The sequence below is a fragment of the Capricornis sumatraensis genome, chromosome 4 (assembly GCF_032405125.1).
Source record: "Capricornis sumatraensis isolate serow.1 chromosome 4, serow.2, whole genome shotgun sequence".
In the NCBI taxonomy this organism is placed as follows: Eukaryota; Metazoa; Chordata; class Mammalia; order Artiodactyla; family Bovidae; genus Capricornis; species Capricornis sumatraensis.
Window position 1 is genome coordinate 119,570,298 of NC_091072.1, and position 69,261 is coordinate 119,639,558.

Below are 69,261 nucleotides of genomic sequence, written 5' to 3' on the forward strand. Positions count from 1 at the left end.
TCTGCCTCTCCCTCCGACCCCAGCAGAGAAGTGTTGGTTGGGCTGGTTCATTCCAGGCTGCTGGGAAATGCATCCTAGGGGGCAGTCTTTGGCTTAGCCCCTGATCTTGGACCCAAAGGACAATAGGCAGAGTGGCAGGATTGGTTTCATGAAAGCCAATATTCACAGGACCTGAGGCTTTGTCCAGGCAGCGTGCTGAGTGCTCTTCATGTGGTTTCATGTGTTGTTAGCTTATTGAATCCTCACAATAACAGCATGAGCTAGGCACAATTATTCTCAATTTAGATATGGGGGAACTAAGGTTCAGAGAAGTTAAGTGATTTTGCCAAGATCACCCAACTAGCAAGCCACAAAGCCTGGGCTGGCATCCTTGTCTGGGAGCTCTGTGCCCCTTAATCCATCTCTCCCTCCTGTCTCACTTTCAAGCCCTATTCTGAGCCATGTTAAAAAGCACCTGAGCCCTGCTCTTCCCAGAAGGGGACAGCAGGGGGCAGTATAACCAGCAGGCATTTGAAGTCTGACCCTTCTCCAGGGTAACCATCATCCTGAGAAAGTGTCCAAGGGATGTTTAATTTTATCCTCTAAATTCAGAAGACATGCATAAAACTATGAAGAGTGCCAGTCCATGATTACAAGCAGAATAGTCTGGGATTCCATGTTTTCTCAAAGACTCTCAAGCCCACCTCCTCTAATCCTAAGCCCCCTCTAGGGAAAGGACCACCCCTAGTGCCTTCATCTCTGTGTTTCAATGTCTGGCACACAGTTGGTGCTCAGTAAGCAGTAATGTCACTGAATGATGGTTGGTGGGAGGGAGGTGGTATTGCTTCAGGTGGGAACATTTTAAGTGCTTACTGAAGGGATGCTGGTGTTTAGGCATAAGTGGGGGCTTCTGAGGAAAGAGGGGTGTAAGCCTCCCCCTCCACTCTGGGACCAAAGATGCCGGCCGAGCCTCTGCGAAACCTTCAGGACCCCATGACAGTCCACGATGGCAATGAGCCAAGCAAACTTGCACTGGACCGCCCAGGTGGGTATAGTTTCCTCCCAGCATTCTCAGAGTTAAGAAGGCCTGTGCAAGGGTGTACTGGGACTCCGTGTCAGCTTGAGTTTCAGAGTCAGTGAGACAAGCTTGAAGGCCAGATCTGCCCTTGGTTGCCATTCCCAGCATCACCTGGAAAGGCCCATGGTCTCAGAGCCTCTATCTCATCTTTCATAAGATGGTGATGGGAACAGGATCAAACACATGGGGCTGTTTTAAGAATTCTGCACAGACTTGACCTGGTCCAGAATAAGCCCCTTATCAGTGACAGCAGCTGCCGCCAGTACAGAATGCCTGGGACACAGTCTCCAGCACGTTAGATGCATAAATGGTAGCTCCTGCTCTCACCCGGCTCCCTGAGCACACCTGTTACATGGGAGAGGTGGGCTTAGAATAGCACCTGGCACATAGGAAGCACTGAAGCAGTGAAATAAAACACATCAGAAGCCAATGTAAATGAAGAAGACTGATCCCTGTCCTGAAGACTCCCAGTACTGGGGAGGGGTTGATCCATTTGCCCCTCTAGGCCAGGACCAGAGCTGGGACTTTGTTGCTGCGAGGCCTTTTCTCCAGCTGTGGAGAGCAGGGGCTACTCTCCAGTTGCGGTGCATGGGCGTCTCATCCTGATGGCTTCTCTTGTTGCGGAGCACAGGTTCTACGGTGCATGGGGTTCAGCAGTTGCGGCTCCAGGGCTCTAGAGCACAGGCTCAGCAATTGCAGGGCACAGGCTTAGCTGCTCTGTGCCATGTGGGATCCTCCCAGACCAGGGGTCAAACCCATGCCTCCTGCATTGGCAGGGGAATTCTGTACCACTGAGCCACCAGGAAAGCCCTTCTTTCCTCCCTTCTTTCTTTTTAATATCAGTTTTATTGTGAAATAATTCAATGTAGTAAGGAATTTCACCTCACCTAAAGAGAGATCTGAATTTTGTCCCATGACATGCCTCTTTTATTTAAAAGCTCTACACTGTCCGCGTGTGCAGCGTGGTCTGCGCTCCTCGCAGGGGAGAGGCAACCCTCGATGGGTCAGGGCTGGCAGCCCAAGAAATCTGGGGTCTGCTCCACATTTGCTGAGTGACCCTGTTCAAGTTATTCTCTGCCTCCAGGCCTCAGCTCTGTCACACCTGCAGGAGCAGGTTGGTTCAGGCAAGCCGTGGGTTGCCAAAGCTCCAGGACGCTACAGCTCCACTTTCTCAGCTTTCATTCCTCCTGTGAACTTGTTCATGCAAACTGGCCCCTTCTTGGTCTCTGGAATATGGCTCTTGCTCCTCGCTCTCCAGACTTTGTCCCGTCCTCTTCATTCACTGGGGCCACCACATGAGAGGGCCTTCCTGGGTCTCTAGCTCTGGGACTTCTCAGGTTTTCTTTGAAGGGGTCTCCTCCCTGCTCTAGGCTCACACCAGCCCACCAGGCCTCTCCAGCCTAAGCTGCTCTGCTCAGTATCACACCTGCAGGACAATGGTCTCTTGCCCCACAGGCACTGGAGATACAGGCTCCAAACTGACCTCATCACCCCTGATGCCTCCCCAGACCAGCTTCTCCTGCTTCAGGGAAACACTGCTAGTTCAAGCCAGAAGCCAGGGTTGTCAGCATGGCCCCTCCTCCTTCCTCTTTCTCCTTCCTTCTTCTTTCTTCCCACAGCCCCTTCAAGCTTCATTTCAGCTTCCCAAGTATCCACTGAAGCTGCCTACTCCCGGTTGACGCTGCCTTGGTTGGGGCTTCCCTACCCCTCATCTAGGAGCCCTCCTGGCTGGTCTCTCAGGGCTTTGAGGCGTCTCCTCTGCAGTCTCCAGAGTGGCCCAAGTTACACATTGACCACATTACTCCCTGCCTATGACCCTTAAGTGGAAGAAGACATATTCCCTGCTTCGCTTTTGTTTCAGCTGACGATGGTGGAGGACTCACCAAGCGCTTGGAGTGCTGCCTGGAGTGCTGCTGGTCTTCCAAGGCCAGTTCATAACCTATATCCATGTATTCAGTATACTACAAGCCATGGATTGTGCCAGCTGTTTTACCAACATAATCGAATGTTCATGACAGTGTTCTTCAGTGACACTTCCCACTTCGCAAAAGGAAAAATTGAGATTCAGAAAGGAGGTGGCTCAAGATCACACTCGAATTTGTGTTTAAGAGAACACACATTCCCAGGAGCAGGAGTCTAGCAGCTGTGATCCACTCCCTGCCAAGGGGAAAGGTTTACGGAGACAGAACCTGAGGGATAACAGAACCTTCCCCTCCTCACCCCACCACAGGGCCAGGCTGCCCAGTGAGTGTGGCCTGAGTGTGTGACACAGAGATCACTGACTGAAATAGTGAGAAGGAAAGGAAGTTAAAGAAGACAGCTTTCAGGAATTCTCTGGTGGTCCAGTGGTTAGGACTTGGTGCTTTCACTGCCAAGGGCTTGGATTCAATTCCTGGTCAGGGAACTAAGATCCCACAAACTACACGAAATAAATAAAGGAGGGTGACTTCCCTTCTGCTCCTTTCTCTCCCAGGACCCAAACCACATGAGGAGCTGTCCCCTTCCCACACCCTGCAGAATCCACAATAGCAGCAACCCACCCCCACCCCCGCCAAGTTATCTGGCTCAGAAGTACATCCACAGAACCAATCCCTCCTCCCCTTCCCGAATTACAGATGAGTAAACTAATAGTCTCCAGGCACTTCATCCTACAAAAGCCAGAATGAAAACCTAGCTCTCCAGACATTCATCCGGTACCCTCTCCACACTTCCTCCCTAGAAATGTTCCCCACGGAGCAGGAAAGGGGCCTTGGTGGTGGAAATGCACTTGAAACCCACCGGGGTTCCTGCCAGCCTGACCCTCACTAGCTGTGTGAATGCAGAAAGTCACAGCTTCTGTGTCCTCTTCTGTAAAATGGGTGCAGTAACGTCAGCTTCACAGGGCTACTGAGAGCATCAATGACTAATACAGATGCACAAAGCATCTGGAATATGGAAGGTGCTGAGCCAACTGTAAGCCCAGCTCTGTTGTCCTCAAAGAGAGTTTTCGTGGGGAAAGAGCACAGCTCCCTTCTTCCCCAGGCCCCGCCAGCCAAAAGCAGAATGAAAGAATATTAGAAAACAGATACAGGTAAATGCTGCTATAAAATTGGGGAGGGAAAAGTTTCTTCTCTTGTCAGTTGTTTGATAACCCAGACTGGACAAAGGGAAAGCAAAGTGGAGGCGGAATGGGAGGATTGCTGATTCGGGGTATCACTCATCATTTCCCCAGTGACCTCGAATTTGACCTTCCCCAAACACAGAGCACTTTGGCCAAGAGCATCTTTAAGAAACCCTCGATTGTAGACCTCCCAGAAAGGACAAAGTAGGGCGGGGCTAGGGAAAGGCAAGATCCTCACTCCCGCCGCATCCGCCCGTGGAGGCTCGGACTACAGCTCCCGGCATGCCCGGCGCTCGGTACCTGCCCACCTCCAGCCTCCTTGCCCGGAGGATGCAGACGCTGGGAAGAGCGATGAGGATGGAGGCCGGTGAGGCAGCGCCGCCGGCGGGGGCGGGCGGCTGGGGCAAGTGGGTGCGGCTCAACGTGGGGGGCACGGTGTTCCTGACCACCAGGCAGACGCTGTGCCGCGAGCAGAAGTCCTTCCTCAGCCGCCTGTGCCAGGGGGAAGAGCTGCAGTCCGACCGGGTGAGGCCCACGGGGTGGGCGGCCGTTGGGGATCCCTCGCTCGCTGGAATCTGGCTATTCAGCCAGGCCTGCTCGCGGGGCTGGAAACCCGGCTGGGTTTCTTTCCGAAGAGCTGGAGGCAAGAAGAACTGGTCGAAGGAGGGGAGAAGGAAGTGGATCAGAGAGTGAGGATGTGCCCATTGCCTTGGCAACAGGACAACGCCAGGCTGGGGCCATTTGGAGCTTTTGAGCTCTACCCTGGGCTCCGCACCCAGGAGACTATTAGATAAGGTCTCTCCCATTTCTTTGGCGCTGTGGGGAGGACAGCCACGAAGGGCCTTCCCTCCTGCCCAAACTGGACTCCTGCATCACAGGAGCTAAAGCCTGCTTCTCCCTGCCCTTTGGGGTGTGGGTGGCCTAGGGGTACAGGGAGCGGGGTGGAGAAATCCCAGCTTCCTTCTGAGCTGGGCTTCGTGGGGAGGAACGCTGGCCTGGGGCACCATTTCTGGGTTCCCACCTCAGTTCTGCTGCAAACTGCTTGCATGACCTTGGGTCAGATCCTTCCCTGCTCCAGCTCAGCCTCCTGTCTGTAGCCCCAGGGGGCCGGGCTGCGATGACCTCTAAGGCCCCTTCTCTCCCATTTCCTGACCTGATGCTGTGACCTTGGGTGAGTCTCTTTACCTGGTGATGTCCCTGTCCTCTCTCTGTAGAGTTGCACTGAAACTCTCTCAAGCCTCCCTGCCCGGTATCCAATGAGGGTATCCAATGAGATAGCAGCTCCTTTGGAAACTTGTAAACATCCCCAGCATAACTGGGGTCTGCTGGAGACCGTGTAGGGCTGGCTTCAGGAAATAACCTCTAAGAGGGATGATCCCTGAGCCCTACACTGGCCTGGGTGCCACTGAAACTTCACTGGCTGCTCACAATTCTCCCCGGTTGTGGGGGAGAGGAGCAAGGCTCAGAGAGGTCAAGTCACTGACCCGAGGTCACAGAGTCAGGAAAAGGCAGAGGCAGGATCTGAACCTAGCTGTATCTGACCCCAAGGTCCTTTTACCCCATCACACCACTCCGTTTTGGAGCAAACACTGCATCTCCCGCCCCCACCCTCCCTCTATCCTTTACTGGGACTGAAGGGTGGGGGTATGTGCGGGGTCAGCAGGGAAGAGGGGCTCACTCTTTTCTCACTGCCTGTGCCTCTTGCCTTTGTAGGATGAGACGGGGGCCTACCTCATCGACCGCGACCCCACCTACTTTGGGCCCATCCTCAACTTCCTCCGGCATGGCAAGCTGGTGCTAGACAAGGACATGGCTGAGGAGGGTAAGTTGGTCCAGGGGGCTGGCCAGGGCCTGCATCCTACGCCTGTCTTCTCTAGCCTGCCAGGGCCTTCCATGGTGGTCCAAAGCCATTTCTCCCATCCAGAGGAGACCTCTGTTTTCTTCCATGTTTCCTGCTTCTCATCCCAGACAGGACTGGATGCCAAAGCCTCTGCCCAGGCTGAGCCTAGGGCCAAGGTGACTGGCCCACGCTTCCACTGGGTGCTTCCACTGGGTGGTGCTTCTGGGGAAGTGGCAGAAACATAGGCAGAAGAGAGAGGAAGCCCGTGAGGCCTGTAGCCTCTGCCAGGGGCAAGGGATGTCCTTTCCCCTGGCTTCCTGGGAAGCCAGTGGTGAGCCCGGTGGGGGTAGAAATGGCCATGGGAAGAGGTATGCTTCTTTCTTTGTGTGATCGGGTATCTCAGATGCCTGGTGAGGGCTCACAGTCAGCAGGGAGGTGGAACGGGTGACTCTTCCCGAGATCTGACAGCCTCTGCTGCACAGTGCTGGTTGTGGGTGGAGGAAGGGGAGTGGGGAGGCTGCTCCCCAGCGGGCGTTTGGTCCCTCCCAGGCCGGGTAGCTGAGGCCCTGTAAATGTCCACTTCCTGGCCCAGCAGATGGCAGGGAAGCCATGCCTGGGAGAATGGCTTCTTGGCAGAACTGCAGCCTGGAGCAGGGACTATAGGTGGGTGCCAAGCCCACTTTTCCTTAGAGCACAGGGTGTGGCTTTGGGTCAGCTGACCCAGCCAGGCCAGCTTGGACTTGTCACCTTTCCTTTCTGAGTCTCTACTGTGTGTATAAAGTGGGGCGGTGATCTCCATTAGGGATGTGTTCTGGGAAAACAGACATCATAAGTCCTGGGTCTTGTACCCTGAAGGGGTCTAACACAGCCCCTCCCTCCTCCCTCGGGCCACAGTCTTCCCTCCTGACCCGTGGGACACGGTAGTCTAGAGGCCAGGTGGCTCTCCAGAGGACCAGGGCTTCAGAATCAGAGCCCACTCTAGGCATCGGCTCTGGGAGCCCCACAGCTTTCCTGGTGGCCCCTGGGGGAGCAGACACCATGGGCGTGGCCTGTGCCCAAAAGCCGCTCCCACAGGGAAGGGAGCTAAACACTCCAGCGTCACAGCTAACACCTGTTTACAGGTTCTGGATTTGTCAAAGCCCTGGCATTCCCAGCACCTTCAGACAGGACTAGGGCCCTGCTCCAAGGGGCCAGGGGCTTTGGCAGGAAACTGACTAGTGTGTGAACCCTAGAAAGTCACTTATCCCCTTGTGCCTCCATGCCTGCATCTGTGGAGTGGGGTAACAATAGCACCCACCTTGCTGAGCTGCTATGAAGATAAAAGGAGTGGATACAAGTGTGTCACTTAGTGCCACGCCTGGCACCAAGGACCCGTGATACACAGTTTGCTGTCTGTCGTCTGTAGGGCCCCATAGGGGGCATTCCTGGCAGTAGCACGCACTGACCACCTCCTCTGTGTTAGGCGGATGTGCACTGGGGACAGCCAGGGACATCAGATGTGGGTCCTGTCCCACAGGAGCCCAGAGGCCCGTTGTGCAAAGGACCTACCCTGAGGAGCTGAGGGGGGTCCAAAGGCTGAGGGCTGTCCCCTTCACCAGAGAGGCACTCGCTCAGTCTCTAAGATGGCTCCCTTACCTGCGTGGGGACAAGCACGCCCTGGGGCTTGTGATGAGCACGGGACAGGCTCTGCAGACTGTGAAGTGTGGCTGGTCAGTGCACAAAGATCGTGCACTTAGTGGGATTGGAGGGCAGAGGAACTTGAGTGTGAACCCCAGCTCTGCCCCGTGCTGGGTGTGAGGTGTTGCACAGCTACTGCCTTGCCTGGCCCTTGGCTTCCCTGTTTGCTCGGTGGGGGTGATGAGAGTATCTACTTCTCGTGCTGAGAATGAACTACAGTAAAGAGTGCAACCTGCCTGGCGTGGTGCCTGCCACTTAGCACGTGCTTCATCAGTGGGAGCATGTAATCAGGGGTCAGCCAAGGCCCCTCTCACTGTGGCCTTCTAGGGTCCAGTCCCATGGGCCTGCTGCCTCTGGTTAGCCCCAGACGGGGTACTGGTAGGTGTCCCAGGTCGCTGTGCTCAGCACACCAGGGAGATGGTGCCTCTTAGCCCTGCTATAGAGAGTGTGAGTCCCCAAGAAGGGAGTGTTCCCTCTTGCCTGACCCCTGAACTCAGAGAGGCTCATCACCCTAGTGTGATGAGCAGGGGGTGGGGATGGAGGGGACAAGGCGAGAATGGGGCATGGGGGCAGTGGGAGTGATGCAGGTGCTGCTCTGTGTCAGGGGTCCTGGAGGAAGCGGAATTCTACAACATTGGCCCGCTGATCCGCATCATCAAAGACCGGATGGAGGAAAAGGATTACACCGTCACACAGGTCAGGGGGCAGCGGGGCAGCATCCATGGCCAGAGCAGGGGTGGTGGGGAGCGGGGAGAAGGGAGGTCAGGAGAGACAGAACTAGCTTTTCTTGGGAAGGCCGAGCTGCCCTGTAAGGGGTTGTCCAGCTCCCAGATCGCCCCGCAAAGCCCCAGACTGGGAGACATGTATCAGGTTCTGTCCTTGCCTTGGCTCTGTTTGCTGTATGACCTTGGGCCAGTCACTCCACTCTCTGGATCCTGATTTCCTTTTGGGGCATATAGAGGTACTGAGAACTGCCCACCCTTCCCTTCCTCACAGGCAATATGGAGTCAGTATGAGGGTACAGGGGGCCTTGTAGGGGCAATGGGGATTAGTACACCATCCATTTCATGGGCTCAAGTGGCCCCCTGGAGCTGGCATGTCTGAGCTTGGACCCTGCGCCTAAGTGGCCAGTCTGCAGGAGGAGCTGGTGGAATTCTCTGCCCACCCTGGGGGAGAGGTAGAAGATGAGAGATGGGTAGGGAGGCACTGTCTTCCACTGTCCTTCTCTCCCCAGGAGCTTGAAGAGGGGGTGCTCTGTCTCCTGGAGGACCTGCCTCAGTTAGTGGCCCAGGATGCCTCCTAAGCCCTTGTTCCTTACCCCTTGTATCACCTGTGTCCCAATTCTGGTCCTGCAACTCTTTAGCTGGGTGACCTTGGGCCAGTAACCAACCCTCTCAGAGCTTCCATGAACCTTCCTAGGGTTTTAGGTGGGATTAAGTGAAATCACGCATGTTGAGTGCCTGGCACATCGCAATTACTCAGAATGTGACTTCTGGCTTACCACCCCAACTCCATCCCCTCCTTCTGTCCTTCTTAGGGGTAGAGGGTAAGTGAGGAGCAGGTGCTCTCCCATCCCGGGATGCTAGGCACTCCCACAAGGTGCCCTCCACATCGCCCTCTGCCCGCAGGTCCCACCCAAGCACGTGTACCGCGTGCTGCAGTGCCAGGAGGAGGAGCTGACGCAGATGGTCTCCACCATGTCTGATGGCTGGCGCTTTGAGCAGGTGGGTGGAGCACGCAGGAGCCACATGTCCAGGCAAAGCAAGCTCCTGTCTTCCTGCAGCCCCAGCCTTGGGGTTCCCCACTGCAGCCCCTACCCAGGAGTCTTCTTAAGGCAAACAAACAAGATTAAGAAAGGCCACACTTGGCAGCAGATTGATTGGGAAGGAGAGACAAAGGAAGCCCCACAGGCCACAAGGCAGCTCTGGCAAAGCCTCCCAGGAGCTGGGTAGCGTTTACACCGAAGTGTGTAAGTCTCTGCCCCCCAAGCGACAGTTCTGATGAGAGGAGACAAGATCCGTAGAGGAGAATGGAGGTCCTCTGGGGGCCACACCTCTTGTAGCAACTCCACAGGCATAGATTCCAGGTCCCCACAAGGGACATGCCCAGTTCCAAGCATGGCCGCCTTCAGAAGCACAGAGCGGCAGCCTCCCCTGAGGTATTCACGATGACCTGCATTTCCTTCCAGTGCTGATGCAGTTTACCAGCCAGGAGAGATTTTTATCATAAACAGGTTGCCCTAGTAATCCAGTTGACGTCACACCTCTCTCAGGTTTCCAGAGGATCAGAGCCAGCAAGCCAACCCAAGGTCAGATTGGCCCTTAAGAAGAGAAGGGTTGGGCTGCCTTTTATCCACACAAGCTCCCTCACACCTGGAGGTTGAAGAAAGGAGAGGAAGGCCAGGCTCCCCAGGATGGCCAGGCCTGGGGGGAAGAACAAGGCCAGTCCAGGAACTGGAAGCCTGGATTCACATCTAGGCTTCACCACTGACGTGCTCTGTGACCTTGAGCAGGTCATCTCTCTCTTGGCCTCAGTTTCCCAATCTGTGACATGGGCCAGTAGTGCTTCTTTTGCCAGAACATTGTGTAGATTAGAAAGACCATGGATCAAGTCTCTAGCCCAGGGTAGGCCTCAAAACAGTGAAGCTAGCTAGCATCCTATGAATTATTAGAAGCATTTGACTCTGTAGGATTCCAGAGAGGACTCAGGGTCCTGGATTCAAATCCTGTTCCACTCATTCTGGCTGTGGGACAAACCATCCCTCAAGGCCTCATCTGCTAAAGGGGCTGGCTGGTTTTTCCTCTGTCTGCAGGATGAGGGTCCCTGGGGGCTGAATGAGACCCACCATGTGCAGAGCTTTTATCAGCCAGGAGGGGCCTTCAGATGTAGTTATTTTAGGGATCCCAGACCAAAAGTGGGGCTGCTTTCCTCTGCTCTCTAGGTGAGAGTCTGGCAATTGCATGGGCTCCTAGAGGCTGAGCAAACATGCCAGGCACCACTGGCCTAAGGAACAGGTGATCTGGTCTACCTCTATTTCCAAGAGCAAACAGAATATTCTATGGTGCTCCACCAGGTCACATGGACCCCATCCTGCGACTTGGTTCTGGGGCTGCTTCAGCCACACCCAGGACACAGGAGCACAGTCTGCCTGTTACAGATCTCTGCCTGCTTCTGGAAGTAGCCTGCTAGATCTGGGACTAGGCCGAGTCGGGGAGGAAAAGCAATGATAACTGCCTTCCCCTAAGGATCAGGACCGGCCAAGCCATGTGGGGAGGCTGGCCCTGGAAATTGACCAGAGGCATAGGTTGAGGAGGTGGAGAGGACTCTGACTTTGGGCCAGAGGTGTCCTCTGGAAAGCCAGGGGGATGGGCCTGAATGGAGCAGCAAGATCAGGGCACAGTCAGTATCTTGACATGTACCAATGTTTGCCCACCTCTGCCCCCCACCCCACCTGACCGGTCATTTTCTCCCCACGTGCCATCCCTCCAGCTGGTGAACATCGGCTCCTCCTACAACTATGGCAGTGAGGACCAGGCAGAGTTCCTGTGTGTGGTGTCCAAGGAGCTCTACAGCTCTCCACATGGGCTGAGCTCCGAGTCCAGCCGCAAAACCAAGGTGAGCCCCCCGCCCGACCTCAGCTTCCCTGCCTTCCCTCCCTCCCCTTGCTGCCCTCCGCCTGGCCATCTGTGCTTCTTCTTTCTCCCTCCTGCTGCACACGCCTGACGCCCTGATCACAGCTGATGCCATCCATCCCATGCCACCCATGGTCCTGTCTGCCCACGCCAGTTACCCAGGCCCAGGCTCCAGGGACAGTGAGAGGAGATTAGCCCCAGGGTGTGACCAGAGTGGACTTAGATGTTACTTGGATGGTGGGCACATGGCGGCCACGGGGCAGCATGGCACCGGGAGAATGCACTGGACTAGGGGTCTGGGCATGGTGTGAGTGCTCTGTGTGACCTTGGACAGGTCACATCCTCTCTGTGCACCTTGGTTGTATTCTCAGAGAAGTGAGGGGGTGGACCACCAGCTTGGAACTTCTGCAATCCAAGGGGCCAGTTTAGTTCCTGGGGACCAGGGCTGGGGCAGGGAAGCCGAATCTGTTCATTCTGCCCCTTCTGCAGGCTCCCCACATAGGACTCAGCAGCAGAGGGGTCTGGAGCCCTCAGGGTCCAACCCTGTGTTTCCATCCTGGCCTGTGAGGCAGCCTCAGCTGGCTGCAGGGAGGGGATTGATCGAAGGTCCTATCACCCCAGACCCTGAGTTGGTCAGAAGCCTCAGGAGTCCAAGGTGGAACCAGCAGGGCAGGCAGCAGCCAGGCTGGGAAGAAAGGAGAGCGTTCCTTCTAGAAGCCTGTCCCTGTGTGTTGAAGACTTAGGAACTCTGCTTCCCGTCTGTTTGTCTGCCTTCCTGTGCTGTGACTTCCCGTGCCCACCCCACCCCCAGCGGGGCCAGTGGCTGACGTGGCCTTGCAGGGGTGCAGGGTGAGCTGGCTGCTCCTGCCTCTCTGGGAGAGACCTCAGGATCTGGGATGTCAGAGCCAGTGCTGGCATCTCAGATCTGGCTGGTGTCTGCCGTGGGCCTTCCCTGGCCTCATATGTACTCTGGGTTGGTCCTTCCAAAATGAGGCCTTCCCAGGCACCCCTCAAGGATACCCCAGCCACACACCCACCCTCTTCGTCTCCCACCACTGTCAGAGCGGCAGCCGCCAGCATCCTCAGCAGGTCCCCACCCTCCCGCGGGTTCCCCCAGGCCCCTCCCCAGGCTTCCCGGGACAGACACGATGCCCCGGCTTCTGTGGCTGTAGCGCTCCCCTCCCCTGAAGGTCCTCCTCCTCTTGCCCCTCCCCTTCACCCTGAGACGGGGGCCCTCGGGGCCAGCCGCCAGCAGGCCCCGGTCCCCCGGTCAGTTCTGCGCTCTTTCTTCCCTGGGTCCGCCGGCTGGTTCACAGAGCGCGGAGGAGCAGCTGGAGCAGCAGCAGGAGCAGGAGGTGCAGGTGGAGGCAGATACGCAGGAGAAAGGTGCAGCCAACCCCCGAGGAGAATGATTGCTAGTAGAAGCCGGCGCCTCCCGCCCGCTCCCTGCTGGAGCCAGCTGCAGAACCTGGGGTCCCGGGGGTGGCCGGGGGTCGGGCGGGCCCACCAGGGTTAGCTCAGCCGCATGCCTGGCGCCTCACCTGCATAACCATCCCTTCTCTCACTTTCTCTTTGCAGCCCAGTCATCTCAGGATCCCGCTAACCTTTTCTCCCTCCCACCACCGCCTCCTCCTCCTCCGCTCCCCGCCGGAGGTCCTGCCTCATCTTCATCCACCTCTTCCTCCTGGATCTCACCTACACCCTGCCTCTTCCCTCTCTGCCCCTGTCCGGGTTTTCTCTCTGCCTGCTCACACCTCCATCCCAGGGCTGTCCTGGTCCCAGCCTCCTGCGCCCTCCACCCAGGCGCCCCGGCCCCGCATCCCAGAGCACCCTGCCTGCCGCCTCCTGCACCCCTTCTGGCACCTCCTGCCTCCCGGGCCGGTGGGGAGGGGAGCAGCTGCACCTCCTCAGCGCCCCCTGCCGGCCACGTCTGAGGCACTGCTCCAGCGCTTCACGTTCTCCTCACGTTTCCTCCTTGCAGGTTTCTGGCGGCACCCCCTCAGACCTGAGGTGGTGCTTGCAGGGAGGGCCTCTCCTGGGCCCCTCGCCTGCCCCCAGAGCTGCCATGCCTGGTTCGTAGCCTGGCGGAGCTGGAGGGAGGGGCAGAAGCCAGAAGGGTGCTCATCTCTTATTTCTTGAACTTGAGCCGCACTTCCGGCTGATTTTCTCCCCTCACCCAAGTTTCTCAGCCTATCTTGGCCTTGGGTGTGAGGCTCTGAGAGCAGACAAGAGGGGGAGGAAATTCTCTCCCACCTGCCCATCAGCACCAGAGCCACGCTGGGAAGGAGGGAAGGGAGACGGAAGCCAGGTGCCCAGACCTCATCCCTGACGCCCAGGACTCCTAATCACAGCCTCGGGGCACTGGGTCCCCGGTTTCTGCGGGGCTGGGAAGGACAGGCCACACTTGGATGCCCGTGGCCTTGGGAGAGTCAGCAGGAGCTGGCTAAGGATTGGGCTGTGGCAGAAGAAGCCCTGGCCAGGAGCCCACAAGCCCCCACTCCATCTTATCTACCTGCTGTGACCTTGGGCAAGTCACTGTCCCTCTCCGGGCCACAGTTCTCTAAAATGGGGACTGACAGCTGTTCTCTGTGACCTCTTGCCCGAGACACTGGTGACCAGCCTCTCTTGACTTTCACTCCCCCAGCCAGAGTCTTGGCAGAATATGGACTCCTAGGAGGCCACCACCCAGCCCAAGATGGGGCGTGGGGTTCTCAGCAGACCGGCAAGCCCGGTCGCCTTCCTGTATCCCCTCCTCCTCAGCTCTGAATCCACCTTTTCTGGGCCTCAGCCCTCCTTCCTCGCAGAAAGGACCTCGTGACTCACCTAACTCTCTCTCTCTCCCTGTCTCCCCCTCCATTTCGACCTCCCCTCTGCCCTTCTCCTGGCCCTGCACTCCCGTCTCCTCACTGGTCCCACCCCCCCCCCCTCCCGGTGTTCTGACCACCCCCACCCCGTCCCCCTGCCCCTCTTATTTTCTAGCTGTTACAAGCCAGAGGCACCCGGATGTAAGGCCCCAGATCGCCTCCAGGGACTTGGGGTTCCGTTCTGAAATCCTTTATTTTTGTACCACGGGGTGGGCCCCCGGCCTGAGGCAGAGGAAGAGATCTCCCCGCTGTCACCTCTGTCTACACCCTAGGGGATGTCATTCACCCCTGCCTCCGCGGTCCGGGAGGGGGCCCGCGGGGACCTCTCAAGCCCTGAGGTGGGCCCTGGGACCCCTGGGCAGAGCTGCCTGCCTGTGGCCGAAGTGTGGTGTTGTCCAGCTGTGTCTCCCAGGCCCCCACGTCCCTGCCCCCGGGGCCCCCAGCTGCATGGCAAATACTACGCTTCCCCCCAGCCCAGTGACGTCACCTCCTTGAGCCTCAGTCTCGCTGTGTGTCACCCAGGTCACGTCCCGCCCTAGCTGCCTCACAAGGCTGTTGTGAGGTTACCAAGAGGGGCGAGGGCCCTGAAGGCCCTCAGGGAGGGGGTAAAACACAGGCTGGCCCAGCACAGAGATGCAGGGATTGGTGGGGGTGGAAGGTCTGGGGGTCGGCCATATCGGAAGGAGGGGGTGGGTGACTTGGCCTTCAGCTTGGCTGCTCTCCACGCCCACCCCATCCCCGCCATCCGTACTGCTGGGCGCAGAGTGGCCTGGCCAGGAGGGCGGTGGGCACTGATTCAGCAGGGGCAGTGGGGCCCCTCAGGAACTGATGGCAAGGGAAAGGGGACCATCCTCCCTCCACCCAGGGGAGAGGCTGGGGCTGGCAGGGGCTGAGCGAGGGGCCTCTCACATTTACGGGCTCCTGGGCCAGGTACTTGCTTCTCAGTTGTGTCCAACCCCATCGTGTAATAAAACCTGAACAAATAGCCAGCCTGGCTGCCTCCCTTTCTCTGGGCCACATTTGGGGACAGCGCTCTGTGCACTTAATTGTGTCTGATTCTTGTGACCCTGTGGATGAGTCCACCAGGCGCCTCTGTCCATGGGACTTTCCAGGTAAGAATACTGGAGTGGGTTGCCATTTCTTCCTCCAGGGGATCTTCCTGACCCAGGGATTGAACCCATGTCTCCTGCATTGCAGGTGGATTCTTTACCTGCTGAGTCATCAGGGAAGTCCCTTGGATCAGGGGCTAAACTTAAGGTGGGATAGACAGTCCAAAGGTAATGGGGCTTTTCCCCCAAGTCCTGGCGTCTGCCTGTTGTCTCTCTCCCGTGTATGTTGAGGGGGAGTATCACGGCTGGATCCTCTGTCTCGTGGGTGGCCGTCCAGGGTACCAACGCTGCCTTGCTGGGTAAGCTTTGGAAAGTATCTGCCCCTCTCTGGGTCTGCTTCTTCATGGGTAAAGCAAGGGGTTGGACGAGGTGACTTCTAAGGCCCTGCCCCCAGAGTGACTCAGTCTCCCACAGCCTCCAGGCAGACGTGGGTTAGCTGGGATGCTGAGGGCTGGGGAGCTGGGCTTCTGGGCATCTGGAGTTTCCCCACCTCACCACACCATTCAGCTGGCCCTCTGCTCCCCGGCTTTGCCCTGCCACCTCCGCTCCATCCTAACCTCCCAGGACGTCCCCTTTGCTTCCCGCTATGATACCTTCTGATCACCTCCACCCCCTGTCCCAAGTCCTGAGAAATACAAACCCCAGGCTCCCCTCCATCTTCTGAGTCCAACAAAGCCCCGCCCACCCCCACCCCACTTGGCCAATTCCTTCACCATGTGCTGGTCCTACTGAGTGTCTACCTTGCCTCCCTCCTCCCCTCCCCCCAGCAGTTTATCTTGCAGGTGTTGCGGGGGGGACATCTCTGCAAAGCCGTGATCCCCTAAGCAGAGGCCCTCCCAAGCCCACTCAACGGTCTGGGGGCCCTCACCACTTCCCTTGGGGGCCACCTGGCTCTCTGGGGTTGACTTCACTTTCTGTATCGCAAAAGGGTCACCAGGAGGCTTGTTAAAAGAACAGACTACAACCCCCACCCCAATTTCCACTAAGACTAGGATAAGGCCAGGAGTTTGCATTTCAGCAAAGCACCCTCTGGCAGTGTTCTGCTCCCCCTTTGAGAGGCCCCCCGGGGTAGTCCTGTCCCCTCCCCAAAGCTGACCCCCCCGTAGCAGCTGCTCCACCTGCTCCGTCTCCACAGGGGCCGCCCAGCAGGTGGAGGGCTCCCCACGCGTGGCTTTGGCGGCGACTCCTTGTCTCCCTTTGAAAACTCTGGAGACTAGGTCCCTGCTGAGGCCCCCGCTGCTTCTTCCTCCCACTCAGGCTCCAAGGAAGACGTGTCTGCGCTTGACACCCTCCTTCTTGCCTCCACCAGGGCCCACCCCACAGCCCTCCCTGATCACTCCCACTCAGGCCACAGCCTTGGCTGCCAAGACCCCACCCCTCAGCTCCCCTCCAGCCACTGGACACACCACCCCTCAGCCTCCTACTCTGGGCCCCCACTTCTACAGTGCGTGTGTCTCCCCTACCTCTTTGGTCTTCCCTGGACCACCTTCCATGCAGGGTGGCTGGAAAATCCCCAGTCCAAACCTCTCTCAAGCTCTGCCTATCTCCTGGACATCTCCCTCCTAGAGGCACCCTAAGTTCATGATACCTTCCCAGAGCCTTTCCTTCCCCAGGTGCCCCAGGTCAGGCAATGGGTCCTCCACCAGCCCAGCCGGGAGAGGTCCTCAGATTACCCCCACCACCAATGCACCTGGAGGATAATGAAGGTCCTTCAGTGCTGTGTCCATCCCCACTGCCCTGCTTGGTCCAGGCCTCCTCCTTCTTGAGTTCTGCAGCAGCCTCCTCACCAGCTTCCCTGCCTCCCATTTTCTCCACGCTGATGTCCATGTTGGTTCTAAATGTGAAGCCACTTGTGTGTCACCTTCCTGCTCTAGAACCTTTCCTGGCTCCCCAGAGTGCCCAGCATCAGATCTTTAGCTCCACTCCAAGTTCTTTGCCATCTCATCTCAGTTTGCCCCTCCCCAAAGGAATTCTTTGCTTTGCCCCTAACCCCAACCTCTGTCCAAACTAAAAACAACTGACTTTCCCTAAGAGGCCACTGACTCTGAGGACTCTGTGCCTTTGCACATCCTCTTCCCCTGCCTGGAATGCTCTTCCCTCCTTTGGCTGCCTTTGAATCCCAACTCAAGTTCCCTCCAGGCAGCTCTCCCTGACTTTCCGAGTTACTGGCTGCCTCCCCCAGAACCCTTCACACTGGATCACCATCCCACCCCTCTCGAGATCAGGAGCCGAGTTCTGTGAGCTCCATGACCCCACTACAGCACTTGGCACGTGGTCAGAGCCTGTGAGGTGCTGAATAAGGGACGCAGAATGCAGAGGCAGTGCTGAGACAGAGAAGTGGTCGCCTGGGAATCAGGAGACAGGGCTTCCGCCCCAGGCTCCACTCCTGACCCCTCCCTGGTGCGATCAGGAGGCTCCTTGTCCCTCAGTTTCCTCCTAGGCTTCCAGAAGCAGCCCAGCACTTGTCCCAGCCCTGACTGACCTGTGTGCGTCTGACTCTTTGTGGCCCAATGGACTGTCGAAGGGAGTTTCCAGGCAAGAATACTGAAGTGGGGTGCCATTTCCTACTCCAGGGGATCTTCTCAACCCAGAGGTTGAACCTGTGTCTCTTGCATCTCCTGCTTGGCAGGCGGATTCTTTACCACTAGTGCCACCTGGGAAGCCCAACTCTGACCTGAGGGCACCCAACCACTGCCTTTCCAGGGTGGCTCCTGGGATTTAGGCAGATGCCCTGGAGGTCAGCCCTGCCCCCACTGACCCCGCCTCGGCCTTCTGGACACTTAGCCAACAGGCTGAGCAGATAGCAAGGGTCTGTTCAGTCAAGGGCATGAGATTGGTGCTGGGGCTCCATTGAACCCCCAGAGTAGGACCTTGGGTCAGACGGCTTTATTCCACAGGGCAGCTGAGCTCACCTCCTGGTGAGAATGGACAGTGAAGTCCCAAGGGGCAGGTGGGGTTGGGAGGACCCTGGACCCAGGGCTCCCCACCCTTTGGCTTGCAGTGGCGGCTGGCCCACTTGGCTGTCTCCAGGACTCTGAGGGCCCTTCCTGTGGGAGCACCTTCCTCCTCCACCACTCAAGTTAGGCCGAGGGCTTCAAAGGCCGGAATCTGCTGTCTGGAGAAGATGCCACCCCAACGGCCTTTGCACTGGGGCAGGGGTGGTGGCGGGAGGACCTTGCAGCCACAGGATCACTGCTCAACTCTTCCCCACAAAAGTCAGTAGCGGAGGAGCAGGGAGGAGAAGAGAGAATCAGGAGGTGACAGCCTGGATGAGAACCCCCCATCCAGGACTGGTGACCATCCCAGGCCCTCAGGGGTGGTCTGGACCACCAGCGAATGGCCCACCTCCCTCTTTGTACCCTCACTGAGGCTGATATCAGGCATTAGGTTGGGGGACAGGAAAGACACCACCTCCTGTCCCCTCCAGGCCCTATGCCTGCAGAATACTTGCTCCCAACCCCCCAGTGGGTGCCCTGGGCTCTCTGAGTCCAAGAGGTAGGCCCCTGCTCTGCAGGGGGGCAGCTCCTCAAGTCAGCACCTGCTGGATCCAGCTTATCACACCAGTGATGCGGGTGTAGACGCCAAAATAGTTGGGCCGGCCGCAGCCCAGACCCCAGCTGACCAGCCCTGCCAGGAACCAACGGCCACTGGGCTCCTTGCACACCAGCGGGCCACCTGAGTCACCCTGTAAGGCGCGGAGAGACAGGACTACGTCAGGGTAAAGGAATCCACTTCCAGGTAAAGGGCTGGACTACTGGGGATATTCTGGGAGTGACAGCAGGAAAATGAGAACCCCTTTGGAAGCCTCCGATACATGGAGGGAGCCCGAACCAACCCAGCCTGGCCTCCACCGGGGCCTGGCTGTCACGGAAGCTTGAATGTGTGTCCCAATGCCCTGCCCAGCTCTGCCTCCATTCTGTGGGCTCCGTCTAGTCTTCTCTGCTGGGTCACTGGGGCAAAGTGCCTCTCAGAGGATAAGAAGCAGCGCTGGGGTTGGGTCTCAGACCTGGCACCTGGGTCTCTTCTGATCTGAGGTCTGCAACCTGGAGGGTAGTCTCTCAACCTCCCAACCCTCAGTTTCCTCACCCTCAAAGTGGGGACAGTGAAGCCCACCTTGCCATGAGGCTGCTGCAGGCTGCTGTGAGCCAAGGGCCGGGCCCTCTCCCCGCCCCCTGGCACACTCCGCGGGAATCACCTGGCAGGCATCCTTCTTGCCGTTGCGGTAGCCGGCACACAGCATGCGGGGTGTCACCTGGTAGCGGTAGGCCTCGCTGCACAGGTCCTGCGGGATCAGCTGCACGTCCACCTTCTGCAGGCCGTTGCTGGTGGGGCCTGCCCGGCAGGGTTGAGGGCAAAGGTAAGAGGATCTGAGGTGCCCAGGGCCCCGTCTCTTCTCTTGGCTGTTCCTTTCGTATCTCTAGAGCTCCTTCCTCGTCCTGCTCTGCCCTCCCTCCCATCTCCACCATCCCTCTCACTGACACTCTGTTCTGGCTCCTTCTCCAAGTGGCTCGTGGGGACAGAGCCCCCCACCCACCAGGGCCAGTGTCCTCAAGTTCTCCTCCACCCCTTCCTCGTGCCTGAGGCCTCTTGGCCGCCTCCCCTCTTCTCTGTGACAGCCCTGGGGAATTTTTCCAGAGTACACACCTCATGCCTCTGCTCCCACCTAAAACTCAGCCAGCGTCTGCTCATTGTCCAGCCAGCGCTTCCCCAGGAGGATGCGTGTTAGGACCCCGCCACCCAACCATGGAGTTTCAATATACACCCTGTGCCTAGCTCCACTAGAGGATCCGGTCTGTTCAGCTGGGGTAGGACCCAGACGCTGGTTTTCTTTCCTGAAGCCCTGGGACCTTCATTCAGGTCAGGAGTAGGAATCCTAGCTCCAGATCCTGACTGAGACTCCCTGCCTGCCCTTCCCTCCTGTCCTCACCCAGGTCCACCTGCTCCCGGCTCCCCTCTGGTGCTCTGTGTTCTCAGGTGGGTTGCCACCTATGCTCTTACCAGAAACGCCTTTCCACTTTGCTGGGACACTGCTGACCCACCTGCAAGCCTCCGCTCAGCCCACCCCTCCTCTGGGCTGCCGTTGCCCCCACACCCCCATCCGTGTCAGCTCTTAGCACTGTCTCCTATTCGTTTTTATACTGCTTTGTCCAACTCAATGCCCGCCATATAGCAGATGTTCACAAATGTGTCACTGAATGAATGAATGAGCAAGTGGACTGATCCTTGCTTGACCGCTGTTCCCTATCATCTTCTTGGACAAGCCACTTTACACGTGAGCCTCAGCTTCTCCATCTTTACATTATCTCAGCCTCACGTACGTCCAGATTGTAAAGCACGGCACACACTCCTGAACGCCACCACCACGGAGGGTGCAGGGCATGGCTGCAGTTGTGTGCAGAACTGAGAGCCGGCCTCTCGGGACAGCAGCCTCTGGTCAGGGCAGGAGGGAAGGACAGAAACTCATGTTTCTGAGAGGCAGTAGCAGGAACAGCAGAGTCTCTGGGGTCAGACAGCCCTGGGTTCTAGTCTCTATTCCAGCTCTCCCTGGCTGTGTGACTTTGAGTCAACACTAAATGTCTCTGCTTTCCCATCCTTAAGATGGGGTCCATGATTACCAAGAACTAGAGTTGTTGGATGGATTAAATGAAATCATGTTCCCCTAAAATCTAACCTCCATGTGGTAAGTGTTAATAATTAAAAGTCTCCCCCCAGCACAGACATATACCCTCCATTGTCCAAGGAGCACAGGGCTGGAGCTTGCCCAAGGGCCATGGGGCCCCTGGCCTGCCCTGTCACCCCACAGATATCCCCCAGGATCGCCTCCATGACCTTGGTTCTCCTTAAGTGCCCTTCACTTGAAAGGTATTGAAACTCCAATACTTTGGCCACCCGATGTGAAGAGTTGACTCATTGGAAAAGACTCTGGTGCTGGGGGGGATTGGGGGCAGGAGAAGGGGATGACAGAGGATGAGATGGCTGGGTGGCATCACCGACTCAATGGACATGAGTTTGAGTGAACTCCGGGAGTTGATGATGGACAGGGAGGCCTGGAATGCTGCAATTCATGGGGTCGCAAAGAGTCGGACACGACTGAGCAACTGAACTGAACTGAACTGAACTGAAGTGCCCTTCTGGAAGGAAGGGAAGGGCCAGGGAGACAACCCATGGCTGTAGTAAAAGCTTTTTTTTTTTTTTTCTATGAAATACAACCCCATTTAATCCAGGACTAGCAAGAGTGGAGCCCCAGGGTCCCTTGCCAACTCCCTTCCAGGCTCAGAAGTTAGGCGAGCCAGACCCACCCCATCTCCCCTGCCTGCAGTCCAGCTCACCGCCTTCTCGCAGGGCACCCCAGCCTGTGATCCAGCAGTGCAGGCCCGGCTCGAATAAGTGGGAGCGGGCAGGCAGGCAGACGGGCTGCACGGCGGCCGAGCGCACCACGGGGTGGTCGAGCTGCAGCAGGGCCACGTCGTAGTCGTGGCTGTCCTCCTCGTGGTACGGGTGCAGGAGCAGGCGGCTCACCTTGAAGGACACCTCACCCGGCCAGCGTGAGCTCTGCCACACTTTGCCCAGGAACACGGTCCACAGCGCCGGGGATGCCATGCTGGGGGCAGGATGGGGACTCGCTCAGCGGCCGCCTCCCCCCTCCCATCCCGGATCCCTGTGATAGCCAGCATTCCCACCTGGGACCTGGTCCCCCACACACATCCCCACCCTGTTCTGGCAGACTGTGCAGCTGGCAGTGTGGTGCTCAGTGCTGGCCCTGGAGTCTGACTACCTGGATTTCAGCCCCAGCTTCAGCCCTTCCTAGAGGTGAGTGTACCTCTCTAGGCCTCAGTCACTCTATCTGTGAAGTGGGACTAGCATCTTTGGCTCATATGTTCCTGGGGGAATTCAATAAGATGGTGGATTAAAAAAAAAAAAATCCAGCACAGTGCCAGGCACCGGCAGATGTTTTCTGTGCACTTTATAGATGGAGAAACTGGGAAACCCCTGGAATTTGCGGGTCCTCAGGAGGAGTGGGTGGGAGTTGAGTGTGAAAGAATCAGCAGAGACTGGGCTGTGCAGACCTCTGGAGGCCAGGTCAGCATCCAGGTCTTTCTCTACCTTGTGGACAGTGGGGAGCCAGGGATGGAGTGAAAGAACCTGGGTAGTCAGACCACACCCAGAAGGGCACCTGGGCACCTAGGCGTAGGATGCAGAAGGGAGCTGGACTCTGGGCTGCTGCAGTGACGCAGGGGTGATGGTGGCAGCATGGACGGGCAGTGGCTGAAGATGCGTCCGAACCACCTAGAGGGCTTGCTGCCTGGCTGAGTGTGGGGGAGAAGGAAGGGTGCCCGGGTGGCTCCAGGCCTTTGGTTTGGACTGTGCAGACCCAGTAAAGAGGAGGAGGTGTGGGGAGAGAGTCCAGGGCTGCCGTGCTGGGGGCTGGGTCTGGAGCACAGGGCATCAGGCTGGAGGTGGAGAGGGGAGCTGTCAGCCCACCATGGAGATGGGGGGATGTCTGTGGGCGGGGTGAGATGGCCCTTCTTGTGGGCTTCTCTGCATCTCTCCGTCCCCGGAGTGGGGGACAGGCACACCTGGAGAAGGGTGTCACGACCTCTGACCAGGGCAGGAATTCTGTTCTCAGCTGTACCCCAGTGTCTCGCACAGCCCCTGGCACATGGTAGAAGCACAACAGATATCGCTGAACAGAGGAATGAGTAAGTGAATGGCTCACTGGCCCAGCTGAGAGCAAGACACCAGAAGCAGAGCGCAGCAGGGGTTAGCAACCTTTCCCAGGGCACAGAGTGTGTTCTGGTAGTCAGGGCTGAACCAAAGTGTCGGGACAGCAAGTCTGAGGGGCTTCCCACAACCCTCCCCTCTGTCTGCTGAGATCTCAGACTCACTGCCCCCGCCCCCTCACCACCACCTTCCTACCCACCTCTCGTGGCCTGTGTCCCCAGGCTCACCTTTCCTCCTGGAAGCAGTGGGCAGCAGTGATCACCCAGCGGTCAGCGATGAGGGCCCCCCCACAGATGTGTCGGCCACGAACCTGGAGGCTGGCCTGCCACGGCCACTCACCCTCCGAGGACACGGCCCCGCCCACGATGCGGCCTGAGGGGCCCTGAAGGCCACAGTCTGGGGGCAGGGGCAGGGGCAGGAGAGAACCAGTGAGACACAGGGACTGGAGAGGCATGGAAGAGGAGAGGGAAAGACACAGAGGGGGCCAGGGAAAGAGAATGAGGGAGCGAGAGAGAGGGAGGTGGGCAGGACCCCCACGAGAGGCCAGAGGTGGGGTAAAAAGAGACAGATGGACAGACAGTGAGCTCTCCCTCCAGCCCCCCAGGGTGGGCACCTCCCTGCCCCCCATGCTCGTGGGCCCAGCATGTGGAGGGTGTCCTGCCCACCCCAGCCTGTCAGAGCGCCCAGGACTCACCGCAGCGCTGCTCGTCCGAGCCATCCCTGCAGTCGGGGTGCCCATCACACTGCGGGTTGGGCTTCTTCACACAGCTGCGGTCCTCACACTGAAAGGTGAAGGTCCCACAAGGCACCCCTAGGATTGGGCGGGGGGCAGGGTGCAGAGGGTGGGTCCCTGAGCCCGAAGGAGTCTCCAAAACAAGGCCCAGGGAAGATGGAGCCTGAAAGAGGCCAGGAGACGACTGGAGAGGGGTCCCTTGATCACTCTAAAGGGTCCCCTGAGGCTCCTTTAGGATTCCCTAGAGGAGAATCCCCTCCTGACCCCTCGCTCCCTCAGACTGGTGTTTTGAGAGAAGGTGATGTCTCCCCTCTCAGACCTGGGCTCCTGACGGTAGGGTCAGGCCTTCCCTAGGTGTGGTACCTGAAGCCAGAACTGTGCCTCCCCCTTGAGATGAGCAAGGATCCCAAGAGCAAAGCTATGCCCCTCCCATCACGCTACCTTGGCCTGGCAGCTCTCCAGGCCCCCACCCACCTAGACACCCACCTGCTCCTCACTGCCTTCACTGTGAAGAGCTTTCTGCCCCACCAGCCAGTCTTCACCTGGTCTCCTTTCCTCCTCTATTTAAGTCTTATTTCTCTTCAAGGCCCAGTTCAAAGCCCACCTTCTCTAGTTCCAGCCGCATCTCCTCCTTGCCCTCCAGTCTTCCTATGCTACTGGGCACGATGCTCAGAGGCTTTGGCCCAGAGTGACCCATCTTTTTTTTTTTTTTTTTTTAAATCAGATAATCCCCAGAGGATGGGGACCACTTCTCCGGTGCCTTTTATTTCATTTTCCTTACTCTGCCTTGCATATCACTGGGTAATCTGCAAGTGAAGGTTGGATGGTCTGAGAGATGGATGGGTGGGTGGATGGATGGATGTATAAAACAATGGAGACTCAGACAAGAGATTGGGCAGACCAATAAATGTGCAGTGTGATGGTCTGATAAGAAGACTGACACACAGCTGTTTAGATGGATAAATGAGTGGATGTAAGTGCCAGTGGACAAACAACTAGTTAGATCCCTGGATGGATGCCTGCACCTGTGCATTCATGGATGCATGGACGGAGAATGGAACAACAGTCAGGTAACTGGATAAACAAATAAACCCAATAAATGAGTAGATTGATGGCTTAGTGGACAGGGAGATAGGTGGTTGGACAGGCTGATGGACGAATCAGTGGGTGGATGTATGAATCAAAAAACAGACAAATAGTTGGAGACCAGAAGACGGATGGACAGACAGATAGATGGATGGATGGATGGATGGATGGATGGAAGAATGGGTGGATGGGTATTTGGATGGATGAATAGATAGATGGATGGATGGACAGATGATGGGTAGACAGATGGACATATAGGCACACTTATAGATGGGCTGGTAAGTATTTGGACAAGAGGGCAGAAACCTTTGTGCAAGAAGCATGGAGAAGGGCCAGGCTGTCTGGCTGAGCCCATTCTTTGGTTTCCCTCTAGATACCTAGTCATACCCTGCCCTACCTTCCTGGCATTGCTCTTCGTCACTCCCATTGAGACAGTCGGGCTGCCGGTCACAGACCCTGGACAGGGGGATGCACGTGCTGTCCTCCTGGCACTGGAATGTGGCTCTGCAGACTGTGAGGACACAGAGGAGGGGCAAGTGGGAGGAAGCCAGAGGCACCAGGCTGGGACTTTGTGTTGCCTGGAGACCATGCGTGGTGTCGCAAGTTATGATCACAAATCTCTTTCTCAGCTACTTTGCACCTGAGTCTCACAGCAACCCGGTGAGATACTCCATTTCACTGGTGGAAAAATGGAAACAAAGTGACTTGTCTGAGGTCACCTGGCTGAGCGAGAACTTGAAGCCAGATGTTCTGGTTCCAAATATGAGGTGCCTTCCTCAGCATGAAGGCAGGATCAGTCCAGAGGCAGGCACATCCCCTTTCCCTCCTACTTCCCTCCCACATGTATAGACTTTGATGGGATGCAGGCTGCTGTGATGGTGACTCTGGGGGCCAGAAGCCAGGATTCAGAGGCAGAGTTATTATTCCAAGAGAATCCTGACTTGGGGACCATCAGAAGCCCCTTCTGATCCCCTTCTGCCAGGGTTGGGTGGCGGTGAGCATAGCCCCAGGAAGAGTCAGCAGCTCCAGTCTGAACCCCTGCAGTGGAGGGTCCTGCTCAAAAGAGGCAGATACAGTGTCCTCTCTTTGGCCACCCTGGGCCTGCCCAACCCTGCTTAAGAGCCTTCTTCCTCCTGGGCCTGCCCTCCCTCGTCTGCTCTGTTCCTTCTCGGATGGCTGCCTGGGCAGAAGGCTGAGGGTCATAGCCTGGTGGCAAGAAGCCATGAGCTGGGAAGCAGCATACCTGGGTCCCCGTTTGTCTCTGCCACTGCCCCACGGGGAAACCCTGGAGAGGACACTTGCCCGTCCTGTGCGTCCACCCTGCATCTCAACACAGCGAGGGAGTTTCCTGAATGCTGATAATGGGAGCTGCCCACTGGGAGATCTCGAAACGATAGGCTCAGCCCAGCAGCACAGAGGTGGGGAGAGAGGAGGGACCGAGTGGGTGGGCTGCTCACCGCAGTTTCTCTCATCCAGGCCGTTGGGGCAATCCTTGACCCCATCACAGGTGGGCACACAGAGTCCGTTCACGGAGCAGAGGAACTCTCCAGGGCAGGCTGGATGGGGAGGGCACCATCAGGACACACATCATTATGAAAACACGTGCAGACACACCACAGCTGTGTGCTCACATGTGTGCCCATGTGGCTGTGTACATGGTCCATGAGGACACACACGTCTGGGGACATGCACACAGCACACACTCGGGTATGTATGAGTGTATATACCTCATAAACACCTGTGAGTGCCTTGCACATGTGGGCACACGCAAAGCTGCCTATGCTCATGCACACATGTGGGCACACGAGTGAACACACACACACACACACACAACACTCCTTTAGACTAGCCTCTAGGTGCTTCCAGGGAGGGCTAAGAAGCAGGGAGAAGCTGAAGGGGCTTTGGGGTCCCCCCACTCCCAGATCTGCCCACACTCACGATCTGACTGGTTGTACAGGCTATAGTGCACCTGCACGCCGGGCCCGGTGAGGGAGATCTGGGATGTGAAGTTGATGGTGATGCCGGCGCTGGCCACCACGGGGATCCTCTCAGCGTAGGGCTGCAGGGTGCGCAGGCCACACAGCCTAGGGGGGACGAGAGACAGACTGCGGGCTACACGGGCTGGTCCAAGGCACGGGACAGCCTGGGTCCCGGCGCACAGACAGAGCAAGGACAGGGCAGCTGGGGAAGAAAGGGGAGCTGCACCCGGGCCCCCCCTACCCCTTCTGTCTTGGTTTCTCCCCTGGGTGACCGCTTACCCCCACAGTCATCCAGAAAGCAGCCTGGCAGTGTCACTGCCCTGCTCAGAAGCCTTCGATGCCTCCCCATTGCTGGCAGGATAAAATTTATCATCTGGATTCTAGTCCCAGTCACCTAGGAGCTGTGAGATTCTAGCAGGTCAGAGCCCTTCTCTGAATCTCACTTTCTTCACTTGTAAAACAAGGGAAATTCTCATCTCTGTTGACCTGACAAAAGGCTCCAATATGTCAGTGGAAGGAAAATTCCTTTACTGGTCTACTCTCCATAGGTGAGAAGGGACGCTCCTACTGTACTCAGTCAGAGTGGGGCAAGAAGACAGCCATGCTCTCCATTCAAGCCCGTGCCTCCCACTGAGAAGTCTCCATAGCCCTGGGGGCTTCCCTGTGGCTCTCTGGACAGAAGGGGACACCAGTGCAGCTCCAGGACCAACAGGTGATGGGCAGCACCTTCTCAAGCATGGCCACACCCAGGTGGGACCATCCCCCAACCATGGGAACACACTCATATCCCTGCTGGCCCCCCAACCCCCACGGGATGATGATTTTGTTCCCACAGAACAGGTGGGAGACCTCCACGGAAAGGTGGAATCCCACCCCCTGGGAAGCAGGTAGGAATCCTCCCAACTCCAGGGCAGGGGGAAAAGGGGGCTTTTCCCACACAGCATTGGTCCCAGCTCGCCTCACAGAGCAAGTGGACATGCTTTCATGGAAGGTGCAGCCACACCCCCAGAGTGGCAGGACCCACCGCAAAGAGCAACCCAGGGTACGCTGCCTTCCCAGGCAGGACACCCTCACGGAAGAGATGGGTCAGCCCCATCAGATCCTAGGAATGCCCGCCCCTATAGGGAATGCCTGTACAGATGAGAGAAGCACCCAGAATATGGGTGGAAAAGTCTGCAGGGAGAAGTGAAAATGACACTAGCAGAGAAGGTAGGAGGAAGTCAGGAGAGCAAGTGAGAGTGCCCCAAAGCATGATGAGAACATCTCACAGCAGGTGCAGCAGCCCACACTGCAGGTTCCCTGACTCCCAGGGGTCAGAGGCTTCCTCATAACTCCTAGAACATGGCAAGCACTTACTGGTTCAGCAATAGTTGGAGGCCTCATTGCATGGGGATTTTGAGGTCACAGCAGCTCCACCCTATAAGCAGGAATTGTTCTCATCCTGTTTTCCAGAAGAGGCTCAGCAAGGGAAATGCGAAGGTAGGCAAGAATCCAGCCTCCTCAAGGCCCAGAAGGCCCCACCTGCTCTAAGTGGAGGTGGGCACCCTGACCCTCACGCCACATGAGCTCCACAGGCTGAGCCCTCATGTCCCCTATGGCCCCCCTCAGACCTGGCCATACTGTCTGGCTGTGGGAACCATATTCTTGCCCCTATGCCAATGAATAGTTCTCAAAATGTGGCCTGGGGACCCTTGGAGGTTCAAAGAGAAAATTATTTTTATAATAATTCTCAGGTATCATTTGCTTTTTTCACTCTCATTCTCCACAAGGATAAAGCAGAATTTTCCAGAGACTATGTAAGGATGTTCGTGTGTGTTCCGTCACTCAGTTGTGCCCGACTCTCTGTGACCCCGTGGTCTGAAGCCCACCAGGCTCCTCCACTCATGGGATTCTCCAGACAAGAATACTGGCGTGGTTAGCCATTCCCTTCTCCAAGGGATCTTCCTGATCCAGAGATCAAGCCTGGGTCTCCTGCATTGCAGGTAGATTCCTTACTGTCTGAGACACCAGGGAAGCCCCCATGTAAGAATACAGTAAAATTTTCCAGAGACTACGGGATATATGATACTGTAACCCACTGAACGAAGAAGCAGGTGTGGGGATTCAGTCCTGGTCTATTAATCCAATTACTAAATAAAGTTGCAAAAACATAAAATGAGGATATTTTTCTTCACCAAATGTTTTTAGTTTTGGAAAATATAATTCATTTTATGTTAAAATGTAATGGTTTTTTCTTTTAAATGAATTGATAAATATGTTTAAATGTTTTAAGTTTTCATTTCTACTACTGTACATATAGATTACAAATATAGTTTTTATATGAGGCATATAACTCTCTGGGTTGCTCAATAATTTTTAAGAGTGTAGAGGATTCTGAAGTGGAAATTTTTGAGAACCAGGGCAGTACAGCCCAGGGGGACCCGAGAGGGATGAGGTGCCACCAGGGGGCGTCCCGAGCAAACCTGGTTCTTATCCTTTCAAACCTAAGGAAACAAGGCGGGGATGGTGTGGGGATCGTCCATTTGTTTTTAAAGTATTTTAGTAAAAGTTATCAAGGATTACTCTCCCCAGAGACTGGTCCTGGGGAGTGGATAGGGAATCTGGGGGTTGGGAGATACTGAGCAAGGGGAAATGAGAAATCAGGGGCATCCTGAACATACTTAAGGTTCAGGGGCCTGGGGCATTGTCCCCACATGCTCACCGTGGACAGACACAGAATCAGAGCTGGGTTAGAGGGAAGGGAAACGTTATATTTATAAGAATTTGAGGGCTGCGTGGTCGCCGTGGCCAGAGGCTCTAAGGACATTTTGGGGCAAGGCTCTTCGTTAGCAGACACGAACAAAAGAATTCAAGGCAGAGGCTGAAATCTGGTGACGCAGGCTAAATTATTCAATCGAAAGAGGATCTATTTAGCTTATGCAGTGTTAAAAACCTTTTAAAAAATGCACGTGCCAGCTAATTTCACATAACGGCCTAGATTCTTGCTTCTGAAAAATACACCCCAGAAACATTGGCTGGAAGTAATCAGAGGCTGCCCGAATTAGCCAGGGCATGTATAGTCCAGCTAAGGCGGTTCCTCCCTCCCTTGCTCCCTCTCCCCCACAGCAGCCCGGCTTATGGAACTACACACTGGCTTGGCCTCTTTGCACATTTTCATTTCTGGTTCTTACTGCACTGCCTTCTGGGAGAGGGTTTAAATCCCCTGACTCTCCAATCCCTCTTCATCTATCAAATGCTGCCCCCACCCCCATACACCCTCTCCAAGGCGCGCCAAAAGTCTTAAGACTGTGGAGCCCACCTCTCATCTCAGCTACAAAGTGCTTGGGGTCTGAAGGCACCATTTTTTGCACTCATGCCTGCCTTGCTTTCTCTGAATGTGGGGAATTTTGCTTCTTGCCTCACACAGACAGTAAGCAGGGATCCGGTCAACCTTGCATATCAGCATCTCTAGCTGAACTCAAGGAGTTCAAGAAAGACTGGATGGTGGACGGATAGAAGGGTGGGTAGATGGAAAGAAGGAAGGGTGGGTTGGTGTACTTATGGATGGATGGATGGAAGGAAGGAAGGACTGACGGCAGATGAAGGATTGAAGGTGGGCGAATGGATAGATGGGTGAATATACACACACAGATATTCCCTTCCCTCAACACAGGCTAAATGGGAAAGAGAGTCAGAGAAGGCGAGCACTGAAAAAGGGAGGTCAGCAGTGTCTCACGTGGCCAGAGCACTGGACCTGAAGCTGCAGAGCTGAGGCTGAGGCTGGGCTTTGCCACGTGAGCCAGCTGTGTGACCTTGGGCATCTCACCCAACCTCAGCAAGCTTCTGTTCCCATGTCTGTAGTAAGATGGGGTGCTAGCTCCCTGTAGGATGTTTTATGGAGTGAATGAGAAGGGATTTCTTTGAAAACTAGCTGCTGACGTCGTTGGGCTGTGAGCTCACTGAGGACAGTAGCTCCTCCTTCCACACTGCCGGCCCCCAGCAGTGCCCGGGGAGCCTCTGTGGCCACCCAGGGGCTCTGGAGACCAGAAGGGCTACCCTATATCTAGGCCCAGCCTGAGGGGCTCCAGCAGGCTTAGAGAGCCAGTGACTCTGCCTGTCGCCATCAGCGAAGTGGAAATGGTTGGGCAGATCACAAGAAAAGTGACATCACAGGGGAGGAAGCTGGCAGGAGGCAGGTTCCCGGAAAGGGGGAAGCCTGTGCTGTATTGACGCCCCGTCAGAGCTGGTTCTGTGAAACCCAGCCGCTGCTGGCCGGATCTCACGAGGTCAGCTCCCTCCCCCGCATCCAGGCCACTCAAAGGGCATGAGGCCTAGGCCAGGGAGAAACTGGGGAGGAAAGAGGGAGGTGGGAGGAAGGCAGTAAGGGCTCAGAGGAGGAAGGTGACATGCCCAAGGATGCCTCGCCAGTGGAGGGAGCCCAGCCAGCCTCTCCTCATCACCATGCTGGCACTGAGGGGTGAGACCCCCCCTCTCCCCCAACCTACCCTCTGTCGCTCCTCGTCAATGGCCATTCTGTGCATCCCCCTCCCTACAGATCCTGTGCCTGGAAATCTACACCCTTCCCCAGACCTCTCATGTCTCTGCCACCCACACAAGCAGATTTTCCAACAAATGCTTATTCAAAGAATTTCCCAGCAACTACATGGGCTGATGGTTATCAAAAAAGATCAGAACTAGAGGAAACGGTTTGCCCAGTGCTTGCAATCTGGAGGTACACTTCTGCCTCCCCTTTGGCACTCAGGCGCGGGCAGGAGCCTAGGGGCAGGGGGCCGCGAGTCTCTCCTAGGGACCCTGATCCTCACAAAGGTCTGCGAAGACAGAGACGGGACTTCCCAGGTGGCTCTCAGATGTGGAGAGAGACAGAGCAGTGGTCAGTCCCCTTAGAAGGGCGCCTCGACCATGGGAGGGAACAGCTGACACGGCTGCCCCCAGGCTCTGACAGAAGACTGCACAAGTGTGCGTGTGCATACTCTCACAGACACACGCTCACAGGCCCACACGCCCTCATGCATGCTCTGGATCTTACTGCTCAACTCTGTTTTCTCTAGTTATAAGCTGGGTGATTTTGTGGGAATGCCTTTGCTTCTCTGTGCCTCGGCCCCTCATAGGTCTATGAAGGCAGCGTGGGGCCAGCTCCCTCTCCAGGTTGCTGAGGATGAGGGAAACGGCACCCGAGCTCAGGGCCTGCCTGGTGCAGAGTCAGGAGCCAGTCCTGAATGTATGGTTGGTGCCTTCTTGAACTGGGCTTTATCCCAGCCTACAGGAGCCAGCATCCTCTAGCCATCATTTCAGTTACTCTTCCCTGAATGGGAGGTCTGCTTCATGCCCATTTTTTAAATGGGCTACTTGAGGCTGAGAAAGGTGAGTCCTTGCCAAATAGAAGGAGGGGAGCCAGGACTTGAATCCTGCTTTCTTGTTTCAATAGCTAAACTCTTTCTACCTCTCCAGCCCAACTTGGAAGGACATTTCATTAGGAACTAATAAACACAACTTACTGGGAGACATCTTTCTGATGGGTAAATAATAAAAAGTTACGGCCTTGGGCTGGCCTAACTTTCTTGTTTTATAGATAAGGAATGGGATGTACCCAGAGTTACATGCAAAACCAGGTGGACAGGCTTCCCTGAGCACATCTTTATCACCCCAGCCTCTCCTCTGTCGCTCCTGGTCAATGGCCAAGGTGGACGAGGCTTCAGAAGAGAGAGGGGGATGGGAGCGCCAGGCCCTGTCGGGCTTCACCTCCCCACCCCACCTGCCACTTCAAGACAGAGAGACAAGGACATTAGGCCGGGGACTTCCCTGGTGGTTAGGAACCTGCCTTCCAATGGAGAGGATGTGGGTTTGATCCCTGATCAAGGAACTAAGATCCCACGGGCCACAACAAGAGAAGTCAGTGTGCCACAACTAGAGAAAGTCACAAGGAAGACCCAGCACAGCCAAAAATGAATAAATAAATAAATATAATAATAAAAGGACAAGTCCTTAGTCCTCCCTTGGCCTCAGTTTTCCCACCTGTACAATGGGTAAAGATAGGGTTCAATGGCCAGCCCAGCCCACTTTTCTGTAGCTCAACGGTGCTTTGAGACACTAGGGTGGGTGAGATCCTCCAATTTTGGTAGATTCTGCCACAGTGCCTCAAATTTCACCATTGCAGCATCATTCCTTTTGATGAAGACTCTCCCCATCTGTGGTCCCCCCTGGAAACCCAAGGGCAACTCATGAAGTCCTACCACCTAGGGCCCCCACCTCTGCCCAACCCTCCTGGCTGCGTCAGGGAGGCAGACAGGAGGCCCTCCAGGGGAGCACGGCGTGGATCACTGTGTGTCCCGCTGTCCCCATGGTGTGCATGGGAGAGGGGCCCTGACTCTGGACCCATCTGGGTACCACTTAATCCCACTGAGCCTTGGTTTCCTTCTCTGGGAAATGGAATGATGATACTGCTGACATCACAGGCGGTCAGGCCAGTGAACTCAGGCCCTGTGCTGAACACCAAGCAGGTGGAATGGGGCACCTGATGCCAGGGCCCACCTCCCAGCCCACGGAATAGCCTTGGGGGTGGGAGGTACGTGAAGAAGCATCAGACCCAGGGCCCTTCTGTCTTCCTAGCTCCTCTTTGAGATATCAGATTCACCTCTAGGGTTGAGAAGGCAACAGGAAAAGATATTAATCTCATTCGGAGGACCATGAATCAAGGACCACTCTCAAGGTCACTCTGTGGGCTCCCGATGCTGAGTTGGGGGTCAACCCAGTCATCCTCAATCTGCGTGGCCCCAAGCTGATGCGGAGGGCCCTGAGGGAGCTCCATGAAAGATCGAGACAGTCATGCCCAGAAAGGCCTCCCACATGCTGGGGTCTGTGGGACAAGATGCCTTCTGCTCTCCAAAAAGCACAGGGCCAGAGTCACACCACCTGACATCACCCCCAAATAGCACAGGCCCAAACTCACATTGTTGGCATGTCTTCTTTTCCCTTTTAATCACAGTCCCTGACAGCTTCCCAAATCCCTGGAAAGGATGGTGACGAGTCAACGAGTGTAGTCAAATCCCTGTCCCCCTTTGCCTGGCTGATGCTTTTCAATAGGATCAACCAACAAGCAAAACCCAAGCATGGGTGAACATGAACACTACCCCCAGAATCCAAGAATTCCAGAGTCCCAGAACTTTCCAATTTTAATGTATTGGAATCTTTGATACTGAAAATCTGCAAAACAAAGAAATCAGGAACCTTGCATATTAGAATCCCAGCCTCTCATAGACCCCTAGGACCTCAGGGTTGGAAGGAAGAGCAGAAGGCCAACCTGAGATGAGATGTAGAATCTTCTCTTGGGCATTCTTGGTCCCCAGGTGGGGAGGGGGTTCCCTAGTTCTGCGAGGCTACTTTGAGACCCCTTATCTCTCCCCAGGCCTCTGCCCCACCCTTGCAACAACGGTGCCATGCCAGGATGTCTGCTGCTGCCCTTTGTGCCTCGTACTCCCCTCCCGCCTCACCCCCTCCCAGTGACGACCCGTGCCTGAGCCATCCTCTTCCACTCGGGACGCTCCCGCACAGTATTTAGACACAGAGCCCCTCCCACTGTACACATCCCCTCCCTGAACGCCCCAGTCCACTGTCTCTCTCCAAACCAGGGGAAACTCACCTGCAATGTCTGCATTTCCCACTTCCCCACCCACCCCACTCCTCTGAGACTGCCAGGACCACCTGTGGCCCTCAGGGGGCCAGCCCCCCTCACCCTACTGATCAAACTGCATTCATGCTGACCAGGGGATGGCCTGGCTCTGCCGCGTCCTGCCCACCTCTCCAAAGGACTCAATTCTTCCTCAGGAACTCTGTCACCAGGGGGCCAAGGGTAGGACAGAGAGCAGGACCGGCATCCCACGAGGGATGCGGGTGACTCCGGTGGCTTCGGAGAGTGGTCAGGTTAGCAGAAGTCGCGTGGACTCAGGCTAAGCAGTGTTGAGGCCCAGAAACTGCTTTATTTTGACCAACAATGGGGGGCAGGATAAGGGATGGCACTGGGGTGGATTTAGGAAAGGTGCCCCAGCACTGCTGAGTCCTATGACTCTGCATCATCTCATTTAAGGATTCGGGGTGCCAGGCACTGGGGTGACAGTACCTACAACAATGAAACCATTTCACTCTAACGAGGATCAGCATCCAAGGTGACTGATGACAAATGTGTGTCTGAGACCTCTGAGTGGCAGGAGGCGAGGCTGGGGCTGGAGCTGGACAGGGGTCAAGAGTAAGGCAACAGGCTGACCAACCCCACCTATGCTCTCTTCCCGTGATGCCCCTCTGAGAGTCCACACTTGAGCTCCCAAGGGAGGTTACCTGCAGAGAAAGGGAGGGGGTCCAGGGGGTGGGTACCTTCTGTTTTGGATGGTCCACTGGCCCTGGGTGCATAGCATGTCGTATTTCTGCCTCCGCAGTGCGTAGGCGTCAAACCAGAGGGCCAAGCCGTAGTCCAGAGAGGGCACCTAGGACAGAGGAGCCGGTCACTAGGGGGCCCACGGGCTGTGGCGGCACTGATGGCCCCATCTCCCAGGAGCACAAAGCAGGAAGGAGGCCTGCCAACATAGAGCACTGCCTGGGGCTGAGGTCTGTCAGTCATTCAACCATCAAGTGTCACCATGGCCAAGGGACCCATCCCACCCACCCCAGAGGGACTAGTACCCAGGGGGCAGCCTGGGTCAGAGGCAGAACACCGCTCCCCTCCCAGCTGGGGTCCCTGGAGGTCTATAGGGTGCTGTGGGCAGAGGGTAGGTGGGCTCACCGTTAGGTGCCAGGAGCAGTGGGTGCTGGGTGAGTAGTAGCTGGGGAAGTACGGTGTGCTGAGGACACCCTGCGGCTCCAGCCGGCCCTCCAGGGTCAGGTTCACCTCGCAGGCTGAGCCCAGAGAACAGAAGTTACAGAGGGTTCCTCAGCCCCGCCCCACTGCATCTGCCAGCAGGTGGGGGGCAGCTGAAACCCCACCACCCTGACTGCCACTAAACAGTACAGCCTAAAGACTGAGTGTGAATGCATGAACTTGGGCCTCAGTTTCTCCCTCTGTGAAATGGGGACAATAAAAGTACATACTTCATAGGGTAGTTGAGCAGATTACACAAACATGGCATGTAGTAAATGCTCAATAAATGTTCGCTACTGACATCAGCTGTGTAGCCCTTGATCGTCTACTGAACGTGTTCACTGCTGCGCCAGCCTCATGGTTACAGGGACTGGGGAGAAAGAACCATTCCCCTTTTCAAAGATGATGAGGTTCAGAGAAAAGGAGCAACTTGGATGAGGTCACACAGTGAGAGGGCGAGGGATGGGGAGCAGCTGTGTCCTCAGCTGCCCTGACACCTCCCATGGAGCCAGGGTCCCTAAAGCCCTCCTTCCCCTCCCCATCGAGCTGTATCAGAGAGGCCCATGAGAACGGGCCGACTGTGGCACTTCTTAAACCCCAGAGACTCCCAGAGGGTCACCTGTGTATCTGGGTGACCAACAGGAGACCAAGAGGGTGGAACCAGGGGAGGGAGGGCAAGTGGCAGAGGAAGGGAAAGGGGGCAGGCCCTGTGTCCTCGGCGTAGCCCTCCCTCCACGGAGCCCGGGAAACTTCAAGTTTTGCTTTGTCTGCCCAGAGGCAGCTGATCTATGATAATTGATGGTGATGATGACAGTCAGGAGGCGTGAAGGGTGGGGCCTGCTCTTCCTGAGAAAGCGGGTGGTGGAGGGGGATTCGGAAGCAGGAGAGACTGGGGAAGGCTCAGAGGGGCAGCCTGGGCACCCTTTCCCATGAATCGCCCGCCTCTGAACACCCTTCCCCTGCCATCTCTAGGGATAAATGCGCTGACCTTTAGTGTGAGAGGGTCATCTGGGGGACCCCACTCTCCACGCTCAGCCAGGGTGCGCACAGAGGGAGGCGTGGCAGGGGAGGGGCCCGGGAGAGCAGACAGCCAAGGAGGGAGGGAAGAGAGAGGAGGCAAAGAGGCAAGTTGTCTGCAAGAGGGCAGGAGAGAGGATGAGGTGAGGAGGAGGGAGGAAGCATGGGTGGGGCAGGGGCAGGGGTGGTGGAGCCAGAACAGAGAGAGATAAAGGGGCTCAGAGGGGTGGGTGTGAGTTTGGAGAGCAGAGAGGCTTCCAGAACCTTCCCTCCCCCATCCCATCTCCAACCAGAGCAAAGAAGGGGAAGGCAAGCCCAAGGAGCACCCGTGGCTTCTGCCGCTGAGCCCCTCTCCTCCCTGCAGGACTCCTGACCCCTCACCCTGGAAGGTCACAGGCTGCACGGAGAGCACGAAGGGGTCGTAGTAGCTGTGAAGGCCCTTCTTCCAGACCACCGCCATGCTGGCGCCTGAGGCTAGGACCTCCACCACGGGCTCCTGGCGACTGCAGCCATAGATCCTGGTGCGACAGAGAAAGGAGACGAGGAGGGGCGGGGCCTGGGAAGGACATCTGGGAGGGCTGTGGGCTGCCCAGAAGAACCGACGAGCAGGGACTGGGAGCCTGTACATCTGAGTCTATGGCCAGGCTGCTGTGTGTCCTCGGGCAGGTGTCTAACCCTCTCAGAGGGCTCCTATAACGGTGAGTCCAGCTCTTCAGAGGAGAGAAGACAAGGGGTTTCCCAGACTTCTGGAGTTTACAATTCCACTGTGACTGCTGACTCCTGTCCCACAGCACCCCTCCAGCCCCTCAGAATCTCTGTGACCCCTGAGTGCCCAGCCTATGCCCTGTAAGGAGACCAGACTGGCACCTATGCGGGCCATGCCCTCTGGCTGACCACACCTAACTCCTGGCTCTCCTGACTGGAACAGAGAGAAGACAGGTGTACAGTCTGGTGATCCCCTGGGTACCCCAGGACTCTACCCAGAGCTTGGCTTGGGGGAGGCACAGGAGAAATAACCATATCGTAGAATTCGAGACTCAGGAATGTCAACCATGATAAAGTTCTTCAGGGATTGTCAAGGTTAACTGTTTGGTTACCAGGTGGGGAAACTGAGGCTCATGAAGCTGCCAAGGCCCCACTCTGGGTCCACAGCACAGACAGACCCATGCTGGGCACTGCCTGTGATAGCGGCTGGCACTCCCACAATATCTGTGCCCCCATTCAACCCATTTCAGGGTACGATGCTCCAGGCTTCCCCCTCCCTCACTGTTGGCCAACCTCTGCCAAACTTCCTCTTGACTCAGAATTCTCTGGAGCAGTAGACCAATTCCTAGGAAGCTAGTAACCCTGCCTCCCCTGGAGGGAGTGCGCCGGCATCCAGCAGGGAGGTACTGCCTGCCTGACCTGTGCCAGCTCTGAACTCGACCAGTGTGAGGGGACGGCAATGGGGGGACTGCAGGCACCCAGGCAAATGCGAGAAACCTCAAGCACAGCCTCAGAAGCACCATCCACACCAGCCCTGGGAACCCTGCTGCTGGCGAGGGAAGAGTGAGCAATCCAGAAATTTCCTCAGGAGAGTCTTGGTGCCCCAGGGTCCTGGAAGGGTCCTTTCCCCTGGCCTCAGCTCACCCAGGAGGCGCTCACCCCTCCCTGGTCCTACTGCTTTGACCATCACCAGCTTGTTCTCACTGCTGCCCACCCCCCCCCCACACCACGCCTCCACTACTCCTCTCCTTCAGAAGGTGGGAGATAAGATATAAGAGGTCACCTTTAATCCTCACTTGTAATATTGGGGATTTCTTTTCATTTACTTAAGCAGCTGAGCCCTTGTTGTAACTAAAATGAGCTGAAGGTTGCTGGAGACCCCACCAGTTCCCCCTACCACCCTACGCCCCTCGCTCTGTGTTCCCATCACCCCTAAGGTACCCCTCTCATGGTCCGGGATGCAAGTCTGAGGACTCCCCCCAAGTCCTGTCTGATCCACCGTTTTACACCTTCTCTGAGGGCCTGAGACAGCAGTCAGATCCCCTCTCCAGTAGCAGGCTGAAGGGGGCACTTGGAGAAGCCCCAGGGAAAGCCCTGAAGTATCCCCACCCTCATCAGGCCTGGAAATCAGCTGGTGTCTGGCTTCTCTGCTTCCTAGAGCCCTCCAGGAACCCAGCCTACACACAGCCTAGACTGCGGTCAGCTCATGGCAGTGGGTGGGGCCGCAGATGACAGGCAGCCTCAGAGCCTGGAGAATCAGAGAAGCCCTGGGGGAGGCGGCCGGGGAGACCCTCACTCAGCTCACCCTGCAGGACTGCCCTGGACCCAAACATGCAGGTCGCACCCCCATTGGGCTTGGAAGCTGGTGCCCAAGCAGGACAGAGAAGGCAGCAGCCTGGTGCCCCAGGGTCTCCCCCAAGCTCCTGTAGCCCCCTGCCCCATCCCCACCCTGTGGGAAGGCGACCAGGCTCCTGGAGGCCAAGGCCATTTCCAGCCCCTTCATGGGCTCCCCAAGGCCCACTACTTGCCTGTCTTCAGCATTTCACGTCTTATCCTGAAGTTCTTCTCTTCTGCTCAAGAACTTTCCATTAGTTCCCCCACTTACCAAGTATTAAAGATCAGATTATCCCTTGCATTCCATGCCCTTTGTGACCTCGCCCCAGCTAGACTGTACATAATGATAAGTAATAACGGCTAGCAGCTGCTGGAGGTTTAATGGATACATTGAACGTTTGGTAATAGTGGACAGCATGACTGTGTGTAAAGACCTTGGCCCAGATCTGATTGAAATCCTCTCAATAACCCTGCAATGTAGGAATGGCTGTGCACCCATTTTACAGGTGAGCAAACTGAGTTTCAGAAAGGCAAAGTAACTTGCCTTAGGGCACATAGCTAGGAAGCAGTAGCGTAGGGTTGGAAGTCAGGGACTGCCAGACTTCAGAGCATTCTTACAAGATCATGTCACCTCCCAGAGCTGAGCTTAATCGTCTAGTACAACTGCTTTGTTACAGATGGGAACACGGGCTGGGGGAGGAGAAGGGGATTGCCCAAAGTACACAAGCACTTCCACTCTTCTCTCGCCATCTCCCTCTGGCCTCACTGTCTTCCAGATGCCAACTACAGGGCCCAGGGTCACCCAGCCCCTTGTCTCAGAGCACTGGGTGTGGCTTTGACCTCACACCATCACCCCCTTCCCAACCTTCCCCCCACCACCTCCCCAGGGACTCACGAGGTGATGAGCCTCCTCTCGAGAGGCCCCGCCGCGTCATACATGGCCAGCCGGTCCCGGCAGTCAGCCAGCTTCCACTCGAGCCGGAGTTTGAGCATGAGATCCTGGGGGCCCTGAAGGTGCCACAGGCAGCTGGAGGCCAGGGTGTCGGGCCCCTTCAGCCGGAGGACCTGGCCCTGGCCCACGTAGCTGTAGCGGTAGCAGCCTGGAGTGGGGAAAGGGACAGGCCCCCTGACCCCTGTTAGCTGGGAGGAGGGACTCGGTTGGGGGACAGCCCACCAGGTCCTCACCTGGGCAGGGGTGGGGTGGGGAGAGGGGCTGGACGGGGGCCAGCCCAGAGGCCCTCTGCCCCAGCTCCCTGTTTCCCCACTGCTTTCATCTCCAGCCTCCTCATCCACACATACATTCATTGGTTCATTCATTCATCCCCTTCACGCTCACCAGACCAAGCGAATGCTAGAGAAAGGGTCGGTCAACTGCCCGGGCGTAACAAGAACAGCAGGGAAATATATAGATGCTGAAATGAAGTGAAGTCACTCAGTTGTGTCCGACTCTTTGCAACCCCATAAACTGCTGCCTGCCAGGCTCCTCTGTCCATGGGATTTTCTAGGCAATAGTACTCAAGTGGATTGCCATTTCCTTCTCCAGGGGATCTTCCCAACCCAGGGCTCGAACCTGGGTCTCCTGCATTGTAGACAGGCGCTTTACCACCTGAGCCACCAGGGAAGTCCAAAACTTACTTGGGAATGTTTACGTGGGTCTATTTCTGGTTTCTGTATTTTGCTCCATTTATTGATGTGTTTTCAGGTGTGTGTGTTAGTCGCTCAGTCATGTCTGTCTCTTTGCAACCCCATGGACTGTAGCCCGTCAGGGTGCTCCATCCATGGGATTCTCCAGGCAAGAATACTGGAGTGGGTAGCTATTCCCTTCTCCAGGGGATCTTCCCAACCCAGGGATTGAACCTAAGTTGGCTTCAGTGCAGTCAGATTCTTTACCACCTGGGCCACCTGGGGGGGGGCGGATATTTCGGAAGTGAGGGATCTCAGGGAAGTCCGGTGGAGGGTGGGGGGGTGTGTCACAGAGTGAGCACAGGGCTGCAGGCTAGGGTGGGCAGGGGCCTTGGAGGCAGGAGGGCATGCTAGAGGAGGGAGGCAGGGCCCCCTCATGCCCAGGAGAGAAGCCTTTTGGTCCTGCAGATGACAGCCATGGAAGGTTACGTGAGGATGGGACACGACTGGGCTCGGGCCACAGACTCCTCTGGCTGCTGAGAGCAATGCCGAGGAAACCAGGAGACCAGCAGGATGGCCAGGCAATAAGGGGAGCCGGCTCAGGGCTGCATTTCGCATGGAGAGAAGGGAGTGTGTTCCAGTGGGGCTGGGAGGCAGCCAGGTAGAGGAAGTCAGCTCAAGCTAGTGATCCTCAAACAGCACGAATGAAACAGACTGCACTTAGCAGGCATTTTGATACATGCCCAGAAGTGAACCAAGTGCCATACACTCACAATCTCATTCAACAGCTCCATGAAATAGTTTCTATTATTGGCCCCATTTTACAGACCTGGGCCAGGCAGATCTAGGTTCACAGAATCTCCACCTGATCTTCCTTGGGCCTCAGTTTTTTCCCCTGTAGAATGGAGGCAGTGGTGATCCTTGCTAGGTTGTCACAAAGCTTAAGGAGGGTGCATGCTTGAACACTCAGCATAGTGCCTTGCACATGCATGCATGCTCAGTCGCTTCAGTCATGTCCAATTCTTTGCGACCGCATGGACTGTGGCCCACCAGGCTCCTCTGTCCAAGGAATTCTCTAGGCAAGAATACTGGAGTGGGTTACCATTTCCTTCTCCAGAGAATCTTCCTGACCCAGGGATCAAGCCCGGGTCTTCTGCATTGCAGGCAGATTCTCTACCACTGAGCCACCTGGGAAGCCTTGCACATAGCAGGTGCTCAATACAGATAGTGACCATTCTTCTTTAGGTAGGTGTGGGGGAAAGGGAGAAGGTGGAGCTGGGAAGAAACTCCTATGACTTCTCACCCTTCGGCTGGTCACACTTGAGGCTCAGAGGTAACCTGCCCCGCTGGCTGCCCTCGCTCCTCGCCTGCTCCTCACACCTGTCTGCGTCCACACCCCCACTGTGCTGCCTGTCTTGCAGCTCTCCACGAGCTTTGAATGCAGTGCTAGACGCTGCACAGCAGTATCACCTATACCATTCACTCATTCTTCATAGCTGATGGGCACCTATACTGTGCTGGACTTAGGCTCCAAGGACCAGCAGTGAACCTGGGCCGTAAGTATGTCATTTAAACCTCACCTTGACCTATAAAGAAGGGAGGATGCATGCTCTGCCAGGAAGCAGAAGGGATGTGGGAACCAGCCCCGGATGTGAGAGGCAGCCTGCTGTGCAGGGAGTTCACACTCTGTATGATTGTTCTGGCACCACCTCTTACTGCTGTGTGACTTCGTATCAGTTGCTCAGTCACTCTGAGTTCTGCCAAATGGACATAATGCTAATCCCTGTCCCACCTCTTTCTCTGCGTGGTTCTGAGAACCAGGCAGGGTGCGGAGGTGAAGGACCAGGCTTCGCTCTGCTACCACTTGCTCAGCTCCCTCCTCCTGATGACCCCTGGCCATCCTGACCCCAGCTGTGGAGCTGATCTCTCCAGGGAGAAACCTCTGACATCGCCAAGGGGAAGGGAGAGGGAGCCTGGGGAAAGGTGCCTAGCATTTGTATTCTTTGAATCTTGCTCCAAGCTGATGCTTGCTTTTGCCGCTTTCATAATTACTTTTTTGTATGAAGCTGATCAGGGGAGGGCTGGTCTCTGTTGATCATCAGAAACACCTTTAGGGAGGCTGGGAGAAAGTAAATGAAGCTCCTGTGTATTCTCCTCGCTGCCCTTTGCTCATGCTCCTCCCTCTACCCAGAGTGTCCTTTCCCCACCAGATCTGACGGATTCCTCCCTATCCCCCAATCCTGAGCCTCCCTCCTCCAGGAAGCCTTCTAGGACCTCTCCAGTCAGGAGCACCCCTTCTTCCCTCTAGAGACACATCCCTTCCTCTGCTTTGGATCACAGCCCCGGGGGTCCAGCTCTGTCCCAGGGCAGAATGGTTCCCTTTCTGCACTGCCCCCGGGACCTCTATTCTTGCCCTGGCACTTGGTGCTGTGAGATTCTGTTTATGTGTTTGTCTCCCTCGTGGGGCTCAGAGCTCCTCTGAGGGCAGGGGTGAGGACACGGTCAGCTGGTGTCTCGTGAGCCAGCATGGGGCCTGGCAGGGAGAAAGTGCCCCCTAAGCCTACTTAGAGGACTTGAATTGTCATCCTTGCCCCATGAGACACTGTGCTCTGGGAGGGCAGGGGCTGTAGACATGTACTGAACCAAATAAGGATAATTATAAAGCAATTGCCGGAAACCTGGGGACATGTGAACACTCAGCACAGGCAAGCGCAATGGAAAGGCTTGTTTGAGACCAAGGATCAGGGCAATGTGTGCACCAATGCGGTGTCAGATGATGCATATTAATAAATATAGACAGATTAATTTCTTGTGCTCTCCTTTAGACATGAGGGAAAATCCTACTGCTTCCCTCATTGGTAAGTTAAACAAATCTTTGACATGTGCTCATATCTTTGTATGAGAATCATGATTTTAAGTATTTGAAAACTGTCCTTTGACCCCATCACCTCCATCCACCAAGGAAGTAAGCCTTTGACTAGCCACATGGGAGGACAGGAAGGTCAGAGAAGGTACAACCAGGATTTCAACTCTGCCTCCCTAGGTAGAAGAGGAAGAATCTGGGAATTTAGATCTTGCTCAGAGCCACAGGGTACAGCAGTAGCCCAGGCAGTGCACTGCCCAATTCCGGACGTCAGCAGTCACACAGCCTACGAAGTGGACAGCACTCCTTGGTGGCTCTGCTGGTGCTCTGCTTCCCAGGGCTCAGTAGGAAGACTGGAGCCTCTTGGAGAAGCACAAGGTGACTCTAGCAATAGGGCGTGGGGATGGGGTGGGAGGAGAAGACAGATTAGCCCGACTGGCTGAGAAAGGGAAGGAAAAGATGGAGGGAGTATCCTTACCTGTGACAGAAATAGCTCCCAAGACCAAGTTTCAAAGCCAAAGTGACTGACATACCTCAAATCAACAAGATTATTTTCTACCATCAGTGGAAACATAAGATTTCAAAACAGAAGAAATGGAATTCCATGAGAGAAAAGCAGGGTCACATGGCTGTACAACTAAATCTGCTACTCACTCACATCCCACACATGAAACACACACACTTTTGTGCAAACACACACTTTGTTCACGCGTGCACAACACCTCCTCCCCCAGAGGCCCCCAGTCCTGCTCAGGACCTGTCTCTGAGTCTATATTATCATGCCCCTTGGGTGACCCCAGACCAGCGCCCCTTGCACCCAAAGAAGCCGTGTGGACCCCTGACACTCAGCCAAACCGAAAAAAATACCAACTCAAAAGGCAAGTGGAGAGGGAAAACCAAGTGGCGTACCCAGCGTGGAATTCAGTGCAACTATGTCTTTCACGCTGGCTTCTGTTAAAAGGAAACGAACAAACAAATGAACAGAGAGAATAAATAAATGAAATGAAAATAAAAATAGAAGAGACTATCAGAGCCTGTCTGAGACTGACCCTGACTGCCCACCGTCCCCCATGACCCACCCCTCCGTCCTGGCTCCTGGCCACTGGGGTTGGGAGTGGGAGGGGCCATCCTGAGAGCATCCCATTCCTGGAGGCAGGCTTGCCGGGCCTCGCCAGACCGTCCCATGTTCCTCGTCTCCAGTACTGACCCAGGATCACCAGGCCCTCGGGGTCCACCTCGTACTCGGTCCGATAGGGAGCGGGGACCGAGCTGTTGGCAGCAGACAGCAGCTCCTCCGCCAGCAGGGCCCGCACCACGTCGGGGCTCAGCATTGGCCGGTGGTGCTCCGGGATTTGGAGGATGAACCAGAAGAAGCAGGTGAATGGTCCCTCCCTGGGGCAGGCGGAAGTGTGAGGGGCTGGGGGAGGAGCCTGGAGTGTGGGCCCCACCCAGCCCCCGGCTCCTGGTGAGAGTTAGAGGGGGCCCGCAACTGTGGCTCATGTGATGGGCATGGAGCCAGGCATCCCTTTTCATCTTCACGTGGAAACCTAACACCCTCTGAGGGAGGAGCTCTGGAGAGGCCCACCCATTTCACAGATAAGGAAATTGAGGCGTGAGAGGTTAGGTTACATATCACAGACTCTGTTATAAGTGAATGGGACCACTGCACTCCCCACCCCTACTACTTCTCCGTGGTCTCATCTGATACCTGTCAGGCCCTTGATAAAGACACCACAGTCACTGTCTAGTATAATCCCTGCCACACCATTGTTTTCATTCTACAGATGAGAAACCCGAGTTCAGTGAAGGGAGGTCACATGCAGGAATCCAAGTTTCCTCTGTGTCTCAGTTTCCCCATTTTAATACATGAAGGCGTTGCATCAGAAGCCTACAGCATCCCCTCCCATTCTCCAAGTCACAGGCTCTAGCAAAGGCTGATGAGGGTGGGAGGTGCTCAAGAAGACTCACCCAAAGGAGTAGACGGCACTGGAGTTGTAGTAAGTACCTAGGGGGGTGCTGGCAATGAGCTCCTTGAGCTGAAAGGAGGGAAAACAATCAGAGTCCCCTCTGCAGAAACCCTCTCCTACCCTGGGACACCCTTTGACCCTCCCACAGCCCTCGTTGACTGAGGAGTCTATAGGATAGAGAGGCTTGCCCATGGTCACACGGCGGGTGATGACAATGACAGGGAACAAACCTCATTCAGTCTGTATTTCCCTCCCCTTACACACAGGCGGGCTTCCCTGGTGGCTCAGTGGTGAAGAATCTGCCTGCCCCTTCCACCAGCTCTGAACTTGATCAGATTACCAGTGGCTTCTCCCCCTCCATCAGATCACTCCTTGACTCTGAGAAGCTCCCCCTGGGCTTCTGAGTGCCCTCCTTAGGCCTAACCACCAGCCACGGGGGCTCAGACAGTTGGTCTTCGCACATGTTCAATGGCAGTGCTGCTGTGGGGTGGAATGCAGGATCGTGGGTTCTTAAAGAGCTCTGAGTGGCACAGAGCTAACATCCACACGCTCTCATTTTAACCCCACGACAACCCTGCAGACAGGCACTGTTGTTATCACTCCACTCTGCAGAAAAGGAAAGAGAGTCTTGGGTGGGTCTCCCCGAAGCAGGTCCTGAGGCAAGTGGTTTTTTTGCAGGTGATTCCAAGGGACATCAGTGGGGAAGGAGATAGGCAGGAAGGCAGCCAACATGGCTGCGAAGGTTCCAGGCAGAGCTGTGGGTGGCTGAGGAGCAGATCCAGCAGGGATCTCTGAGAGACTGTGGTGGAGGTGGTGGGTTGGTCATTAAGTCATGTCTGACTCTTACGACCCCATGGACTAGGAACCTACCAGGCTCCCCTGTCCATGGGATTCTCCAGGCAGGAATACTGGAGTGGGTTGCCATTTCCTTCCTTCAACCCAGGGATTGAACGCGGGTCTCCTGCATTGCAGGCAGATTCTTTACCAACTGAGCTATGAAGGAAGCCTGAGAGACTGTGGGGGCATCTTCAGAACTGCTCTCCCCAAGAGCTGAGGGGTCCACCTTCTCTGTCTCTTGTGCCTGAAGGCTGCTGCTGGGAATTACTCCTCAGCACTTCCAGCCCACCCTGCTGGACAGGTGCTGGCTGTGAAGGAGACCATCCCCAGTGCATAAGCCATTGTTAGGAGGAGAAGGGGCGTGGGTGGGTCCTGGCAGCATCCTTAACGCTGCCCTAATTTTCAAAGGTCATGCTTCTACTAAGTGGCAAAATCAGGATGTAATCCAAGTGCAATTTGACTCCAGAGTCCACTAGCTTTTCCACCAGTCTACACCATCTCCCTTCCGTGGTGCCTAGAGCAGGGCTCTGATCCTAATGAGTGTTCCGGATGGATTCACCCACTGCCTGGACATGATCAGGCCCCTCCCCTCTCCCTTCTCATCCCCACCATTCTTCCTACCATCTTCTGAGCTTTGGCAGTTTCACTGCGGAAGGCACTGGACTCCCGGCGGGCAAGGTCCTGGGAGAAGTGGCGATTGAGCACGCGGAGGCTGCCTGAGTACACCTGGCTGACTGTCACCTCTGCCTTGTACCCTGCCCAGGAAGAAACCAGCAAAGGTTAACCAAGGGAGTAGATGGGGATGGTTCCTGCGTCCCCTACTCCTTCTCCTGCCACCCTGAACCCTCAACACAGCCTCCAGGATCTTGGGCCTCCAAGGCACCATCATCACTGCCATCATTTTTGTCGTTGTCATTCAGAGTTTGTGTAGTGACAAATTGGCCGCACAGAGCCAGGGAGGACAGAGGCCCACGGGTGGGTGGTGTCCCAGGGGCTCCCAGGCAGAAGTTGACCCAGTGATCAGTCTAGGACATGGATACCAAGAAACCCATCTTGGGCCCAGAAGGTCAAGTTCTTGATTTAGCACCTCTGTGTTGTCCACTGAGTTGTCCAGGCTGCGCCTCCTATGAGAGGTGCACTAGTAAACCAAGACAGGCAGGTCTCCCCACATGGACCTGACAGAGACGGGTAAGACAGGCTTTCCCCTTGCAGCCGTGCAGCCTGTGGGATTCATCTGCCAGGATGTCTTAAAGGAGAAGCACGAGGTGCTCTTGAGGGTTCATGACAAACCCTAGGCCAGGGTGGCGCTCCGTCTGAGACAGGAGGAATGGAGAATAAATTAAGAAGAGGAGAAGCAGCTGAGTATCTTCAGGGCAGACGGAATAGCATATGCAAAATCTCCACAATGCGGGTCACGGCAAGGACCAGGGCCAAGAGCCTGTTTGGCTGGGGCAATCAGACAGGGGTAATAAGAGGCTGAGACATCAACAGGGCGGGATTTTGGTCTTTCCCTGATGAACAAGGGAAATCATGAAAGGTTTAAAATCAGGGTGATGTCATCAGATTTCCGTTTTGCAAAGATCGTTTTGACTGATGTGAAGACAACAGATTCACAGACCGGACTTTCTAGCCTTATTCAGTCATTTATTCATTCATTCAACGTATATTTATTGAGAACCTGCTATGTTTAGGGACTGGCCTAGAGTACATGGGAATATACCAGTAGGACAGTGAACAGATAACAAAAACAAAAAAACCAAAGCTGTCCTTAAAAAGCTTCTAGTCTAATAAGAAAGACAGACAATAGACAGTGAACACAGGACATAACATATTAGAGGTGTTAAGTGGTGTGGAAATCAAGGGTTGCTGTGGCTGCAACGTGGAGGCCAGAGAGGAGGGAAGTGGTGTCGGCCAAGTGCATGTTAACCTACGGGGAGAGCATTCTAGGCAGCAGACTGGCAAGTGCAAAGGCCCTGAGGCAGGAGCTTGTCTGCCGTGTTTGAGCAACAGCAAAGATTTGAACAAGGGGAAAGCAGGAGGAGATAGGACGGTGGAGGATGGGTCACATAGGGCCTTGCAACCTGGGGAGCACTTTGATTTTTGCTCTGAGTGAGATGGGAGCCATGGCAGGCTTTAAGCAAAGAAGTCTGATGATTTGATTCACTTTATAAAACAATCCCTCTGCCTTTGTGCTGAGAACAGACTGTGAACAGGCCAGGGCAGAAGCATGGGGACCTACAGGAGGCTCCTGCAGCCGTCCCAGTGTGAGTGGTCCAGGGGAGCCTGAGCAGGCTGCGAAGGGAAGAGAGAAGTGATTGGGGTCAGGGTATATTTTGGGTTTGCTGGCTGGCAAATGGGGGCTGGGCAGTAAAAGAAAGGAGTAAGGGGGAATGTAGGAAGGATAAAACGACCACCACCTGGGATGTTCTCTCCATTTTTTTCAATTTTAAAGGATTTTCTTAGGTCATGATTTTCTATCTTATTTTATTTTTTGGCACACTGCAAGATATCCAGAACTTCCCTGACCAGGGATTGAACCAAAACCTCCTGCAGTGGAAATAGTCTTAATCACAGGACCACCGGCGAAGTCCAGGTCGCTAATGATGATACGATAAAGTTACAATCATTTCTCAAAATCTCAAACTTCTGAAAAACTTGTCTATAAAGACACATTGCCTCAGAGACATGGAAAATCAATAGTTCAATATCATTTTATGTTAACAACTGGTACAAATCAATTAAAAAGTTAAAGCCCCCTTCAAAATATACTCCAAAGGTAGACTGACAATTTATAAAAGAGTTAACTCTCAGTGAGGTCTGAAATACCCTTAGACATCCTGGAGGAGGAGCAGCGCCTCCAGCCCCCATCCCCTCACCACCACCACCCCGCCCCCACCCACCCTCCCGGTGCACAGTGGAGCTCAAGGGCTGGAAATGCTGGAATGCTGGAAATGCAAATTTGGGAATCATCAGGGGATGAGGGCGTAAATGGAGGCAGAGGGGAGGAGAGTCCTTCCAACAGCAAAGACACAGAGAAGAAGCCATCACTGAGGACAAAGAAAGTGTGGGTGCCCCGGAAGCCAAGTGAGGAAAGTGTTTCGAGGAGGAGGGGATGAGGTACGAGTCAAGTGCTGCCTGCAGGTCAAATGCCATGAGGACTGGCCACTGGATTCAGCAGTGACCGTGACAAGTACTCTCGGGGTTATGGGGGTGGGAGACAGGGAGTCAGATTGGAAAGGGTACCAGAGAGAGGTGTGGAACTGGAGGGCACAGCATTTTGAAACACCAGGAGTTTGCTACAAAAGGAATCTGAGAAATGGCTGGCAGGGCGGGGGGAGACCAGAGGGACTGAGTACAGGGCCAAAGAGAAGCCCTGTACCCTGGTGGATGGTGCCCCAGAGGAGAGAGGCGGACATGGCTGGAGCCGGGCCACTGCATGGCAGAGGGGTGGGATCCAGGCTGGGAGGACAGCAGGCTTTACAAGGCTTTTTGTTTGTTTGGTTGGTTGGTTGGTTTGCTCCCCACCCCCTGACACACCACACAGCATGTGGGATCTGGTTCTCTGACCAGGAATCGAATCTGCGCCCTCTGCATTGGGAGCCCAGAGTTTAACCACAGAACTATCAGGGACATCCCACAACTGGCTTTAGATAAGGCAGGGCTGGTTCACCCATGCAGATGGTGGAGGACAGAGACATGGGTATAGCTGGGAGGACATCTATGGGGCTTCTCTTCTGAGTGGTTCCATTTTCTCATTGAAGCGGGAGGCAGAGTGGGTGGGGTATATGGGAGAGTTTGAGAAGAAAGCATAAAACTGTGGCCCAGGAGAGCAGGAGAGGGAAAGGACCAGGGCAATACAGCTGGGCAGCATGAAGGGCCCCACTACCCGGATCTGAGTGGACCAGCCCAGGGCCCACTGGGCTTGGGAAGCCGGCCCTCACCCTATACTCTCTTGGACCACTGGGTCAGGCTGCCACTTATCCAGACATTTGCTCCTCACTTCAGGCTTATCCTGCTCCAGTGTAATAGGCCTCTTGTCCATCTCCCCTTCCAGACCAGACAGGGCATGTCTGTGGTCCATCCTCTCCCCAGTGCCCAATATCCGGAGCACTGCCTGGCCCAGGATGGGAGAAACTATTCAAACATCTCCTAAAGTGCTCTTCTACCTGCATCCCTCTGGGGAGAGGGTTGCCTTCCCCCAGCTGGAAGGAGCTCTCACCCTCTGGGTCCTCAGCCCCCATGGAGCATCCTGTGCCCCCAGTGGGGTGATTCACTCCAGAATTCTAACCAGGAGAAATCAGACGCTGTGAAGACAATCGGCAGGTGAGTTCCCGCCCCACTGCCCGCCCCCCGCCCCCCGCAACCAGCCCCACTGCCGCAGCTTGGTGCTCTGCAGTTTTCCCTGAAGACTAATTATCCTGCAGCTTAAGGAGGCCTCAGCAGCCCTGTGCTATTTGGGACCCTGGCTTCCTGCCGGTTGTAAAATGCACACAGCTTCCACTCTTAGCCCGCGTTGCTCAGTTTTGAGCAGAATCACAATCCACCTAGAATCATGGCAAGTGGGTGAGTGTCAGACCCAGGCTTCCTAACAGCTTCAACCCAGGGGCTGGTTCTAGAACACCCCCTACCTCAACTCCCTTTGGAGTCGGGCGTAGGCTGCTCTCCCCAGTGGCTGCTCCAAAGTGGGTCCCCATTCCTTTCAATGGACCTGAAATTCCACCAGGAGATGCAGTCAGTAAGAAGATGGTCTAACTTTTGCAGAGTGCATAATGGGAGATCTCTGATCTCTTGTGCAAGGTGGGTTGTCCCTGCTAGGGTTCTGTTGGGTCCCCTCAGCTTGCTCTGTCCTAACACTTGGCAGACTTTATGCTGAGGGCAGGGTTGTCTCCAGAACCTGCACAAGGCTGGTGTATAGGAGGCGGTCAGTACTGAATGAATAAATGAATGATGGATGGACGAATGGACCCAGAATATAGGCTAGTTGCTCCTGGGGCCCCAACAGACTGACTGAGAGGTGTAATACCAGAGATGGAGGGCCTAAATTCAGGACATGGGGAGACACACCTGCTCTGGACATTCTTGCCCTCATTTCCCTCTGGATTGAATTCCAGGTGCGCTCAGGCTGGAGTATAAAGCCATCGGCATGCATGGACACCGCCCTGGACACCTGACTCCTGGGTGCCCCTCCGCTTCATCCCAACTCATTTTGGGTCCTGGAGACTCAGAGATGATAGAGCCAAGGTCCCCCCTGCCCAGAAGAGCTCCCAGGTTGGACTCAAGTGAGCAGAAACACTAATTGGTGTCAGGCACCACCAGCACCACTGGGCCTCCTCCAACTGAGCCAGCTGGCTCCAAGCCCAGGGGCAACCCAGGAGGGCTGCGGGCAAGGGAGGCAGTGGTTACACTCCTTCAGCTTGTCAGTTTACAAGAACTGGAAAAGCGCTTCTTCCTCAGCTGCTGGGAGTTAGGGGCACTTGGCCCCAGAAAGGATTTTGCACTACCATCTTACAAGACAGGAAGGGAGACTCCAAGAGAAGTGCATGTCCAAGGTCACACAGTGAGTTTCCAGGTGTTGCTGAGCCTGGAATCCTGGTCTGTCCTGCTGTGCCCCTTCGACAACCCTAAGTCCTCCAGGTGCCTCTCCCAGGGGCCCATGCGGTTACCTAGGAAATACCAGAGCAGGAGCCCCACTGAAGCCAACATGACCAGAGCCAGCCACAGGGGAGCCAGGCGGAGGCAGTCTCGGACTTTTCTCTTCGTGTCCTTGGGAGCCGTGAACATCCCTTCCGGCTCTGCTTCTTCGCCATCACCTCCATCACCCTGCCCACCAGCCGCTTGGGGGGCCTTGGCCATGGGCATCCTGGCAAGGGAACAGATCAGGGTTGGACACAGCCTGGCTTTTGCAAGGGAGCTTTTGCTGAACGCCAGCCTTGCAGAGAAGTAAGACAGCACCTCTGCCCTTTGGAGGAGCAGGATCATAATGCCAGATGCCAGTTATTGAAAGTGGGCCCTGAGCCAGCTCCCAAAGGCGGGAAGCATGCCTCAGGATGGCTCACCCCGGGTGGCCAACGGGAACCGCTACCTTTGCATCTGGCGTCAGAGGAGGGAAGGAAGTTTCACTCCCTAAACCCCACCCCCAAGGCTGTAACCTCAGATGAAACTGGGGTACGTACATGGCATAAATGTTTCTATAAAACAGTTCCTCCTGCCCTCAGGATTTGCTAGACTTGGCGTCTCTTCCATTCAGGGGATGCTTTTTCCTTGCTCCTCGTTCTCAACAGCAAAGCTTTCCACAACATTAATGCAGTTCATTTGCTTGGCCCTCCCTGCCTAGAAGCCCTGAGTCAGCTCTGTGTTGAGCCAGGTTCTGCCCTCCAAGGAGCACCACCCTTCCTGTGTCCCCACTATCCAAAGTATCTTAGGGGCAGAGGAAGGAGACAAAAACTAATATTTATGTAGTGTTTGCACAAGACCGTCCATAGATATCACTCCCTTTAATCCTCTGGTCTCTGGAGTGTGAGGACCATTGGCCCCATGCATTCCTCTTCCTCAGGTCCTCTCTGTGTAGGCACTCTACTTGTATTTTCTTGCTTAACCTCCAAATGCCTTTCAACATTCTGCACCCATTGAACAGAGGAGGAGACTGAGACCTAGAATGTTTTAGCAACAACTCAGTCCAGGGATTTCCTGGCCTCATTTTTATCAATGCAATATGAATGTCTGGTGCTGGCAACCAGCCCCATTTTGCAGATGGAAAAACTGAAGCCCAGAGTGGCTAAGCCACTCACAAAACGTTACGTAACAAATAAGTGGGGTGTCTGACTCCAAGCCCTGGTGTCTGACTCCCTGATCTTTCCGCTATTCTGGGCCACTTCCTGGAAATGAGGTGTTAAATAACAAATCATGATGAAATAATACCTGAATGTCACCCCTCTGTGCCCCAGGCCTGCAGCTGTCTCTCCTTCTAGACCCTCCGGGAAACTGCTGAGAGCTATTTGGCTTCTTGGGCAGGTTTTCCACAGTCCAGAAAGGGCCCTTCACTTGCCCGCCCACCAGCAGAGCAAGGATTCCACACCTCTGAGAAATTAGCCTCTTCTTCCCACAACCCAAAGGCCATTGTACCTTTAAGATACATGCCCACATGTGTGTGTGTGTGTGTGTGTGTGTGTGTGTGGCGGAGGGGTCCTTTGGGTTGTGTCTTGGGTTTTCACACAAAGGGTTTCTGAAAACAGAGCTCATTTGTGATGCTTGAAGTTTCTCAGCCAAGAATGCCTGGCTCCAGGCACATGGATCTAACTGGCCTCCACGGATGCAAGGAAAGGAGGCGACTGCTGGTCAGTCTCAACTGGGTATAGGACCTCCCTCCACCAGAGGACTTCTTACACACGGGGCAGGCCCTGCTGGCTTTCATGGGACCAGGACCATGGATGGTAAAGATCCTGCAGAGTGGACAGCCCTGCCCACTGCTCAGAGTGTCCAAGGCCACCCCAGGTGGAAGTGGCTGCCCCCATGAGCTGAGTGGGGTGGCTAGAGCCAGGAGAGCCCTGTGATGGCCCAGTTCCTTCCCTCTCTCGGCCCCGAGTCCACTCTCTCTGCCAGAGAGCCACATCCCTATTTTACTGAGTCTGGATCAGCAAGGACCTACTGGGGACTCGGAGAGCACAGAGGTGACCACGACTGACATTTATTTGAATTGTTTTTTCCGGTGTTTTAGTGATTTCCCTGGTGGCTCAGACAATAAAGAATCCATCTGCCGGTGCAGGAGAGGCAGGTTCGATCCCTGGATTGGGAATATGCCCTGGAGAAGGAAATGGCAACCCACTTCTTGCCTGGAATATTCCATGGATAGAAGAGCTTGGTGGGGTCCATGGGGTTGCAAAGAGTCAGACATGACTGAGTGACTAACACTTTCACTTTCCAGTGTTTTATAAGCACTGTCTCGTGTAAGCCTTCTGCAGACTCTCAGAGACAGAGTCTGTTATTATCCATCCCCATTTTACAGATGAGAAAGTTGAGGCACAGAGAGACTGAGGAACTTGACTGAGATCCTGCAGTTGGTCAATGGCAGAGTCAGGCTGCAAACACATGCTATTTGTCTCCAGGATAATGCCCTCCCCACCATGCTTTACTGCCTCGCGCATCATCAGGGTACAAGGGGAAACTGAGGCTCAGAGAAGGTCATAGATCTGATAGAGGAGGCACAGAGGGGAGTAGTCCCAGGCAGGATGCTCAGTAGGCACCCCCTTCCTCTCCCCAAACCCCATGCACTGCCTTCACTCCCTGGGTTTTGCCCCCCTTATAAATGACGCTCACATTCATCTGGGGGAACTCTGAGTATCACAGAAAATACCCTGTGTGAGACCCATGATCTGACACAGCCCAAACTGGGGCAGGTGAGGAATACACCGGGGCTCCCCATCACCTCCCACCCGGACTCCCAGGGCAGCCTCCTAATGCCCTCTCTGTCTCCCATCTCTGCCTCTAGCGCATCTTCCGTGTTGTCAGCAGAGAGCTCTCCCTGCCCGCCTCCAACCATTCACCTGCTCAGAGTCCTCTCAAGGCCCTCAGCCACCTCCAAACCCCTAGCTGAGGCCCCCAAGGCCCTCCATGGCCAGGCTGCCTTCGCCCCCACAGCCCTCCTTTCGTCACACACACCACCCTGCAGGACCACAAGGTGTGCCTTTGCACTGTCACACCCTCTGCCTAAAGGACGATGGGCCCCTAAAGGCCAGCGCCAAGGTCACCTGCCCAGTGACGGGGCCCAAGGCCTTGGAGAGTGAGCCCCTCTCTCCCCTAGGCAGCCCTTGGTCAAGATCAGCAGTCTGCCTGGCTTTCGGCTTCGTTTCCTCTTCTCTACAAGAAAGACAAGTCTGTGCCTTGTCCGCTTCTGGATCCCCATAGAGCCCAGCGCAGGGCCTGCCACTTGAATGAATAGTTCATAAAAGAATGGGTGAGCAAAAACTGAATTAAATTTTTAAAAAAAGGCTGTATGAGTAGAGCCCCAGTTATCTAGATTCCCACTGCGGGGCTCTCGTTCATACCTTGCTGCCTCTGGGGAGCAGGACATGTGAGGCTTGGAGCTGGGTCACGGAGGGGGTGCTGGTTTCTGGGGTCCAGGATTCAGCTGTCAGGCCCTCTCTGCTTACTGAGCACCTGCTCGGTGTCAGGCTCTGTGCTGGGCACCGGGGTCACACTGGTGAATATAAGAGACCTCATTCCCAGCCTCCTGTCTTTTACTACTATTATATGGTGACTCTTCCATTGCTTTTAGGATCCAGTCACCAGAAAAGTCTGTGACTCTATCTCCCAACTGCTCCCAGGACCCAGCCCCTTCTTGGCACCTCTGTGGCTCCCACCACCATCCAGGTCAATGTCATCTATCACCTTGACTCCTACACCGGCCAGTCATCTGGCCACCTTCACCAGCCAGTTCCCACACAACCACCAGAGTGGTCTTCACCACGCATCCTGCTCACAAGCCCCGCCTAGAACAGAGCCCAAAGCCCTTGTCACAGCCCGCCAGGGCCTCCATGACATGGCCCTTGTGTACCTTTGTGTCCTCTCTGCTGCAGCTAAACACAGCTCCTGGCCAGATCTTCACCAGATGGAGTACAGGCTACCTCAGGGCCTTTGCACTTGCTGTCGCTCTGCCAGAAATGCTTTTCCTTCAGTCTTGCCTCATGACCTGCCCCTTTACCTCCTTCAAGTCTTTGCTCCAATGTTACCTTTTCACTGAAACCTTCCCTGACTGCTCCCCACTCTTGGCTGCATCATCCTTTATAGCTCTTTTCAGGACTGAAATTGCCTGATATGCTTCTCTGTCCCTGGCAGTACTGGAGCAGGGGCTTTATTCTATTTGCTCTGCATACCCTGCTCAGAGAGCAGAACGTGGTTCCTGCCCGTGCAGCAGGGTGCTGGGTGCACGTGTGGCCTGGCCAACGCTTTCTGCCTCCTTCCGCCCCTCTCCCGCTTTACCTTGTTGCATCCTAGTCACATTGGGCTTCCCTGTGATTGATTCTGAAAATGAAGACGGTAAAAAGCTTTTCCAGATTTAGGATTCCTAGCTAGTTCTGGGTGAAGAGTGTCACAGGATTGTGTCTTAAACCCTGAAAGTTCTTGCTCACCACCTGGCTTTCTTCCTTCTGTCTGGGCTGCCCACCTCCTGACCTGACCCCTTCACACCTCTGCTCAGCTCTTACACGCTCCTGGCAGCTCTCCCAGAGTGCCCTGGAGGGGTGGCTGCTCCTCTGAAGCATCCTGGGCTTCTCCCATCAATGCACAGTTCATCTTGGGGCATTCTCTGTGTCCCCCTTGATGGTGAGCCCCTGGAGGGAGGGACTGGAGGCACTCCAACTGCCATGGGGTCTGGGGCTTCTCCCCTGAGCCTAGACACCAGTCCGGAACCTGCTTCTCACTCCCTCCGTCCCTTCTGGTCATTGCAGCTCCTCAGTCTGCCCACGGGAGGCTGAGCTCGCTGGAGCCGGATGATTGCGACTCCTGTGTGTCAGCCCGAGCTGGACGCTGACACAATCAAGTTCTATTTCTGCCTCCAGCAGCCTTGTTTTCTCTACTTAATGGTTGGGGAAACCGAAGTACATATAGAGAGAAAAGGACTTACTCGGGTCACTCCATCACGGTAGACAGAGCAGAGCGGGGCAGGGATTCTGATTTAGGACCTTACTGGGGAGGCCATTCGGGCCTAGGGTTCACCCCCACCATGAGCTGGGCTGACTGAGTCCCCAAGTGTAGGGGAAGGGGTGGAAGTCCCTTCCACACACTCCCAGACTCACACACAGATGTTCACCAACAGAAACAGGCTGAAGTACATGCATAGCTATCTCTGCTATACAAACGGCTAGGCACATGCTTGTGTACACACACCCGCACACACACAGAGCTACATTCAGCTCTGAGCCTGCCGCCCGTTTTTGCAGTGCAGAGCTCTGGGCCTGTCTCCCCTACCAGAAACCCCAGGTGGAGTATCTGAATATGGAAGGGGCAGTTTGTCCAGCCCAGAATGAGAGTGGGGTCTTCAGCCTGACAAACCAGGCCTCTCCCCTGCCCCGTGCCTGCCCCAGAGTCCACCAACCACAGCTGAGCCTTGGGCCTCCCAGACCCCAGAACCTGTAGCCCCTCCACTGCTCTGTGCCTCTCCCCAGGTCTACGGCCTCCTCACCTTCAGCTCACCCGGTCACTCCCTGGCCCATGAGGCCCAGCAGACCAGGTCTCAGAGCAGGGCAGTTGGCTGCTGCCCCAGGGAACCAGGCCCGACTCTCCAGGTGGACTCTGTCACCGGGTCATTCCTCGGTCCTGATCTCCTGTCTTGGAGGTCCCCGCTTACCTTTGGGAGTGGCGGGTGGGTGTTAGGCCCGCACACAGGCCTCAGAGCCTCTGTTTGTCCAGGCCAACGTCTCCCCACCCCCACCCAGCCAGCCTGGGATCAATGACCCACAGCCATGGCCAGGGTGTCTGGCCCTTGTCCCCTGTGGCCTGTGGCCCCAGGCTCCATGGGCTTCCTGCTGGGTGGGGGACAGCACTGTGACTGAGCCCAGGTAAACAGACCGGAGGCAGCCCAGGAGGCAGGAGGCAGGCAGCGCCCCGCCCCACCTCACCCCGCCCGTGGGCACCCGGGAAGGTTGGCAGGCAGGTGCAGGAGATCCGAGCTCTCCCTCGAGGCCTGTTGCCTGGTGATGTTCCTGCCTGGCTACAGCCGCTGGTCCCCTGGAGCATGAGGTGGGAGTGGCTGAGGACTAGGGGCTGCGCAGGGGCCCGGGCAGCGCGGGCAGGGGCTCACGAGGGGCTCCTTACCTGGGCAGGTGAGACCAGGGGAGTCAGTGGCTCCAAGAGAGCCAAGGAGGCAGGGCCCATGTGCTCCGGGGCGGGAGGGGAGAAGGTGGAGTCGGGGTGGGGTAGGATGCTATTTTCTGTTTAGCTGGAAATTATTTGCATTGCAGCCTGATTCTGGAGAGCTGTGCTATCCACTTTGGTGGCCTCTGGGCACATGTGGCTCTTGATCCCCCCTGGGACATGGCCAGTCTGAAGTGAGATGTGCCTCATGGGTAAGATACACACCAGGTACTGAAGACTGAGTGTGAAGAAAGTAAAATAGCTGAAGAAGAATTTTTTAGGTTCATCACATGTTGATAACTTAGCAATATGTGGTTAATAAAGTATATTATTAAAATTCATCTCACCTGATTAATTTTACATTTTTTAATACGACTATAAGAACATTGGACTCACAAGTGTGGTAGTGAATGGAATGCAGCAGAGATGGTGGTTGGATGTGGCCATGCTCCAAAGCACTTGTTGGGAACCAGGGTTTTCTGGGTGTGTACAGGCTGCTGGCTACCTCCAGGCAGGAGAAGGACTGGCTTGGGCTCCAGCAGAGGGCACATGGGGGGGCTGGTTAGGGATTCTGGGTTGGGAATACCTTCCCTCACTTCTCCTATTCTTTAACCCTGCCCGAGTCCTAACCCTGCCTCAGCCTTGACTCCCCTCCATCGCCCCCAGCCCCAGGGCAATTTTCCTTCCTCCCTCCAGTTTCCCCTCCTGCTAGACCCTGGTACCCCCCTCCCCGAAAACATTCCAAGAGAGAGGCACTTAGGATGGGAGCACGGAGCATTGGGGTGTAGACACCCCAAGCCCTGCCGCTGTCCTTCTCCAAAGTAGCCCGGGTCCCTGGACGAGGCAGGCTGGTAATGGGAGTCTTTTTTCTAATTGGAGTATAGTTGCTTTACAATGTTGTGTTTCCACTGTTCAGCAAAGTGAGTCAGCTACACATAGACGCATATCTTCTCTTTTTTGGATTTCCTTCCCATTTAAGTCGCTGCAGAGCACTGAGTAGAGTTCCCCGTGCTATATAGTCGGTTCTCATTATCGCTTCTATGAAAAGTGAAAGTGAAAGTCACTCGGTTGTGTCCAACTCTTTGCGACCCCATTGACTATATGGTCCATGGAATTCTCCAGGCCAGAATACTGAAGTGGGCAGCTGTTCCCTTCTCCAAGGTATCTTCCCAACCTGGGGATTGAACCCAGGTTTCCCACATTGCAGGCAGATTCTTTACCAGCTGAGCCACCAGGGAAGCCCAAGAGTACTGGAGTCGGTAGCCTATCCCTTCACCAGCAGATCTTCCCAACCCAGGAATTGAACTGGGGTCTCCTGCATTGCAAGCAGATTCTTTACCAGCTGAGCTACCAGGGAATCCCTATCTCTTCTATACATAGTATGAATAGTGTGTATATGTCAATCCCAATCTCTCCGTTCATCCCACCACCACCCCCTTCTCCTTGGGAGCTGGACAGTCTTTGAAAAGCAGATCTTGTGCAATCAGTCCTCTGTACCTGTCAGCACCGAGCCATCGATTGGTCATAGACTGGGGGGAGGGGCTGACTTGGGGGGGCAGCAGAGTGCCAAGGAAGGCATTTGAAAGCAGGGGCAGCATGCCAACTCCCCAAGAGCTCAGAGAACTGTGGGCCGGGCCTGCCCACCACTGAGACAGGCTTCGCTCTGTCAACTGACGGACTCCCTGGTGGTCCAGTGGTTACGACTCCATACTCTTAGTGTAGGAGGTGCAGGTTCGATCCCTTGTCAGGGAAGATCCCTCATGCCTCGTCAGTTCAGTTCAGTTGCTCAGTCGTGTCTGGCTCTTTGCAACCCCATGAATCGCAGCACGCCAGGCCTCCCTGTCCATCACCAACTCCCAGAATTCACCCAAACTCATGTCCATCAAGTCAGTGATGCCATCCAGCCATCTCATCCTCTGTTGGCCCCTTCTCCTCCTGCCCCCAATCCCTCCCAGCATCAGTTTTTTCCAATGAGTCAACTCTTCGCATGAGGTGGCCAAAGTACTAGAGTTTCAGCTTTAGCATAATTCCTTCTAAAGAAATCCCAGGGTTGATCTCCTTCAGAATGGACTGGTTGGATCTCCTTGCAGTCCAAGGGACTCTCAAGAGTCTTCTCCAACACCACACTTCAAAAGCATCAATTCTTCGGCGCTCAGCCTTCTTCACAGTCCACCTCTCACATCCATACATGACCACAGGAAAAACCATAGCCTTGACTAGACGGACCTTAGTCGGCAAAGTAATGTCTCTGCTTTTGAATATGCTATCTAGGTTGGTCATAACTTTTCTTCCAAGGAGTAAGCGTCTTTTAATTTCATGGCTGCAGTCACCATCTGCAGTGATTTTGGAGCCCCCAAAATAAAGTTTGACACTGTTTCCCCATCTACTTCCCATGAAGTGATGGGACCAGATGCCATGATCTTCGTTTTCTGAATGTTGAGCTTTAAGCTCGTAGTGCAGTCCAAAGAAAGGGAGAAACTTTGATTAAACCTCTGTCAATGGGGTAACAGTATGCCCCTCGTCCCTGAGCCAGCGAGACACACCCACCAAGGGACAAAGGCCTTGCTGTTCCCTGAGAATCTGCATTTCACACTAACACTGGGTCCCATTGGTCTCCAGGGGCAGAGAAGCTACCCGGAGGCCTGGCCCATGAGGCTTGGAGGCTACGAGGCACAGCAGGCTGGACCTAGCAGGACAAGGAGAGACAGATTTCAGCATGTGCACCACACTCAGGCGGCAAAGATCCAGCTGGAGAACAGAGGACCTGGCCCGAATCTCGTAGCCTCCACCTGCTGTGACCTGGCAAGACATACCACCTCCCCGCGCTGCCACCTTGTCACCTGTGGAATGGGGACAACAAAGCTGGGTTGTTGAAAGCAGAAAGAAGAAACTGGATGTGAATGGCAGATTCTGTGCCTGGTGCACAGCTGCCTTTTGTTTTATGATTATTATTCTTTTGGCCATGCCATGTAGCATACGGGATCTTAGTTCCCCAGTCAGGGATCGAATCTGTGGTCTCTGCATTGGGAGCACAGAGTCCTAATCACTGGACAATCAGGGACATCCCTGGCTGCCTTTCTCTTAATCCAAGGTTAGGGAGGAGTCAGGGGCAGGGGCAGGCAGCCGCAAGCTCCCTCACCCTGCATCACAGCCTTGTGATAAGGGCCCTCCAGGTCCTGATCAGTGCTGTGGGGAATACTCACTGTGGGCCAGACCCTGCCCCTAGCACTTCTCGGATTACTTGACTTACTTCTCACAACCACCCGTTAGTTGATACCATTTTTAGCCCCAATTTGCAGAAACTGAGGCCCTGGTGAAATCTGAACTCACAACTCATAGTTTATTTAATCACACAGACATACATTAAGAGCCGACGAAGGGTCAGGCTGTCCTGGGTGCTGGGAAAGGGAGGTGAAAGAGACACGTCTGACGTCTTTTCAACAGAGCAGGACATTATGCAAAAGTCCTTGGGTGGAAAGGAAAAGAGGCGGACGTTAGCATTCCTTTTCACAAGACATTTTGAAGATGAGCTGACACTCTGAGGCTGGGGGCAGTGAGTCACAACCCTGACCTCAGCCCTCGGTGAGGGCTGTCAGCAGGACAGGTGCTTGACTTTCTGGAAGCACAGAGAAGGTGCCTGTGATGTGTTGAACTGTGAACCCCCAATTCATATACGGGACCCCCAGTAGCTCTAGGCATGACCTTATTTACAAATAGAGTAGTCACAAATGTAATTAGTTAAGATGACAATCACACTGGAGAAGGGCGGGTCCCTAATCAAATATGACTAACGGCTTTATGAAAGGGGGAAATTTGGAGACGGATACACAGGGAGAATTCCATGAAAACATGAAGGCGGAGATCCGGGTGATGTTTCTACTGGCTGAGGTAAGCCGAAAGATCACTAGGAAACTACCAGAGAGCAGGGAAGAGGCACGGAGTGGATTCTCCCTCACAGCTGCAGAAAGAACCAAGCCTGCTAACAGCCGGCTTGGACCTCTCACCTCCAGAACCGTGAGACATTACATTGCCATTGTTTAAGTTGCTCAGTTTTAGGACTTCCTGGTGGTCCAGTGGTTCCACGGAGCTTCCACTGCAGGATCACGAATTTGATCCTAGCTTGGGGAACTAAGATCCCACATGCCATGGGGCATGGCCAAAAAATCGCCGCTCAGTTTGGGGTCCTTTGTTACACAGCCCAAGCAAACTAACAGAAGGCACTGGACAAATGCCACGGCAACCATGTCTGCGCTGTGTGAACACAGCAGGTGCTCACGACTGGCCACCAAAGAGGCTGAAGAGCCAAATATCTGCATTTTTAATTATGTCTTGAGCTCAGTCACGTTGGAGGAGACTGAGGAAGCTGACCTTATCTGAACTTAGGAAAGCCCCGCAGCGAGGACTCCAACAGCCCAGAGGCAAATTGTGTCACAACACGCCTCTGAAATCATCCCTGCCCTACTCTCTCCACCCCTAGACTGTGAACCCCATGAAAACAAAGGGTTTGTCTGTCTTGTCGCATCTAGGATCCCAGCCTAGAACAGTGCCTGGCAAACAGGACAAGCCAACATTTGTTGAGTGAACAAGTAACAGTTCCTGTCTGCTCCATGGATGGTAACCTCGTATTTTGAGTTTCGGGCCCCCAGCTGGAGCCCCAGTGATGCCTCAGGTTCAGGCTTGGGAGTGGGACTGCATGTCCCCACTCAGCAGAAGAGACCGAGGTCCTGAGAGAAGAGGGTGGCCCGCCCCAGGATGCACAGCCTAGGGTGGAACGGATCTCTTTGATGGGAGGTATATCAGTTTCCTAGGTGGCCGTAACAAATTGGCTTAAACTGGATGACTTAAAATGACGGGGATATATTGTCTCATAATTCTGGAGGGGAGTCCACAATCCCACATCAGTCCATTCTCCCTCTGAAGGAAGAAAGAACCCTCCCTTGCTTCTTCCTAACTTCTTGTTTTCACCAGCAATCCTTGTCATTTCTCGGCTTGGAGAAGCATCACTCTGATCTCTATCTTTATGGTCACGTGTTCTCTTCCTTGTATGTCTGTGTCTATGGATCCAAATTCCCTCTTGGTATAAGCACACCAGTTAGAGAGGATCTGCTGCTGCTGCTGCTGCTAAGTCACTTCTGTCGTGTCCTACTCTGTGACCCCAGAGATGGCAGCCCACCAGGCTCCCCTGTCCCCTCTAACCCAGGATGACCTCATGGTTGCCAGCTTACGTCTGCAAAGACCGTGTGTCCCAGATTCCTGGTGGACATGGGTTCTGTGGAAACTGTTCAGTCCAGCACAGGGAATGACTGTCTCAGGGGGGTGAGGCTGGGAGACATGAGAGCGCTAACCCTCCTGGTCAGCCTGTCCTGCGGGTCAGCAAGTCTCAGAGCTCAAGAAGGCTAGAGAGGGTAGAGCTGGAATATCCCTGGGGAAGGTTCCTGACTGGCTGAGCCAGCTCTGACACCCTCTGAGGAAGCACAGGGCTCACAGTTAAGGGCTGCGGTGAGGGGTGAAGGGCGGGCTCCAGGTGCCCCCGACAGATGCTGTCTAGACAGTGTCTGGAAAAAGGAGGCTCTTCTAGCCAAGGCAGTGTGTAATTGTTTCCCGGGACTGTCCTAACACGGAACTACCAGCGGGGTGGCTTAAAACAATAGAAACTCTTTCTCTCATAGATCTGGAGGCCTCAAGTCCAGGATCAAGGTACCCACAGGTGCACACTCTCTCGCAAGCTCTCAGGGAGGCTCCTTCCTGCCTCTCCCAGCTTCAGTGGCTACTGGTACCCTTGCTTGGGTCGCGGCAGCGTGACTTCAACCTCTGCCTCCCTTGCTGCCTGGCCTCTCCCTGTGTGTCTTTCTCAGTGTCTCTTCTCTTCCTTTAAGGACACCCATCATGTTGGATCCAGGCACACGTAGCGACCTCATCTATTCACAGCTGCAAAAATTCCTAGATCCGAATAAGGTCACATCCAGAGCTACTAGAGTTTGGGATTTCCACATATCTTCTGGGGACACAGTTCAGCCTGTTACAGACAAGGTGAGAGGCTGGGAACAGGCTGGTTACTGACAACACCATGGACTGCTGTTCCAAAGATGCATGTTTCCCTGGGTCCTCAAGTCACTTCCAAAGCCTGTTTTCTCTCTGAACTCCTAACCTCTTCACCCTCTTCCCACACAGACACAGGTCCAACCTGCCCCCTTCTCCTTCCTGCAGGCTCTGGAGCTCCATGGAGGCAAGCAGTGGGGAGGAAACTCCCTGCGCTGTACCCGTCTTTCCCATCGCCTCAACCAAACCTTCAGGGGCTGCCCAGGCAGGGGTCCCTCTCTTACCTTCGTCCAATGCACCGCACACCTATAGTCACGAGCTCACTTCTTTAAACGGGTGTCAAGCACCTACATGGTGCTTGCTTATGCTGACCCCCAGGCCACAGAAACAAGCAAGGCTCAGTGTCTGCCCCTGAGAGATGCAGCCCACCCCGGGAGACAGCGGAACAGGTGAAGACCTCTGTCCTCACAACAGCAGATGGAGGACAGGGCCCTTGGTAGACTTAGAGGCGCTCCTTAGTGCTTCCAGGAAGGGGAATCCATTGGAAGGGGTTGCCGTGGAGCCAAACAGGAGCCCTCGCAGGAGTCGTCATTGTGGTGGCCTGAGTTCCCTCACCTGCAGAGGGGTTCAAGTTCCTAAGTTCCTCCAGGATCCCCATAGAGGCCCTGAGACTCTGTGATTTTATGCTACTACAAACCAAACACAAGGCTGGCCTCATCCCCTAATTTAACAATGGCCGCTGACCCCATTTTGCAGGTGAGAAAGTAGAGCTGAGAAAGCAGGTGTCATTTGCTCTTGGTCACACGGCAGGAAGTGCTGGGGTTCAGACCCAGGAACCTCTGACTTCAGAGCCCTCTGACTTCATCCCCTCTGGGTGTGTGTCCCTCCCCCCTTGCCACCTATCTCCTGGCCCCCTCAGCCCTCCTGGACCCTGGCCTTTGGCCTCTGTCTGCCAGGTGAGAACTCACAGGTCTCCAGCCTGCTCTTTCCCAGCCGGGTGGTCAGGGGAGTGGCTTCTGATCAGGGGTTTGAGGTTTGAGAGGCACTGCCTCAGGCCAGGCCGCTGGGGACACAGAATGGAAACTGTTGATGCGTCATTCAACCTGGCCTTCTCCACCGTGGGGTCCTAGCAGGAGGGGTTCCAGGCAGGGGGTTGGGGTGAATAGACTACCCAAAGTCACATGGCATGGCTGAAACAGGGTTGGGGCTGAAAAGCAAATTACCCAGGTTCCCAGGCCTGTGCCCTTGCCAGCACTCTGACCCAAATTAAATGTTTAAAAATAAAATCAAAGGGCAATATCATTACTGAGCATGCAAGTTCTTAAGTAGAAAGTTAAAATAATTTTCCAAGGCACACACACACGTGTGTGTATAGCCTCAAATATTGTTGCTGCCAGAGCTCCTCGCTACAGACGGTTGAGTTTGAGAGTCTGACTCTTGCTCCTCCAGGGGAGCCCTGTTCAAGGTTGAAGGAACAGAAGGCTCTCCAAGGAGCCTCTTTCCTGCCGCCCTTAGAGGCAACCCCAGCACAGGCTCTGGCCTTAAATGGTGCCTCTCTTCTCCTTGAAGCTCCATGTCATCAGGGCAGCTGCTCATCCTGGTGGGGCTGCATGAGGTCCTAATGCCTGTGGGCTCTGTCCCATTGGCCATCCTCATTGGTTTCTGATTTCTATGCAAGTCCACGTTCTTGGAACTGCTATGTAACTGCCTCTCCCTCCCTTTGCTTCTTCCTCTCTCCCTCCCCTCACCCCTTCACAGTCTACACGTTCACTCAATGAACATCCTGTGGCAGGTGCTGGAATCCAGTGATGAACGGGGCATTCAGGATCAGGGCCCGCAAAGGCTCACAGTGGGACTCAGAGCACAGGGTGGGGAGGATGGAGCGCCCAGCCCAGCCAAGGTCTGGAGGAAGTGACATTTTACAGTAAATCCCAGAAGATGGCTTTTCTTTATTCCTCCCAAAAAGACACATTTTGCTTGGCTTGTTTGTGTTTTAATTTTTTTTTTAAGTTAGTTGCCAATATTTAAAACTCAGGATACTATACTCTCCAGCTTCCCTTAAATGTTTCAAAGATCTGGGTCTGCCTCCCAACACAGCAACTGTCAGTGGTGGCTCCTCTGAGCAATTTCAGTATGACACAGACCCCCACCACTCCTAATTGTCTTCCATGGTCTGGGTTAAAAACACAAGTACTGAAGCCTGAAGCCTGAAGCCTGGGTTCAAGTCCTGACTCTGACTCTTGTTAGCATAAGACCTGAGTTACAAGTTATTTGGTCTAGTTATGCCTTCGCTCTGTCATATAGAAAATGAGACAATAACTATAAGTGATGTGAAAACTGAAAGAAAGAACTGATGAGTGGAACTCAGAACAGTCCTGCACCTACTAAGTACTCACTGCATGTTGCTGTCATCATTTTCAGCACTGTTGCTGTGATCTGCCCCCCACAGCTTTCCCCAGCAGCATCTGCATCTGAGTTGGGATCCCAGCAGTAAAGGTTTCGTTGTTAGTCTCCTATTTGCATAAATCACAAGCAACAGACTTCGCTGACTTACTCAGCTCCCGGATGGTTGCTTTGACCACTGCAGCTGGAGCTCTCCTGCACCGTTTTTACTAGAGTCACTGGACCCTTGGCCAGGGACACCCTCTCAAACACTGGGGTTGACCAACACCAAGCCCTGACCCAAGCAATCCCAATTTCCTGCAATCCAGTGTCTACTTTGAACAGCGCCATGCACACAATAGAAGCTCAATAAATGCATCAGAATGAATGGGGAATGGGTTGCCTGCAGCAGACTGAGCTACCAGTCATGCCACATGAGGTTTATCTAATTAGTATCTTCCCTGGGTACTTAACATTGAGTGGGGGGTTGGGGAGGAAAATCGCCAAGGCAAATTTTCTGGGTCATTTTTAGCCGAGTGAGTGGGGACTCCATCCAGAACAGACTGGTTGAGTCAGAAGAGAGCTTCAAGGTTAGACAGACTCCCCTCCCCCTGCACCTTTCACCCCAGTTAACCGTTGAAGAGACTGAGCCTCAAAGGGGATGAGTGGCTCAGAGCTGGGACAAAGGGGACAGACTGAATGCCCTTGACCCTGGACTAGGCTGGCAGCAGCTCATGTGGGTGGATTTGAGAGGCGGGCTGCCTTTCTCACACCTCTGGAATCCCCCCGTTAGAGATTGATCCCTTGGGGCATTTGCATCCCCCTAGGGAGGGTCATGCCTTAGGCCATTATCCCCCTGAGACTTACCAGGTGCTTGGGGAAGATAGACACTGCAGGGGCATCCAGGTCAGCCCTGCCCCAAGCAGCAGAGAGCATCTGAGAGGCTGCCCGGCAAGTCAGCTGCCTCCACACTTGCAGTCCTTGGGTTTTCCCTGGTCACAGCCCTGTATCTGTCTGTCCTAGCTCCCCGAAGCCAGCTCATCTCTTTTAAGTACTTTGTATACACTCGCTTCTTTAATCCTGATAACAGTCCTGGTCCTTCCCTCTGCCTTTTACAGATGAGAACACGGAGGCACACAGAAGTTTAGGTACTTGCCCAAGGTCATATCTGGTAAGTGGCAAAACCAGGATTTAATCACACCCATTGTCCCAAAGGGGCTGTAGGAGCCTCAAGGCAGGCTGGACTGTGTTTTGTCCACTGCTGCATTCCTGGCAACTAGCACACACCCTGCACATCATAAGCCCTCAGTAAACACACACTGAGTGAATAAATGAATCTCTCAGAACACTTTCTCCAGGAGCCAACTTTGGTCAACTACAGTAACTCCCCTGTATCTGCAGTTTCAGTTGCCTGTGGTCAACCTCAGTTCAAAAATATGAAATGGGAAATTCCAGAAATCAACAACGCCTAAGTTTCAAATCATTTTCTACCTCAGCCAGGCCATGAATTACTCCTTTATCCAGCATATACTGCCGTTAGTCACTTAGTAGCCACCTTGGTTATCAGATGGACTGTCGAAGAAGTATCTCAGAGCAGTGGTCAAGTAACCCTTGTTTACTTAGTAATGGCCCTAAAGTTCAAGAGTAGTGATGCTGGCAATTCAGATATTCTCTTATTGTGCCTCATTCATTTATTAAAAAAAATTTTTTTTAATGTTTTGGCCATACCGTGCTGCATATGGAATCTTAGTTCCCTGACCAAGGATTGAACCCATGTCCCTTGTATTGGAAGGCAGAGTCTTAATCACTAGACCCCTGGGGAAGATCCCTGGGCCTCACTTATAAATTAAACTCTATCACAGGTATGTAGGTACAGTATAGGTAAAAACAGTATATATGGGATTCGGTTCTCCAGTATTCTTACCTGGAGAATCCCACAGACAGAGGAGCCTGGTGGGCTACAGTCCATGAGGTCTCAAAGAGTAGGACACAACTGAAGCAACTTAGCACACAGCACTATCCTCGGTTGGAGGCATCCATTGGGGGGTCTGGACTGTGTCCCCCAGGGATAAGGGGAGACTGCTATCTGTGTATCTGAAACTAATGGGGCTGAACTCCTCTTGTTAAAGACCTGTACCGAATTTTACCCTCCCTTCCCAAGCTAGGAGACTCCGGAGCTTTCCGATAAAGGTTCTGATTGACAGCCCTCCAGAGCAGGAGGGTGTGACTATGTGTTGACTCGTCCATCCTTTGCGGTCACGCCCTCCCCCAAGGGCTGGAGTCTCTGCTGACTGGGCAGCAGGCAAGTCTTCTCTTCGCGGCTGGGGCTTGGCATGCGGCCAGAGGCATAGAAGACTGGAAGCTGATGCGTCTCCCGCCAGCTCCTCCCTCCCCTCTGCATCCTGACTTCCTGGAATTGTAGACTGGGTACCTTTTCTCCCCACAGGCAACTCTCCCCCCATTCAGCACTTCCGGCCTTGCTTTCTCACAGCTCTGTCCGACAGCCTCCCTCCCGGGCGCTGTGATGGGATGTGTGTCATACCTGCGGTGGTGGAAAATGTCTCAGAGCCACCCAAGGGGATGTCCCGGGGCTGTCACAGGGGCCAGGCCCAGGCTGTTGGTGCTGAGCTCAAGTTTAATCAACAACCCAACCACCCTCCCCAACCCCAGTGACAAAGGCCAGGAGACAGCAAGCTGCAAGGGTGGGATCTGGGTTTCTAGTC

The 69,261-nt window shown here is 55.0% G+C and overlaps 2 protein-coding genes and 1 non-coding gene across 4 annotated transcripts; 1 reads left to right on the forward strand and 2 right to left on the reverse strand.

The window, feature by feature from the left end:
- The first annotated feature begins 4,487 nt into the window (after window positions 1-4,487).
- Window positions 4,488-14,315, forward strand: KCTD17 (potassium channel tetramerization domain containing 17). Of its 2 annotated transcripts, none has more exons than XM_068971038.1 (6): window positions 4,488-4,682; window positions 5,871-5,979; window positions 8,279-8,370; window positions 9,303-9,398; window positions 11,164-11,289; window positions 12,623-12,739. In XM_068971038.1, exons 1-6 carry the CDS (start codon window positions 4,488-4,490, stop codon window positions 12,716-12,718), a joined length of 714 nt encoding a protein of 237 aa, XP_068827139.1. In that variant the 3' UTR covers window positions 12,719-12,739. The 2 variants fall into 2 exon arrangements, with proteins under 2 accessions (XP_068827139.1, XP_068827140.1); XM_068971039.1 differs by lacking the exon at window positions 12,623-12,739 and adding an exon at window positions 14,286-14,315 and having other exon boundaries at window positions 4,509-4,682.
- Window positions 14,316-18,168: 3,853 nt separating this feature from the next.
- Window positions 18,169-57,792, reverse strand: TMPRSS6 (transmembrane serine protease 6). Its single transcript, XM_068970251.1, has 18 exons — window positions 57,612-57,792; window positions 51,934-52,130; window positions 46,892-47,025; window positions 45,435-45,502; window positions 44,674-44,858; window positions 44,376-44,417; window positions 39,876-40,080; window positions 37,043-37,179; window positions 35,570-35,682; window positions 35,164-35,273; window positions 26,759-26,904; window positions 26,278-26,376; window positions 25,218-25,331; window positions 23,696-23,812; window positions 23,229-23,397; window positions 21,609-21,880; window positions 19,475-19,611; window positions 18,169-18,964 (listed from the first exon to the last, which is right to left on the reverse strand). Exons 2-18 carry the CDS (start codon window positions 52,127-52,129, stop codon window positions 18,806-18,808), a joined length of 2,403 nt encoding a protein of 800 aa, XP_068826352.1. The 5' UTR covers window position 52,130; window positions 57,612-57,792; the 3' UTR covers window positions 18,169-18,805.
- On the reverse strand, window positions 40,530-40,601 carry TRNAC-ACA (transfer RNA cysteine (anticodon ACA)). Its single transcript has one exon. It is a non-coding gene; the product is annotated as a tRNA-Cys (tRNA).
- Window positions 57,793-69,261: the final 11,469 nt, after the last annotated feature.

Coding starts and splice junctions, on each gene's coding strand:
- KCTD17 (XM_068971038.1), top strand. CDS start 4,488: ATGCAGACGCTGGGAAGAGCGATGAGGATGGAGGCCGGTGAGGCAGCG. Junction 8,371..9,302: donor AGGATTACACCGTCACACAG/GTCAGGGGGCAG, acceptor CTCTGCCCGCAG/GTCCCACCCAAGCACGTGTA. Junction 11,290..12,622: donor AGTCCAGCCGCAAAACCAAG/GTGAGCCCCCCG, acceptor GCTGGTTCACAG/AGCGCGGAGGAGCAGCTGGA.
- TMPRSS6 (XM_068970251.1), bottom strand. CDS start 52,129: ATGCCCATGGCCAAGGCCCCCCAAGCGGCTGGTGGGCAGGGTGATGGA. Junction 44,418..44,673: donor CGAGGGCCTGGTGATCCTGG/GTCAGTACTGGA, acceptor TCCTTTTAACAG/AAGCCAGCGTGAAAGACATA. Junction 35,683..37,042: donor GCAGCCTGTGACCTTCCAGG/GTGAGGGGTCAG, acceptor CTCTGGGCTCAG/CCTGCGAGGTGAACCTGACC.